Source organism: Limanda limanda, chromosome 5, assembly GCF_963576545.1.
Source record: "Limanda limanda chromosome 5, fLimLim1.1, whole genome shotgun sequence".
Classification (NCBI taxonomy): domain Eukaryota; kingdom Metazoa; phylum Chordata; class Actinopteri; order Pleuronectiformes; family Pleuronectidae; genus Limanda; species Limanda limanda.
The window spans coordinates 22,750,564-22,819,786 of record NC_083640.1 but is presented as its reverse complement, the minus strand read 5'-3'; the positions used below and the strand labels follow the sequence as shown (position 1 = coordinate 22,819,786).

Below are 69,223 nucleotides of genomic sequence, written 5' to 3'. Positions count from 1 at the left end.
TGAGAAATTCACTGGAAAGAATCAAAACTAATATTTACTAACATGTGTGACTGAACAAGGAAATCAACTCTCAATTTGTTTTCACTTCAGACTCAACCCTGACCATCATGACATGAAAAGCTGTTTAATTTGTTATTCAGCTGTTTTATTATAGTTATGAAGCAAAATTGTTCAACTCATGACCATGTATTATATTACATAAAGAACTTTTACAAGACATTCTTTGCTTTGTGAAAACAGTTGTAAAATTAGCAGTAAAACATTGTATTTGACGACATGATAGTTAATGTAAAACAATCTTTATGGTGAGTTATGTTGCTGTACGTTCAATTGACTTTTATTTAAAAAAAACATAGTAAGTTTGAGAGTTTAATTTGAAAGCCTGGATGATTTGTGATGATATATGAATACAAACAAACTGTATTTGTGAAGGAATCTTTACATTTATACTTTACAGATTTTTTTTTAATCAGTAGCAGGCTCTGACTTTACTTTGTTTACATGTTTATTTAATAGTTAATTTAATAAAGTCTCTTTTGGAAGAAAAAATAAAAAATTTGATTCCCAGAGAAGTTAACAGGAATAGAAATGGCACCCTCTGGTGGTGAGAGATATCACTGCAGGTTCAGTGTTTCCTGAGGTGGGAGAAGACCCGCCCCCTAGCCTGATTGGTTTAGGTTCAGGCAGGACGACTGGTGATTTGTTAGCATTAAGGGTGCGTATGAGAGTAAGCCAATCAGAGGCAAGGTAGAGGCGGGTCTTAGCAACAACACGGAAGTTCCTGTAAACACGACTTTTCTCTTCTGCTTCTTTCTGTCGTTTCTCTTTATTCTGGCTCAGTTTTATAAACTTAACGGACTCATTCATTAACTCCACATCTACATTTAAAGGTCGATGATTTTATTTTATTTTTAAAAAGCGCATGTGAACGTACACGACCTGAGTTTCCTGTCAAATCTGCAGAAATGTAAACAGAGATATTCCTATTATTTATAATTCACATTTTTAAGATCACAATAATCTGAGATTTAAACTGAATTAAACACAGTGGAGGAAGGATCATGTGTTTTTTCCCACAATGCAATTGCCTCAATCTCTTTCACTTTCACTCTTGGATTATTTGATCGTGAATTTCGAGCAGGAAACGAAGGTGAGTGGAACAATTTATGAAATAAGATCATTGCTTTGATTGTTTATGATCTAAACGTCAACCCAGTTCATCCAGCCAGATTCTGTTATGTTATTTACTACGAGGTTTTATTCGGATCATGAATAAATAGAAACAAGTGTGAGAACGAAAGTGTTGTGTTTCCCGGATCAGGTGCCATGTGTTTGTGCTTTGTCATTGTCTAGTTGTGTTGAAGTAAGACGGTGCAATGAAACTATATCAATAATACAACTTTCATCTATAGCAATATTTCAAATTCTATATATTTCTTACAAATTAATCAAGGAGCTATAACACATATACGATGCACGTCAGATCTGTTAAATGCTAATAATGTGATGTTTAACTTGATCATTATCAATATCGACTGATTATTTTGACAGTTTGATAAAAAAAAAATAGATATTGATTAATTTCTTTTGAAAAATTAGGCAGAAATCAAGATCAGTATCAACTAGAGTTAAGATATGTGATGCTCTCTCAAAGTTATGATGTTGTAATGTTACAATTAAATTAAAACAAACTACGATGACATGTAATTATATTCCTGAACATGATTATGCATTTGTCTGAAATTGGATTTTACAGGTGAGAGGATTCTCTACCTTCAGTGTCACCATGTCACTGGCTCCTCTCCTGCTGCTGCTGCTCCTTCCTGTCCCTTCCTCATCCGGAGCGCAGCTGCCCAATCAGGGCCAAGCCAAAGACCCCCCCATCGCCACCAACGGCCAGCCGTTCCCGTGGGACCGCATGAGACTTCCCAAAACCATCTTCCCGCTCCACTATGACCTCACCATCCACCCCAACCTCACCACCCTGGACTTCACCGGCCTGGTTCGCATCGAGCTGGACGTGCTAGAGGACACCAGCATGATCGTCCTCCACGCCAAGCAGATGCAGATATCTCACGTGAGGCTCCTGGCGCCTGAAGGCGTGAGGCCTCTGCGGGTGCTGGAGTATCCACACTTCCATCAGCTCGCCCTGCAGTCGGAATCCGTGCTGACTAAAGGACGGAGGTACCAGGTGCAGCTGGAGTTTGCTGCCAACTTGTCTGACAGCTTCCACGGCTTCTACAAGAGCAGCTACCGCACCAGCAGCGGGGAAGTCCGGTAAGAGCCTGAGATCTGTTCCTGAGGTGCAGTGTGTACGGAGCCTTTAACCATCATGTAATCATCACCACATTGATTTGGCTCCATTGGCTTAAATGCAGTCGATTGATATATTGTGTTAAAAGATTTATCAGGGTACAAAATAATAAAAACATGCAAAAACTACAGAGCAGAGGAAGGAAGGACAGAAAGGAAATGTGCAGCAAATATGTGAAATATAAACTGATGTTCAAAATGCTACGTAAAGAAACTGAAACTGTCTTTCAGCATCATTACAGAATCTAATATTGCACATAATGTCACTTCATTTATTGATGTTATTAGGGTTATGGCGTCCACACAGTTTGAAGCAACGTTTGCTCGTGGAGCTTTCCCCTGTTTTGATGAACCTGCCTTCAAAGCCAACTTCACCATACGGATCATCCGAGAGCCGCGGCACATAACCATCTCCAACATGCCTCAGGTACACATGAGCACATCAACATGTTGTGTTCCTCTGTCGTCTAATAATGAAACTCACAACGCTGTAATGAACACACCGACCTCTCCTTCCTTTTCTCCCTTTCTCACACCACACATTTTTATGTCTCAGGTTAAAACAGTGGAGTTGCCAGGCGGTTTGCTAGAGGATCACTTCGACACCTCAGTCAGGATGAGCACGTACCTGCTGGCCTACATCGTGTCTGACTTCCTGTCTGTGAGCCGGACCACCCAGCACGGCGTCAAGGTGAGGACGACACAAACACCGGCCATACAATCGTCTCGTCAAATTAGATTAACTGTACTTTGGAGAGAAATCTTGAACATTATATGCAACATACATTTGAATTGGTCAGTCAACTTGTCCACTTCCTGTTATGTTATATCAGATTTCAGTCTACGCTGTGGCTGAGAAGATTGATCAGACGGCCTTCGCTCTGGAAGCTGCTGTCAAGCTGCTGGACTTCTACGATGACTACTTTGATATTCCTTACCCGCTTCCCAAACAGGGTCTGTAGGAAAACTTCTCTTATACCTGAATATCAGTAGATACGCTTTTTATCTTGTTGATTTCAAACTTGTGATGGGATGTAACTGTCAGAAAGCCTTTTACATATTCTTATAAAGTCTTTCTGCTCAGTCACAGATCACTTTGACTTAACCGTATACATTTTTCAACGTTATCTGTTGTAACTTTTCTGTGGTTGGGTCTAACTTGGATCAAACAAATAAACTGTAGGAAAGTAATCTTACCTTAGAAAACTTTGATTTAATTTGTAAAATGTAATCAGCATGTGTTGAAATATTGAGTTTGAATGTCTGGTTCACAGGAGATTTGTGTGTAATAGTCGGAGCAGCAGGTGAATATACAACATTTCCCTGTGTTTATGTGCTTGTTGTTGTTCTCTGCAGACCTGGCTGCTATCCCTGACTTCCAGTCAGGTGCGATGGAGAACTGGGGGCTGACCACCTACAGAGAGGCGGGCCTCCTCTTCGATGCCCACAGGTCTTCAGCTTCAGACAAACTGGCCATCGCCAAGGTCATCGCCCATGAGCTTGCACACCAGGTACGTGGTGTGGGTCTGTTCTGTGCTTTGTCCGTCAGCTTCAGTTAGATCTACAGTATCTACAGAGCAACTCAGCTCTGAACTTTATTTAGTTTCTGTTCATTTTCGTTAACCTATTCTTCCATGTTCTCTCTCATCCATGTACTCCAGTGGTTCGGGAACCTGGTGACGATGGAGTGGTGGAACGACCTGTGGCTCAACGAAGGTTTCGCCAAATTCATGGAGTTTATCTCTCTCGACGTCACGTATCCAGAGCTGCAAGTGGTGAGAGCGGAGCGCAGGGAACTGACTCAGAACACATGAATGAGCAGCTATCAAATCATCTAATTTTACTTTTGGAGTTCTCTCTTAAGTTAAATTCAGAAATATTGGGACATTTTATTGGCATTGGGGAAAGACTATAACTCGTATGTCAATAAACAGCTTTTTGTTAGATATAACCCCAAAGATTCCATTAAAAATGACCTCAGACTTCAGTATATGTAGAGTTATTTCTCCCTTGCGGTGGCTGTGTTTTAGTAAAATGTCTGATCTGAACATTCTTTTCTCCTCCCGGCATTCTCACATCCCTCCTCCCTTCTTTTTTTCCCAGGATGACTTTTTCTTGGGGAAATGTTTTGAGGCCATGGAGGTGGACTCCCTCAGCTCCTCCCACCCAGTCTCCACCCCCGTGGAGAACCCCATGCAGATCCAGGAGATGTTTGACGACGTGTCATATGACAAGGTCAGCTTCATTCTGGGATGAGGCACTTGTGTATTTAACTTGTGCTGTTACCGAGACAAGGGGTAGAAAATAGACTTGAGAATTGAGCGAGCAATTTCCCCTCAATTTGCATAAATCATCAAAACTGCTGTTGAAAATAACATTAAAAGCCAGATATATAAATTATTTAGTTATTAATAACACAACTCGATATGTTTTGTTGTTCAGCATTCATGTGTGTATTTCTTTTTCTTTTAGGGAGCGTGTATTCTGAATATGCTGCGGGACTTCCTGACTCCAGAGGCCTTTGAGATCGGCATCATCAAATACCTGAAGCGCTTCAGCTACCAAAACACTGTCAACAGCCACCTGTGGGAGAGCCTCACTGATGTGAGTGATGGGTGTGTGGGTGAAGTGGAAGAGAGATAAACAGCATTTACATTTGAGTTTGAATTAATGAATTCACTGACACACAGTACTTACCTGCTTTTAAATACTTCAATTATAATACCATGTGATTTAACAGAATATGTTTGCTTGTGCTGAATGTGTCTGTTACTATCATGTTTCCCTGCTGAAGTTCTGTGCCTCTCCTCAACAGATCTGCAGCTCGGATGATTTGGACGAAGGCCGAATGAAACACAAAGAATTCTGCTCCAAACGCAAAGTCCAGTCTGGAGCCTCCGTACGTTTTCATGCTTCACAGCGACCAGGCTGAACAAAGCAAACTTCCTCAGTTCTCTCATGAACTGTCACTGTTCATGATGTTAAATGACTTATTGTGTATCGATTTGTGTGTGTTCGTGAAGAAGTGGTACTCCGGTGATGAGCTGGACGTCAAGGCCATCATGGACACCTGGACATTGCAGGAGGGCTTCCCGCTGGTCACTGTGGAGGTCAGAGGTCGCGAGGTCAGGCTCAGTCAGGAGCGTTACCTGAAGACAGACGACCCCTCCCTCACTGAAGGGTAAATAGTAAAGCCCCTGAAACCTTTCTGAAATAATTTTCTACCATAAAACACATCCTAAGATGTCATATTCTGTCATATTGACCAAAGTTTGTTACTGAATTTGCATTTGCAGGGGAAGTGTAAAAATGAAAAAACATTTTAAAAAGCTAATCTAGATATTTCTAAACAGCTCCTTCTCATCTCATTTTATTTTGTTCTGTTGTGTGTTGGTAGATTCCTGTGGCAGATTCCACTCACCTATGTGACCAGCGCCTCCAACACCGTCCACCGCTTCCTGCTGAAAACCAAGACTGGTGAGTAATACACCCAAACTCAAAGTTATTCCCACAAGTCCTCTTTGCTCCAGAGCTGTTCTTCACGCCATGCTCCTCCATGCAGACGTCCTGTACCTGCCGCAGGAGGTGGACTGGGTGAAGTTCAACGTGGACATGTGTGGCTACTACATGGTGCACTATGCAGGCGAGGGGTGGAACTCCATCATCAGAGTGCTGCAGCACAACCACACGGCGCTGACCAGCAACGACCGAGCCAGCCTCATCCAAAACGTCTTCCAGCTGGTCAGGTGGGTTGTTACACATCCACCAATCAGATCCCACATCAGTTAGTCTGAGTGAAGCCATTTGAATTCCTATACATACTGTTTTTGCCGATTATAAACTGGTGATTATAGTTTGTAAATGTTTTAAATCAGTGGTTGTCCGTTTGTTTTCCTTTTAATATCCAAATTTAAAGTAATTGAATATTAAATCCGAGCTGCAGCCTGGTGTTTGATGAAGCCTGACTTGTGTTGCAGTGTGGGGAAGGTGAGGCTGGACACGGCTCTGGAACTCTCTCTCTACCTGTCCAGAGAGACTGAGATCATGGCTGTGACTCAGGGCTTCGGAGAACTGGTACCTCTCTACAAACTGATGGAGAAGAGAGACATGCCGGCTCTGGAGAACCAGATGAAGGTCAGTGAAGGCAGCACATCCAAGTCCTCCATATTCTCTTCAAGGTGAATATGAATCTCAGAAGAGGAGCTGATTGTTGTTTCCTCAGAGCTACATTGTGGATCTGTTCCGGGGCCTGATTGATCGTCAGGTGTGGACCGACTCTGGATCGGTGTCGGAGCGAGTGCTCAAGAGTTACCTGCTGCTGTTCGCCTGTTTCAGGAACTACCCCCCCTGCTTGACCAAAGCCACGCAGCTCTTCAACGAGTGGAAGGAATCCGACGGCAATATGAGGTCAGGGGTCATACACAGCAAAAACTGACTATAGGGACAATATGTACGAGAGTTTGTCTGTACAGATTTTCACCAGCTGGTTCCTGAAAGAGAAGTGGTCTCTGTTTTCAGTCTCCCGGTCGACGTCACCATGGCAGTGTTTGTGATTGGAGCTCGCACACCAGAGGGGTGGGACTTCTTGTTCGAGAAATACCGCCATACCATGCAAATGTCTGTCAAGAGCCGCATGAAAATGGCGATGGCTGTCACTCCGCTGCAGGACAAGCTCCAGTGGTGCGTACTTCATGTGAAATTGGAAAAGATCAGTAATATATCAGTCACCTCTCCGGGCCGCTCCCCTTTACCTTTCTCCTTGTGTCTGCAGGATGATGGAGCAGAGCCTCCTCGGGGAAGTGATGAAGACTCAGGACCTCCCGGACGTGGTGGTCTCCGTCAGCAGGAACCTCCGCGGCTACAAACTGGCCTGGGACTTCTTCCGAGCCAACTGGCACACCTTCATCAAGAAGTCAGTTGGCCATTCGCACATTTCTGTCCCTCTCAAAGCTTAATGATGTATAATTTATACTTAAAAAAGCACCCGTTGCTTTGACCTACATGACTGAATGGGGTTGCATTTAATTCATGGGCTGTGTCATTGATCCGGTCAGACTCCAGCCAGCAGCTCACACTCACAAGGAGGAAACATAGACTCTTTATATAAAAGGACACAGACTCTGGGTAAAGAGATTGAAGCCAAGGCAGAAGTGCCAGAGACATGTATTATCACAAATGTCCAGCAGATGGCGACCCCACAGGTTAAAGTTTGTTAGTCGAAGTCTATAAGAAAATCCCTTCTGGCTTCTCACTTGATTTATAACGTCAGTAAACATTTTGCTGAGGAGTTTATGGTCTCAGTCTCTAGCTTCAAGTCTTCTTCAACACAGCATGATGTCTATTTTGGAAATGATGCTTCCATTTAGAGTCAAAGAGACGATAAAGCAGTGAATCCATTTAGTTATGCTCCACCCCCGTCATTCCAAACATGGTTACTACAGGTTTTAATAAACCAAGATGGCGCTGGACAAAATAAGAAACTCAAAAGAAACTCCGAAACTTTGCTTGAAAGTATTAACTCATAACCAGGTCAAATCTTCACAAAACAGATTTGAATCTTCTGAACTTTGAACTGTGACTCACTGTGTTTGCTTCGGTGACACAGGTTTGACCTCGGCTCCAACTCAGTCTCATACATGGTGAAGGGTGTGACCAGCCAGTATTCTACCAGGGAGATGCTACATGAGGTAAGAGGAACAAGTACAGGTTTAACAGTTATTTGCACTTAACCACATCGTTTCTTTGTGTCTGGCACTCTATATAAAGGTTATTTACCATATTTAGTTTTTGGTCTCTTGTTGTCACAGCTTGTTGTTCAACTTTAAAGCTTGTTCCGGGGGTTAAATGTGTATTTTCTGGTCTTGTGTGTATGTTAATTCTTTCCTCCTCTGCATGTGCTCAGGTCCGAAGCTTCTTTGGCTCCCTGACCGAGGAGTCGGGCTCCGAGATGAGATGCATCCAGCAGAGCTACGAGAGCATCGAGGACAACATCCGCTGGATGGACACCAACCTTCCTCTGCTGAAGGCCTGGCTCGACCGGCGCAGCCCCAGAATGTCTCACGAGGATTTATAGCTCCAGGAGAACCAAAAAGTCTGATGTCACTGACTTTAATGATGGTAGATTGAAAAACGTAACAAAAGAAATTTCATGCTTTGGAATATGTGATCTATTTTATTTGACACTCCAAACCAAATTGACCCAGACTTTTTGTACACCTCTGTAAAACTATAGCCTAAATAAATACTGTGAAAAAGTAATATATTTCCTCAGTAGCCTTAAACAGATTTTAAACATCAATATAGCAGCAAAAAAGTATGTTCCGTAAAAGATATCATCCTCATCATATTTATAGAGCAGGAAGAGAAAGTCCAATTCGAAGCACTCAGGTAGAACGACTCCTGGTGACGTTTCCCCTCTGGTTTCTGTGACTCAAAAAAGTCCTCAAACAAATCAAGACATGAAACCAGAGTAGAGAATTGACTTTTCAGAGATGAGATAGTGAGATGAGCTGTGTCAAGGCTGGTTCAAGTAACAGAGGGAGGGGGTGTCAGCATTTGTGTTTCGTTAAAGAAGTTAAAGAAGCCCCATACATGACAGGTCTGAGGAAGAAACATCCTTTTTTGAGAAACTATCTTGGTTTCATTGTTGTTTTCTTTGCTGTGTGTTCGCATTGATTTTATTAAAACTTGTTAGAAAGGTGAGGAGTGGGCCAACGAAGAACTCTGTAACTTTTGTTGCAGATCCAGGATTTCTTATCCACTTTCTTTAACATTGTGATTTAGGGTTATGACCTTGGTAGAGGGACTTTGCGCCTCAAGTGCCCTTTGAGTTGGAGAAATAAATTGGAGTTCTCAATTTATTTCTCTGCAACGGATGTAACACCTGAAGTTTTCTTTTCAGAGCTGGCTGCGTGTATCTGTGTCTGTCTGTGTTTGTGCAGGTGTGTGTGTGTGTTTGTGTGTGTGTGTTTTGTGGATTAAATGTGAGGTGTGTGAGCTTATAACTTTTAATTCAAAGATAATTGCACCGCAGATGGTTGGAAGTCTCAGTTTTTGTGTTGTTGATGTTCATTAACATGGCAGACGACAACAGAGACATTGTACAGCTTTGTGCAGTTGGTGAATGATGCACAAACGAAATGCACTGCGCTGCATCTGATATTTGATTTTTCTCAAATATCTTGGTACAAATCTTTCCTTCATGTAAAAACCCAAACAAAACCAAAAATAATACTGGACATTTGCTCTAGAGAAAGAAGCCAAAAAAGAGGCCTGCTGACCTCCAGCTGACCTCCAGCATTCAAAATGTGGGAATATCAACAACATCAAAGCCAGAATGAAGCTCGAGAGAAAAAATAATTTATCCTATTGCACTTTTTAGGTGGTTCTAGTGCCTTTGAATAACCTTTTTTTTCTAAATGTCTAACACTTAAACTTACTGCTGTAAGAAGACAAATTTCAAAACATGTTCAACTTTATTTAAATCCGCCTGTTGTGACAAACGAAAATGCACTATTGGGAAAGTGTTGTTACATAAAAAACCTTCATTTTGTTTGATTTAGCACGAATATGATTTTTTTCGCACCTCTGTGAAATGGCTGAGGATTCAGAGCAATTCTGTTGGTTGAATTTGGACCAATAAAGATTTAAATTCGCCTTGGTTTTCCGTTTGTCTTTCTATTGTGTCACAAGTTTATCCCTGGAATTTTTATGGATGTAACCTTCGGACCCTCTGTCTTGTATCTGATCCGCAGATCATATGCTTCGGACTAGTAAAACTTACCTTTCCAGATTCATGGGGTAATTTCCTACTTATGGGTTCGCCTGCGTTTCCATTGAGTCACACAAACCAGTACTTGGTGTTTAAACAGAAATTCCACATGAGGATCAATTCACTCGTCAAACGCAGAGAACGAACTGGCATGTGACACCGGTTGCATAACGTCCCTGATGCTCTGGATGGGGAAATAACCTCTGATGATGTCACACTGATGGTTGAACTACACTTTGTTTCCTAGTTAGACATTACTGAGGTTCTGCTATCGAGTTGAACTATGGGAAACATATCACGCAGTGCTTTTCCACCTGGACCAGTATAACACTTGTCATATCTCACCCTTGCTACTCGTTCTAGCCTCTTCCATAATATCAGAGCCCCTGTGACAAACATTTCATTAAATTAAGACACAACTTCTAGTGAGTGAAGATCCTGTGAATTCAGGCTTTAAACCCATTAAACTAATAAATTAAATTTAGTTTTTAATCTTTCTCATCAATCTGAATGTAAAAATTGATTTTAATTTCTATGGTGACCTGCCTGTCAGCGGAGAGGCAGCTGTGACTTTAAATAATCTGATGCCGCCATAAATTTCTCTGATGGACCTTTGGCTCAAACTAATATCACACAATGTCCAACTGATAAAACACACACCTATATATGTGCGTGAGCCTTTATTCAAACACATCACATTTGTGTAGAAGATGAGAACAAAGGTAAACACGCTGCCGACATGAGAACATGAGAACACAACAATACCTTCATTTCTAAAGGAGTTTCAGGGGATGAGATATATTGTGAGCTTTGCCCTCGCTTCAGTGCACGGACACACACTCATTCACACACGCACGCACACACACACACTCCGCCCCCTTCCACAGCACACCCACAGTAGAAACCACATTCTGGACCAGTGGGTTTGTCCTCCCAGTGCTACACCTGACCAGAAGGTAAGAGCCTCACGTTGTTCTTCCTGCTTCCTCCTAATGACTCTTACTGCTCTGTTACATAGAACCTGTTACAATGAACATCAGTGAAAAGTACGAAAATATGAAAAGCGGTGGAAGCTCTTTGTTTGTTCAGTCAGTGCTCACAGACGTGGCCTCTGTGACAAAGTGCTCGCTGACCGCGTGATGGGAATTCTGACCTCTTGTGGTTTTTAGTGGTTTGTTGTTTGCTTTGCTAATCCATTCAACTTCCCAACAGAGGTAAATATTTATATCTATAAAGTTTATTGGAGTACAGATTCAACATCCAGTCGAGGACTTGATCCACATTTAGAGTCCAGGTGGCAAAAAGTGAACGTTTTAATCTGAATTTGTTTCCCTCCACATATTAGTCGAAGTTAAATATTTATTGAACCTGTCATAAATGTATGGCCCCACAGTTCCTTGTAATTTCCTGACAGCCTGATAACAAGGAGTGTGGCTGAGTGTTGGTTTAACCCACTTCGATCTAGTCTCTGTGTCAGACTTGTGTAAGGACACATAACAAGTGAGTCTGCCACAGTAGTGTGTTCATTTTGAAAGCGTTCATCCCTTACTAGATTTAAATTAAACCTGATCAGCAAAGTATTGTGCTTGTGTGTTTAGACTTTTCCAGGGTTTGGTTTAGAAACAACCCCCTGCTCAGCTTTGTGAAGAAATGCATTTCACAAGTATTTCAATAAAGCAACAAGGGAAAAAAGGGGGTTATTTACAAATATATTTCCAGATAATGTGTTTTGAAATTGCAATAACTTTAACCTAAGACACAAAAGTATTTCAATCATTCAAATTTTATTTGTGTAGCCCATATTCACAAATCACAATTTGTCTCATCGGGCTTTGAAAGATGCAAAATCTCTGCTTTGAAAATCTCTTTGATCTTAAAATAACGTTAAATAAATTACACTATTATCTCAATATAATAATAATAATTACAACAATAACAATAATTTTAGTAACTCATAGACATCATATGATAAAAGATTTTTTTAAGATGTGTCTGAAGAAGAAAATGTCCGTCTATCACCTGTCGCGTTTACAATCATAGTGGAACAAGAATCTTTGCGTGATAACTCTAATCAGCGTTTGACCTGTACACCCAGGGTAAATGCTTTTCTTGTAAGCAAGTCGCTTAATTCTCCAAATAGAGACGGGCAATAAAACGCTGTTGGATCATTTTATCTGGGACATCTATGGGTCTTAAGTTCAAAGTTTTGCTGCCGATCAGTTTGTTTCCTTCTGCTAAGACTATTGTAGAGGGAGTGGAAATGGGCCTTTAGCTTATAAAACATGCAACGAAAGAGTGTTTCCAGTCTATTAAGTTTAGTAGCTGTAGAAAGATGAATGAATACTGTGTAAAGTTTTTCTTGTTTCCCCTTCAGGTTCATTCAGTGGATTCTGCTCCTCTTCCATTCTGGTCCAGTGGGAGTTTGTACACTGTCGGCTATGGAAATTCCTTTTCTAGAGTAGGACACGTTTCATTTTCATCAATACATTTCCTTTGGTTATTGATTGAACTCCTTTTTATTGTTGACTATGGGTTTGATGGTTCGCTGACTAGGAATTAGGAGAATGTTTCCTCTTTCACTCCCACTCCTCCCCCTGAACGTTCTTTCTCCGTCTAACTTTTTTGTAACTTCTCCCATGAGAAGTGTGGGACTGACTGATAGCCAAACTTCAATAGTCAGCATCAGGTGCAGCATTAAGTTTCAGAGTGATGCTGAACTGTGGATCTGTTTAAAGGCATAAAAAAACTTTGTTTATCGCCAATATTCAGCAGGAAACTATAATTCCAAATAGAGTTTGGTGGATCAGCAGCTCTTCTAGTCCGGGAAGCCGGGGATCATGGGTAATATCCACTGTTCAGTTGTGTTTCAGTTCAGGGAGTGGAACGTAATAATCGCTCGGACACAGAGCCCAACAGAATGATTCACCATGTTTGGCTACAGGGGGCGCTGTTGATCAGTAAAAGTGACACAGTGTTGCTTTAATTGAGGTTTCAAAATATCCAAATGACCATAAAACATTGTATTCACACAATATGAGGGATGTTTTCAGGTTTATATGTTATGTTGGCAATGCATTACAGATAATATAAGCATATTTTTCAGAAATTCAATGAAACCTATTCTGAATTTCACTATAGGTTTTTCCGTTGAGGTCTGAGAAATCCTGAAAAGAAAATAACTTTTCATCTTCTGTAGCAGATCTGTGAAACATGTCATCGCTTCAGAAAAGTTCTCATAACTTCTCTTTAAGAAGAGGTATTAACAGCTCAATAAAACAAGTGTGTTTTAGCATCTCCAGGATCCAGCAACTTTTAAAAACCTTATTGAACCTTAACAGAAACAAAATTATCCATGAGCAGGTCTTTAAAAATCACAACTGGTTACAGCATAAAGCCAAATCTTTATCTTCCTCCTCTCCAAGGATTTTCCTGGGCATGCTGGGCTTCGGCCTCTCCGTCCTGTTCTGCACCACCTTCTGCAGGGCGTGCACTCGCCTCAGAGAAGAGCAGATCGAGAGGGAGGTGTGGAGACGCAGCGAGCAGGACGGCCGCCCGCCGTCCATATACTTCATCCCCTTCCATGGAAGCATTCCACAGCAGGACAGTGAGGACGGGCGGGTTCCTCGATACAGCGAGGAGATCCTCACATCTCCACAGTACACCACTGAGTACGCTGGGCCCCCACCCACCTACAATGAGGTGACAACTCTCCTGAATTACTTTCATTGTTGCCTTAGATGGGAAAACACCTACGATAAAGGGATAGTTCACCCAAAAATGAAAATGAACTCATCACCAATGTGCCGATGGAGACGGTGGGTGAAGTGTTTGAGTCCACAAAACACTTTTTGAGTTTCAGGGTTAAACAGCGTTGTAGCCAAGTCCCATACGGTAGAAGTAACTCGTGACCAGTTCTTCAGACCTTAAAAAAAACACATAAGACGCCTCCACACTGCCCCTGTGGTGTCGTCCAAATAAGAAACCCAACAGAGGCCTGCTGACCTCCAGCATTCAGGAGGACTGCTGCAAAATGTGCAAAACATCAACGCATGAATAAATTCTTAAAAATGTTGAGAGCTAAAGTCATTTTGTTGGGAACTGTTGGGTTTCTCTGTGAATTGAGCTGAATTGTGTTTTGACCTTATTATGTTATGATATGGTGCTCAAAATTTAGCTAAACTCAATACCACTTTGTAATCGTGTTTAAATAAGTGCTATACAAATACAAATTTTATTATCATTATTATTTACATCGTGTTTTTAGGCTAAATGTTTAGCCAGAGGATAACAACAGAAGACATTAAGGCTTAAAACTTGGTGCAAATGACGTTTCGAGTCAAAGTTGAATGTCGGGGGGCTTCTGGACACTTGGACGACACCACAGCAGCAGCGGAGCCATTTTATGTTTATATACTTTTGAAGAATTGGTCACCATTTACTTCAATTGTATTGGACTTGGCTGCAACGCTGTTAACCTATGAAAAGAGTGGAGAGTACATAATGAGTGAACTTTCCCTTTTGGGTGATTTATCCCTTCAATGTGTGTTTCCTGGTATTAAGATTGAATTCTTTATGTTTGTCTCTGTGTGTTTCAGCTGGGATTCAAACCTGAGGATCTCCCCCCCCCCTACACAGAACACAGTGTTCCTATGTATCCGATAACACCCCGACCTCACACAGACGTGGTACAATCACAAACTGTGACACAACCATAAGCCGGGACCATCCCACTGTGCCCGTGTGGAGGTTATACACAGTTTTGTTTATTGCACTAAACCTTGGACTTGAGCGAGCTTGTAACTGGAGTTTACAATATTCTAAAGGACCTTTTTTTTATTGTGGGTTGTTTTTGTTTTTTCTGGTAATGAATGTGAGGATGACACAGGGATGATGAAAGCTACAGAGACAACACCAGGAGTTTACGCTGCATTTTCCAAAACCACTAAAACACTTTAATAGATTTTATCGCTGTGTATGTTTATCGTTAAACTGTTTTGTTTCCCTCAGTGGTGGCTGTGCGTACAGTCCAGACTGATATTTTGCAGCGTATCTAAGAAACATCTTTGGTGAAGTTTTGTATAAATTTAGGAGCAGATCCAAACCCAATGTTGCCACCATGTGGACATTTACCAAGCACTTCCTTATCATGCAAGTCTCCTGAATCATGAGGACTGGGCGTCAATACCTCCACCAAGAAGGTTCTGCTTCTGTCTGCTTTTGTTTGTCTGTGGGTTATTTAGTAGGATTACGCAGAAACTCCCGGACTGGTATGTATAATGTATAACTATATGCCTAAGTATATGCATACACATATTTATATGTATATATGTATTGGAACGACGTAAAAACAACCTTTTTCATGACTCAGTGTTCAAAAGCAACAACTTGTTCTCAGTTGATCAAACTGTTCAATGTTTTCTTCGTAGATTAATTTTATTTCCTTTATTCTTTTTTTTTTGGGGGGTCCCAACCCACTGCTGGACGCTGGGGACTCAGAGTATTTACCTGAAATATTAAAAAGTGTGTTAAAACCAGAGGTGTGCTGTAAATCTACAGTGAGTAGTAAGAGACTTCTGAATAAATCGCCGCTCGTTGTGTTTTTCTGGAGATTTGATTCGGGATGTTGATTGAACTTTGTCAGCGATCAAAAGTGTTGATTAAATCTCAGTATAAAATGTGAACACAAAACATAAAATGTGATGTATTTGTCTGTAACATGACACAAAGAAATAATTGTTTAAATATAATGTTTTCGATGTAAATATATTTAATTGATGTGATATTTGTGTGTAAATGTAAGCTGTTCATACTGGTGATGCTGTCATTGTATTTCCTAGCACACACACACACTTCACATACAAGAAGCACCATTGCAGTGAATACAAAGCTGTAAGTTAACTCTGATTTGTATTTACACAAAAATCTTCTCTCTGAAAACATCAGTGGAATCAAAGTTGTCTTACTGAGGAACGCTGAGATGAATTTCACTTTTCTTAACATCACCTATCTTATGTTTTGGCTCTATTGCGGTAAAGTTAGTGGAAAACTTTAGTGAGAATATAGAGGGACACAGACTTCTTTGTTTTACTTAATTGAAAAACATGAGTTGGGGCTTCTGGAGACTTGGATTTACATTTGAAGAAACATCGCTTTTCACCTCTGAAACTCCAAAAGTGTTTTGTGGACTCAAACACTTCACCACCCCCCCCCCCCAATTAACACAATCAACGCTCTATTGTATCATCGATTGCTGCAGTGTTTTACTCTGCTCTGCAAGTATAATGAGATTTCACACCATGTTGAATCTTGAATGTTGAGAGATGTGTGATTCTTTTTTCTTGAATTTGCAGGATAGAGGGGGTTTTCTGTTTTTACTTGGTTTTATTTTTGTTTGCCATCATGTCTAACTTTGTTCAATCTTTTCATTAGTTCTCTTTGGGCCAGCAGAGTCCACTCTTTCACCACATGAGCTCCACTTGTATTTGTGACTAGAGACGCACAACAGTACCAACACATTTCAGCACTTACAGACACACAAAGGTTTTTTAGATATTCTGGAATAAGTGCTAATATATTTGTTATATTCTGGATCTGCTTTCATTAGAAACATCTTGACATTAACATTATGTTGACCGATGCTAAAGCACAGCAGCTGCTCAGTGAATTCCAGAGCATAGACATACAACCACAGGTGGTGCAACATGTAACCAAGACTCGCACATACATGTTCTGTAATCCTATATATGTCAAGAGGGCTTGGACTTCATGCCATTTATCTCAGTATTATGGCGTCTGGGTGTGGTGGCAGTCTCTCAAAGTTAAAGTAAATGGGAAAACAATTCCTGGATCTGCAACAAAATTGAATGAGTCTTTCCTGGATCCATTCTGCATCCTTAAACCAAGTTTCATAGTAATCCGTTTGGCAGTTTTTGTGTTATCCTGCTTACAAACAAACCAACCAACCAACAAACAAACAAACAGGGTTGAAAACATAACCTCCTCCAGAGGAAATCATTTAAAGATAGATATTGTTATAGAACTCTACAAAAACAAACTGTAACCAGTGCTATGAAAATGTAAACAGTATAATAAATAAAGAAGATGATCCAAGCATTAACATCTATGTCTGGGAGTATGAAGGAGCAGTGTGAGGTGGTGATGCTTGATTCAGAAGGTTCACGCCTCTTTCACTTACACGGCCACACACTGGGGGTCAAAGGGCATTTGACCTTCAGACACTGAAACCCAAATCAGTTAGTAGGTCAAAGGTCACTTCACACAGACAGGAGGAGCCGGGGATCAAATCCCTGGGTGGTAAACTCCCTGGGTTGTAGCTCGATGCCTCTGTAAGGGATCATCCTCTCAACCTCTCCATGTTTCACTGCTTCATCCACTATCACTTACACAGTGCAGGCGGTTGGCATGTGTGTCCATGTACACATGTGCACGAGCTGTAATCCCAGAATATCTTTCCTCGCGGACTCTTACTATAGCACACGAGTGTAATTTCATGACAACTGCATCTGGTCCATGACACTGGGCCTCAACGCCACAGATCATTTTATATGACTGTTATTAAGAGCTACAAATATTGGCCCAGGGGAGATCATTTGACAGCGTAAACCAATAAATAATAATTACCAGTTCCCTCATCATGCAGGATTTATCTCATCAAGTTCCATTAATTATTCTTTGAGAAATCGACGAAAATGTTGGAAAATCTCGCACAAAGAAAGTGAAAAGAAATTCTGGATAATGGTTAAAAGTTGATTACTACTCCTTCTAAAAAACAGACAAACAAACTGAAACAAAAACATATCCTCCCTGGCAGAGGTAATAAAACAATGGAGGGAAGATGCATGCATATAACTGGAAAACACCCAGATGTTTGTTTCAAATTTCTCTCTGTTGTTTCTGGGAATAGTTCTGGTTAGAATCTCATTGACAAAGACGACGATTTAAAACAATGTTCTGTGTTTGAATCATATTTCACTTTCCTACGTGCCTTTGTATCAATGATCCACACGTGGGAAGTTTAAAATGTCCGTTTGACCAGTGAACCACAAAGAAATCCGTTTATTGCCTTTTAAGAAATCGGGCTGGACAGGAAACAGAAAGGTCCTCACTCGAACATTGGAGAGAAATCCTGCTGCACACTAGGAAGGAAACTACGATCATCACCCTGTGTTTGCTTACCTCCACGGACGAGTGCAGCTTCGGTTCACAAAGACAATATGAGATCTGCGTGACCTTTGACCTTTGACCACTTAAACCTCAGCAGTTCATCTTTGAGTCCAAGTGAAAACTACTCAACATCTCAAGGAATTTCCCCTGAAGGCAGATTTGCGCTCTCGTGTACGAGGGGCCCAAAAGAGAGTTTTGAGGGGCCACCGTGACCTTTGACCTCCCAAATATAATCTGTTAATCTGTAAATCTAAGTGTAAAAGTCGGAGCATGAACCCTGAAGGCTGCGCGGAGAGAAGAACAGATGAGATGACGAAGGAACGTGAGGACGGGACGTGTTTATGTCTGTAGGAGAGCGACCGAGCAGCAGAAGCTGGGCAGAGAGAGAGAGAGAGTTTGTTTGTCTGCTCCCTGATGAATGATGTCCGAGCGCAGTTGCTTTCATTACCAGGACGTCCCACCTCCCTCTTTCCTCCCCCTCTCTCTCTCCGTCCTACTCCCACCCGCTGCCGCTCTGTGATATGACTGCACACATGGACGGCCTCTGGCATTACGCTGGCTGCTGGTGCCCTCACTGAGTCTCTCTCCAGGCTGCTATCTTTGTCCGGGCCTCCATCACCACCACTGAGGCCGAGCCTTTTGATGAACGCTCGCTCATTGTCTGTGCATGTGTGGCCTGTCTGTCCGCTGCTGTCTTCAGCTCAGCAGCACCGATGAGACATGCTAACACACGACATGCTCAGTGGCAGGAGGGGACGGGTGCTATCCAGCTTTGATTAGTGTTGGAGTTCTTTTTAGTTTTCTTGATTCATGTTGTTGGATCTATGCCTTGTGAGGATCAGCCATAGTCTTTTAAAAGAAGGAGAAAGAAGAAGGAGGACTAAACTGGACCAAACTGAACTGGACTGAACTGAACTGCCAAGTAGATTATGTTTCCACCTCCTGGTTTGTTTGTTTGACAGCAGGATGTCGCAAAAAACTAGCAAAGTCGTTTTCACAAAACTTGCTGGAAGGAAAATGTCTGTGGAGGTTCTCAGTCATCCAGGTCATGATATACCCAAGTGCTAAAAACAGGTCAACTGGACCTGGTTGAGTTTCTCGAAGATCATTCACCTCTTGTTGGGAATCCCAGGTATTTAACTTGTAGGGTCGCTGCACCTGTCTACAGGACACCTACATCTCAAGGATAAGGGACATTCATTTGAAGACAACAATGTCCACATTTTGGCCCGGGAAGACAGATGTTTTGAAAGAGGAGTGAAGGAAGCCGTCTACGTCATACTAGAGAAACCATCTCTGAACAGAGGAGGAGGTTTAAGACACCGCCTACGTATCAGCAACATTCAAAACAGTCTTGACTTCCATCCCCGGGAAGATTCAATACATTTCACACGTTAGGACACATGACTCACAGGGGGCGGGAGGGTCAACACGTACCAGTGACCCGCAATCCACTCCCAACGTAAAAACCAACAGCTGGGTGGGCAGATGTTTAGGAAATCCTTCATGTCTAAAATCTATGGCTGGATCAGATGAGTTTTATTCACTGTGCAGAGGAGACACATCACAGCAAAGCAACATAATTGTGTCTTCTGGTCGACAGTCCGGAGGGAGATTACACCTTCACACCAAAGGTCATTCGAACACAGTTAGAAACAGCTGGGCCAAACATGGTGGGGGCGGGGGGGGGGGGGGGGGTGCGTGAAGACAAAAGGGGAACGCAAGTCCACGACAGGTTGATTTGTGATATGAAGTGTTCCCATCTACCAGTTATCCATTTGGTCAGTGTCTTCACCCCTCCGCTGACCTGGTTGCTCTGCTAGGGGGGGGGGTCACAATCCTGGGAAAGTTCATTCTGGCCTGTTCGCAGGTACCTGATAATTAACTTGAAAAGAAGAGAGTTTGTCTCGGAGCAGAACGTAGTGTCATGTTGGGGAATTAAAGGAACTGGATCTGAGTGCGTTATGAAAACACAGATGGGACATGGGCCAAGAACGAGCCTGTTACCTTTCGGCACGGATCTGGAAAATCAAGATCTATCACATTTAATTTGGTTTCATAAGGGGATTGTTGGGTCTTGGAGGACATATAAGCTCCACCAGGTGTCTTTATTTTACACTCAAAATGCTGTTTATTGTGGGAATGGTGAAATCTGAATAACCCTTACCTGTAAGTCATTTTAAAATAAACCTATACCTAAACTTAATTTAGTTCAAAATTAAAAAACAATAGAAAAAAGTGTTGATTCAAATTGTTTGTGGTCCAGATGCCGTTATATTGTCCCTCATGTACAGTTTTTTCCATACACACGCTATGTTGTGTACATCATGCATGAGTATGTGGGTGGGTGGGCAGGCTGCTGTTGGTGGGATTCAGGAAGGTCGGAGGTGTTGACAAACCAGGAGAGTTTGTGACTGGAGGGAATCAGAAGGATGTGACGTCAATAAGTTTCATCTTCACAAGCCGAGGAGCAGGAATCTTTCTCATGAAACATGATTTTTAGATGGAACATGGTTTTATTGTGCTTAAAAGTTTGCTCCAAAAAAATCCTCCTCTGACTCAGAGATTGTTTTCTTACAAACTATTTTTTGTGTAGCTGTGCTATGTGGTCACATGCTTGTAGGAAATTCTCGTCTGTTCCTCTTCTTTAAGTGAAATAAAGTTTGTACACATTGTACACGTTTGTGTTATGTTCTCACCTCAACAACTTGTTTCCCTCTTTCTTCAGTGTTCAATCCATGAATAAATACCACTTCAACTAAAACACATTTTGTTCAAGCTGCATGTTCAACGATGTAAAATAAATATGTATTGTAAGTACTGTTTGTCACGTTCTGGTTAAAAGTGTGAAAACCTAAAAACTAAAATAGCTGTGTTTGTGTGAGTGTGTGTGTGTGTGTGTGTGTTTGTGTGTGTGTGTGTGTGTGTCTTTGTGTGTGTGTGTGTGTGCGTTGTTTGCATTGATGGAATAGGGGTGGTAACCATAGAGCTGACCTTGGGAGGGGTGTTTGTTGACGAACAACATTCCAGCGTGTGTGTGGTGTGTGTGTGTTTGTGTGTGTGTGCTTGTGTGTGTGTGTGTGTGTGTGTGTGTGTGTGTGAGTGTGTGTGTGTGTGTGTGTGTCTCTGTGTGGTAACCCAGTTCAGCACAGGTAAAGATCATGTGCCTATTTAAAGATGGTGATTCTCTCCGACCAGCTGATAGCCGGCTGTTTCCTGCAATCTTCCAAATAAACTCTGGGATGCTTCGAGTATTATTCTGGAACTATGTAGTAAATTAAAACAACATACACACTCTGTATATATAAATGTACAAATTTGCATGGTTGTTTTCAAAGTAAACACTCACAGTTTTGTCCAACGTTTTGACTGTACACATTTCTATTCACAATTATCTCAGTTTGACTTTGTCCATGAACTTTATATTTAGAGTTTGTGTCACAGCAGAATGTGTCAAGTGCTAAGACTCTGAAACCCTCAGTGTGACCCTGCATGTGTTTGAATCAATCGTTCAGCTATCTGACCTGATTTCAGAGTGTGACTCAGGATCTGCAAATTGTCATGTGACACAAGTATCCACAAGCTGGAGCTACAAAAAGACGGAATATACAACTCAGGTCTGGAAGTTGAAGCTGAATGTAGAGATGAAAACATACAATACAATCGATATTTGGTATTTTAATAGTTGATCCATACATCATTGCTAAATATTAAGGCTTTTATTTAAAACACAGGTGTGAAAAAGAAAATATTTTTTTGCAAATGTGTTAAAAAATATCACCCATGATAATAAAGAACTTCACTTCACTGCACTATCTCCCCTAAACATCAAACCCGTTGACAGGTGTCATCGGACGCAGAGGAGCCGTTCATGGGGGGGATGCAGCGGGGGGAGCTGCGGTGGAACATGGTGAACCGGGGGAACCGGGTGGACAGGGTGGACAGGGTGGACAGGGTGGACGGGGGGGCAGTTTGGGACAACCTACGATGATGTATTAGGCGTGACTGTTGGACAAAGATTTCCTTCCCTTTCAAAGTTACTGTATTTTAATGCTGAATAAATATATGACTTTTAAAATGAATCTCTATTAAAGGTCACAAGACTCGAACGCTGAAGCTACGTCTTCATTCCGTGAGAGTTCATCACCCCCCCGACCCACGGAAACATGTTCACATCTCTCTGTGGAGGATTGATCCACTCACGACGCCATGTGATTAATTATTGATCGCTGAAAACGCAATCAACATTTGCCAGGAAGAGGCTCCAAAGCAAAGTGATAAGAATGATCTTGTATCAAAAGAGTCCCACTAACCACTTTAAATATAAAGGAAGTTGACAGGATCAGTGTCTTTCTGACTGTTACAGACTGTATCTCAAACAATAAGATTTATTCAATTGATTCAATGACGGTGTCCCTCAGGATTAATCACATCTACATGAAACACAGTGAGCGGCACAAACACACTGATTATTTCCAGTTGTCCGATACTTTCCAAACTTCATGGTCACTTATCTTCTTGTTCTTAATGTTAGAAAACAGATTTTACTTTTTTAAAGATAAAAAACATTTTCCTGTATGTGCTGCATTGCTGCATGTTCCCATCAAAACAAGGTCATGGTTTCAAACTTGTCCAATCTTCGTCAAAAAAGAAATGTTTGAATTTTTATTGCCATGCTAACTCAACATGCTAACATGCTAAATTCTAATTATAAATGTATGGAAATAGCATGTAATCATTAAACACAGAGAATATATACATTTGGAGATGATTTGAAATCAATGTATAAGTCTTATTTATCATAGCTGCACAAACCACAACCGCCAAATTGTTTTTATCTTCTTCTTCCAACTTGTTAACAAGCATGCTTTCATTTCTCTAACTGGGATTTTAATACGACTGCTGATGTCCTTTGTTTTTCTTGTGTTTTCGTTTACATGTTTTTGTTTAAACGTGTCCGAAACAAATGAAATATGCAATCAAATAAAAGAAATAAAGGACAAATGCATGTAGTCGTTGAGTTGCAAAGTATTTTGGGTTTTCCTCACTGAATCCTCTCAGCTTACGGACGTGTCGGGAGTTATTTTGATATTTGCTGTGCGGGTACAGTTAAAGTCCCAGTGACCAAAGCGTCAGTGGTTCAGTTCCTGCAGCAGCTGTATGTTATCTTGGGCCACAGTGACTACCATGGAAAGATCAACAGTTCAACAAAGACATGCTGCTGACATGTAAACATCATGTGATCCACCTCTCACACACACACACACACACATATAGGAGGAGTGAATGGAAGTGGAGCCTTCAGGCGAGACTGCCACGTCGTACAACCTCAGTGTAGTTTGTATATATAATACATACAGTAATGTAATTATATCCAAACACTGAGATCCCTCCTTTAAATATAAACTCAGCCCACACAGGCCCCCCGCTGCACAACATGTGACGTATAGAAACATGCCAGTGGCAGTCCACTTCATACACGACAGAATAACACGTATATTTCTTCCTTGCTTTAATTATGTATGAGCGTGGCTGCACCGGAGGAGCAGGGAGACAATGGGTGCTCACAGCAGGAGCAGTGCCCAGAGGCGTTGGGGGGGCGTGGACACATGTACAAGCTTTCTCCTTGTCATTGTCCGCATCATATGTTCACCACAAGTAAAACTATTCTCCGAGATTTTAATGGATTGAAAGAACACATTGTTTTCTACACAAGAGAATCTGCACCCGTGTGAAGGTTTTATCTCAATAAAAAGCTTTTCATAGTAAAATAACAGCATGATTTCAATTCTGTACATCGAAGAACTGACTCTGTATTTTAACGATCTAAGTGCAGGATTATTTATGGTGCACGCAAATCCACGCCTGCTGCTTCAACAGGCACTACGTCATGTTTGAAACGGCGTGTGTGTGTGATTTGTTCGCGAGATGCAATAAACCAATCATGGTGCCATTTCCCGTTCCCTTTAAAAGCCGGATGTGGCTGCTCCTTGCTGTTATGATAGTGACTATGATTATGAGTGTAACATGCTTCACATATTTACCTCCAGCAAGGAGGTCATGTTGTCATCTGCTACCGGAAGGATGACTGTGAGACCTGGTGGAAGGGAAGAAGGAATTATTTCTCACTTTGCAAAAAATTGTGAGCTGGGACATTTTTCACCCTTTTTATTGATAAGAATAGACAAATTCATGAATCTCGATGGAACAGATTTTCTGGGAAAATTGGTGCCGTATAAATAATAAAATGGATCGTAAAAATATGGATCATGTGAATTTAAATGTTGCACATGAGAAGAACATGTGTGTGTGTGTGTGTGTGTATACACTTATATCCTTGTGTCTGCCATTTTGAGAGCAGAAGTTACAGAGTGAGGACATTTTGGGAAAATGGAGACATGTTGGTTGAAAATTTTCTGGTTACAGGACGTGTGTAATTTTGTCAAATGCCACTTAAACTTAAAAACATATTCTGCACATTCCTGTCAAACCTCTGTAACTCAAGTATTGTCCGTCGCATGCAGGTCATGATTTCTCCCTGGGGACAGAAATCCTTGAGTGGGACGACTTTCTTTAAAGGGTTAGAATTTAGCTCAGGTTATCTTTAGGGCCATGCACACCATTGTGGTTTTTATTCCTACAAGATCTTATCTTTGCATCCCTCTTGATAAATCCTCCTGCCGAGTTAAGTGTTCCAAACACTATAGGTCTGCAAGTAAACACATCCCTAGGAGTGGGGGTCGAACCCACGGGCATTTGCTCACTGCACAAAGGGGCTGTGGAATGCGTGTGCACACTACGGCACACAAGAACCAGATCTCACTTGGTTTGTACACAGTTGACAGACAGAGACCTGTGCTTGAAAAACTGTTTAATAATCAGAGAGAGAGAGAGAGAGAGAGAGAGAGAGAGAGAGAGAGAGAGAGAGAGAGAGAGAGAGAGAGAGAGAGGGAGAGAAAGAGAGAGAGCCAGATCTCACTTTGTTTGTACACAGTGGACAGACAGAGAGGTGCTGGTTGATTTTGGATTTGTCGCCATGTGCTCGAAAAACTGTTTTTAAATAATCAGAGAGAGAGAGAGAGGGAGGGAGAGAGACAGGGAGAGAGAGAGAGAGAGAGAGAGAGAGAGAGAGAGAGAGAGAGAGAGAGAGAGGGACAGACAGAGACCTGCTGGATTTTGGATTTGTCGCCATGTGCTCGAAACTGTTTTTTAATAATCAGAGAGAGAGAGGGAGGGAGAGAGAGAGGGAGAGAGAGAGAGAGAGAGAGAAGAAGAGGGAGAGAGAGAGGGAGAGAAAGAGATAGAGCCAGATCTCACTTTGTTTGTACACAGTGGACAGACAGAGACTGGATTTGTCGCCATGTGCTCGAAACTGTTTTTTAATAATCAGAGAGAGAGAGAGAGAGAGAGAGAGAGAGAGAGAGAGAGAGAGAGAGAGAGAGAGAGAGAGAGAGAGAGAGAGAGAGAGAGAGAGAGAGAGAGAGAGGGAGACTGGGGGGGTGTGGCGCTCCATGGTTGCATGACACCAGCCTCCTGACCTGCAGCCGCTTCACATACAAACCTAATGCAGCCCTCCCGCTGAGTGGTCGCGCACGTGCACGTGTCCTGGTGGGCGTGTCCTCTCTCTCTCCGTCTCTGGGTCTCTGCCTGCGCGTCCACGCCCCCCTCCGCCCCCCCCCCCTCTCTCCAATCTTCCATCCCTGCTCTCTCATAGGTTATTGGCTAAAGGTGTCGGGAGGACCAGGGGCTTTATAAGGATCCCCCGTGTTCCCTCGGTCCCTCTGCCTGTGTGTGTTTCTCTCTCTCTCCGGTTCTTCTTCTTCTCCTTTGTTGTTCCCACCAGCTCTCATCCAACATGCCCAGCAAGAGGAAGAAGAACAAGCGCCGCATGAGGAGGGTGGTAAGTGGGAGGCTCGTTATCCTCACCGAGATCATTCAATTCCAGCCGGACCTCCTCGTAATATCAGAGACAATAGAACCAAGTTGGGATCGTGCACTTTGGGAAAATGGCCTCTGACCGTGTGTGTGTCCGTCCGTGTGTGTGTGTTGTGAGTCCACGCGTCTTCAAGCAGGTTTTTTTTTTCCTCCCGAGATCAAAAAGAAACTTTCCCTCGAACCTGAATCCATCCAGGATTGGTTGTGCGTAAAAAAAAAAAAAAATGCAATTAGTGATTCCGCTTTTGCACCTGGTTTGGTTTTTGCAACACAAACAAACGTTTTGATCCACAAACACGTTTCGACATCTTGTGTCTTTGGAGGCTAATTTTTCTGTTTTGCAAACAAACACCTGCTTTGCATCGATGCGTAAAAACCAAATGTGAACAGAAAGGTGACGAATAACCAACACGACGGTTTTTGTTTTTGATGCAAAGTCTCTGAATTATTCAATTGGAGTGATTCTTCACTCGACTGCACACGTTTACTGACGCTCTCTGCTGCGAGGGCCTCCACCCCCCCCCCTCCACGCTGCGTGCGGAAAAACCTCGCCAGATTAGACGATGTGTGCATCCAAAAACACAACATCTGAACTATTGATTATGTTCCCGTTGCACGACTTTTCCTTCTGCTTTTAATATTTGATCTCCAAGAGACAAAAGCAGACTCCTCAGTCCAGTTTTTCTGACGTGCGCCATGTGCTCTCCCGGTGCGCTTTGTTAGAATAAAAAAAAAGAAAAAAACGGGGAATCGAGATTTAAGGTTTTAAATTCGGTTTATCGTCATTAATCGGTTAAAGGGACACTTTAGAACTTTTTTTTCTCTCTCAACAAACTTTATTTTGCAGACATTAGGCCCAAGTCTCATCCACACACTTGCAGAATATGGTTTACTGCTATTAATTAATTTCTCAATTTGCCGAGAACCAGCAGCGTCGGTGAGATATGTTTATGAAATCTGACTCCACGTCACTTCTCTCTTAGGTAACCCAGAAATATTTTACTTCTGAACATTCAGTGCCCAGGAGGAGGAGTGGGAGTGGGAGTGGGGGAGGGGGAAAGTGAAAAGTTAACACAGAAGCCCTTTTTGCCAGAGGGCAAAGGCTCCCCCTCCATCCCCACCCCCCCCCAAAAAAACACTTTCCAACCAGAATAAGTCATTGTTTCAAACCCTTTTGACTAATTTCAGCTTTGAAATAAATAGCCCCCCGCCCCCCCTCTTACAGTCTACCTCCAGGCCCAGCGCTCCTGAGACTTCCCAGCATGGAGTTGTTGAATGCATTCGGCCCTTCCCCCCTCCCCCCCACGCCTCTGGCTGGACTGACTCTCAGAAACACACACAGCTGTATTTGGTCGTGTGAGTGGACTGGAGGAATGTCTTCTTCCCTCAGGTTGAGTCCGGTCGGAGCTGTCGTCCTGCTCCGGCTCCTCGAGTGTCCCTGTCTGCAGGAGACACTCAGAGATAACAGTGGCCCCTGTGAAGCCACTCTCACTGTGGTGCTATCTGCACTGCACCCCCCCCCCCCCCCCTGAGCTGAGGGACACTTTAAGACACACACTCTCACTCTGATAGTGTTTATGTCTCCATGGTTCAGCCTCACTCCCTTTTGGATTTACTGAGGTTTAAACGTGTGATGTAATATTTGGATTTGGGCACAGCGAGCTGTTTGTGGGCGAAGAGAGAGTGAAAGCAAAGGTGGGTGGGGGGGGGGGGGGTTGTTTTGACTGTGGCCTGCTGCTCCATTGGCTTTACAGTACTGCTCCAGCGCTGTGGCGGCCAAACAAAAGCATTTTCAGGCAGTGATTGTAACCTGATTAGATCCCGATTATGATGTGATTAGGCCCAGTGTCTGTGGCACACATCAGTGGTGCTGACTCGGGCGGTTTCCCCTCCCGCTTCACCACACCTGTCAGGATGGCTCCGATTCAACTAATTAGCCCCATTATCAAACGAGCTTTGCTGTGCCCACTCCCAGAAACACGCAGCCCCACCCACCAAAGGCCCGCGCTCCCGAAACCTCCATTGAAGCCAGAGGGGTTTGTTTTGTTTTGTGGACAGTGACCGGGCTGGGTGGCATGCCGGGGATTCCTGCTGATGGGAGTGAGCCTGAACACAACATGAGCAGTAGAACACGCTCAGGCCCTCAGGAGCGTTTAAACCCCACGCTCTCTATGCATTTCACGTTATGAGCCAGGTTTACACACAGAAACTCAGCTATGTTTGTTCATGACATACTAAGTTCCCTCAAAAGGACTCTCATAGAAAGATCGCACTCTCCGCGTTCAAACTTTAAAAGGTTCAGTTGTAAAAAAACATCAATTTGTCTCCTAAAAATAGATTCCACTTTCATTTACTTATCCTCTTTGTGTGTCTTCTTCTCTTTGCAGCAAGCCCTGAGGAGATCCCTCGAGGAGCAGCATGCAGGCCAGCCACCGGTCAAGGCCGGCCCAGGGATCGCAGTCGGAGCGCCCCCTGCTGCAAAGCCAAAGCCAGCGGCCAAAGCGCCGACACCAGTTCCAGTGGCCGTTCCCATCCCTGCACCTGTCGTGGAGATCCCCAAAGAAGTACCAGTCGTGCAAGAACCCGTCGCAGAGCCCGTCCGAGTAGCGACACCAGAGCCCGAGGTCGTGGTGTTGGAACAGACTCCAGAGGTCGCGGTTGAAGTGGCGGCGCCGGTCGTCGAGGAAGCGCCGGTCGTCGAGGAAGCGCCAGTGGCCGAGGCTCTCGCAGCTGAGTCCGAAGTCGTAGCCGAGGTTGTTTGTGAAGCTGAACCCATCATTCCTGAAACAGAACCAGTAACTGAGGTAAGAACCTGTCTTTTTACACTTGGAGATTAGAAATGAAGAAATGTTTGTTTATCCATCGTCGGAAAACAAATTTCAGATTCATCGATTTGGTCGAACTTTCCCAAATCACTGGAGCCATATTGAAGAACCAGTTTTATGAATAACAACTCGCCCAAACTGGTTTCTTCTTGGTACAGTGAGCTGTGTTGGGTTCAGCGTGTACCATGCTGACATGCATGCAGTCACCATTTTACATGCATGTCGATCACATGTGGGAGAAGTGAAAATCACTTGGTTCCAATTTGCTTATAGTTTGCTATAGAGAGACACTTTCTTTGTGCAGTTTGTATATAATCCTATATATATTTGTTGAGTTTTGGTTTGTGTGAGTGGTTTGGAGTTTTTTTTCGATGCCATTTGGTGAAATGGTTGTGCTGTGGGGGAGGGGGAGGGGCCGAGGGAACAACATGTTCCATTTAGCGGAGAGGTGGAGAGTAGGAGAGCGAGCGCTCGGAGCTTTCTCCAGCAGCCGTGTTACATTATCACCTTTCTGCTGAAAGGAGCTGCTTGTTCTTAATGAGATCTTGAGAATTTTTATGACAGTTGGAAGAAAAATGTGCCGTTTGTCCTCTGCTGCTATTTCAAGAGGCTGTTTGTTGATTTGAGTTTCTCACACGGTCCTGATCGGCTGTAGATCTGTATCCCGTTATTAGCTTTGCTCAAGATTGTTCGTCACCCCCCAAAGCTAAACACTGTCATTAGCTGTGAAACGATGGTCTCTGTTTCATCATGCTCGTGTGTGAGGGAACAGAATGTTCTGTTTCAGCCTGGAGACTGACGCTCACACACGGTGCACATGCATGTACGTCTGTGTGCAGAGACACACACGCGCTGCATGGCGGCCCCTATGTCTATAGTGTTAAAGAAGTGGGGGTGTTATCAGTGGCCTTTTCCAAGGCTTGTCCCCCCGGTCCTGCTCAGGTCGTCCTGTCCTGATCACACACGTCCTTTAGGGGGTTTGGTCTGCAGCCTCTAGCCTTGGTCTGTCATTCTTTAACCACTGTTCCACAAAGGAACACTAAAGACGCTTCTATAGGAGGTGGCTGCACAGCATTGTGTACTTGTCGAGCCAGTATCCACCCCCTCCGCGCCTTGGTCTCAACCTCCCTCCTCTCCCTCCTTCCTCCGTCCACCATACCTCCAATCTCCCCTCTCTCTCCCTTCTCGCCTTGCTTTCGATCTGCTCCTGCACAGCCTGCAGTCGGGGGGCCACATTCAGACACTGACAATTAGTCCGTGCAGATTAAACAAAATTAGTTGCAGATTTTTCTTTTTAGTACTAGTTCTGCTTTTCTGAAGTTTCTCAGAATTTGACTTGACTTTGATATTTAGCCAGTTTGCACTTGTGGCCACTGAGTAGTTGTAGGCCAGGATGGGTCTTGTGTTCAGCTGGCTCATGGGCCAGAAGCCGGTGGCCCATCCACTGCTGGATGTCACCACGGAGAGTCAGGTGAGTGTGAACCCACCGCTCAATCCCGAGTCATGTTCTGTTTCTCTGGCCTTAAAGGGTGGTGGGCGCGGCTCCGGCTCCGGCTGAACATTTTGTACCAGCTTGCCACCCCCCCTCCTGGTTCCTCGTGGCTTTCTCCTGTAAATTTGCTCTTCCTCTCGCCATTTGTTCCTTCCCTCCCACCACTTGTCTCCCCATTCCCCCCTCCTACCCCCCTTCTTCCATCACCCTCCTCCTCTCAGTCTATCCTATGGCACCCCATTGGCTCATTGTCTATCATTGACTATCAGCACGTGTACAATTTCATATACGTGTCCTCCTCGTTGCTCCGAGTAGAGGGAGGAGACGGGACTATTGATTTCTATGTTGGGGGGGGGGGTTCAGTAGAAATGTCTAGTTCAGACCCAGGCATATGTGAGGAGTTCACAGACAGCTGTTAGAACCTTTTTAAAGTCTGACAGATTTCTAGTGGAGGGTGCATCCAGTTCACCAACAGTGAAGGTGCACGTTAGCACATGATTGGTTTGCTTATTTTATCACAAATTATTAAGTGGGAAAAACTGAATTAAAGATGAAGACATTAATTTAAAACAAAGCTGTTGTGTGTCCTGCTGTGTTCACCAGATGGGTTTAAATCACAGGACAAATTTCCCTCATCTGCACGAGTGTGTGGGATTAATAAATGTATCTTATCGTGTATATATATTCATTTGTTATGTTACTGTGTCAACTTCAGTCACCCCCCCCCCCCCGAAAGTCCTCTCTGGTCGTCAGATATTCTAAGAAAAGGCCAGAGTGAGAATCTGTATGTGTTGCCGTCTGTGCCAGACTCAGTTGGAACATAAAGTTCCATGTGTTAACTGTAGGTTCACTGTGTCGGGTTGCGTAAAGCTGAGCTGTTCCCAGATCAGCCTCGGCTTGAGCTCAATGTGTATCTGAGTGGTTTGTGCAGAGCAGGATGTGTGTTCAGATCAGTTTGGTACAGAGTGTTCTGGGGCAGGCTGTGGGGGGGGGGTGTGTCTACTGTATGTGGCCACACGTGTGTCAAGAGTCTATAGGCCTCCCTCTGCTCACTCCCCTATACGTCCCAAGGCTATATATACTTTCAGCCTGCTCAACCACACGTGCACACTTGTTTGCTTACTTGGCTTTTGTTCAAAAAGTTTGTTTTAAGTTCCACAGAAACTGGCTCCTCACCCACAGTAGAACAAGAGATGTTTAAAGTCTTGTGAGACTTTACACTCTTCTACTACTTTACACTCCTACTACTGTTTTATATATTTGATCCAGTGAGTGTTCACGTGCTGAAGCCTCCTGCGTGTTCTGGACTTGTCCTACATTGAAGAAGCGCTGGTAGAAACGCAGGCTGAATAATTTACTGTCAGACGGTGGAGATTTACAGTATTTATGCGCTGCTCCCTGTGATTGCTGCTGTGGCTCAGTCAACACGCCTGGCTGCACAGTAAAGGCCCCTAGTGGCCATGTGGGTTACTGCCTGGTTCCAGCAAATCAATGGCAAAGGCTTCAACATGTGAAAAGAGTGACTTCTTTTATTAAGAGCAGTTTTTCAGTGTTGAAAATACTTCTATATTATATTTACATATTAATAAATATGAAGTCACACTCCTGAATTTATTTTAAAGTGTTTTTGGAAAAGGAGATTTAATTAGGTAAATATTTAGGTTTTGGTCATTGCATAAGGGAGTGAGACGAGGGTGTAACCGCTTCCCATTGTGCATTTGGCTGTCACATTCCTGTAGGGTATATAATGTGCCTGCCCCCCCCCTCTCTCACGCATGCAAATCACACTTAAGGGAGCTGGTGCATTCGCTGCCTGATGAAATTTATAGTCTGAAAACACTCGTTCTGGAAAGCGTTTCCTGTGCAGGACACGGTGATCCTGCCGAGTCTCAGTCGATTCTCTCTGCAGTTTCTGACAAAATTTTCTTTAAAAGGTCGTTTTGCTCCGGGCACATTTTTAGGACAGCTGTTTGCGCCCCTCCCCCTCCTTTGAAGAAAAAAAAGTCAAAACAGGATCACGGCAGCACCATATATATTTAATTACCTGTAAATGCCTAATGTATCCCAGTTGGTGTTTTGTTGCCAGCTAATCTGTTTTATTAGATTATATACACAAGTTTATGATTGTTTTGCTGACTCATGAACAAACTTTCTCTCTCATCACAGGTTACACCCACAGCTGAGGCTCCAGAGGCAGCTCCAGCAGAAGCTGAGGTAAGACGCACACTCACAGCAGCAATGTTTCTTGTAGACACCCCATAGTTCATCGAGTCCGTTAACAAGTGAAAAGCTGCATGTCCAATATTCATGCACGGAAACAAACTCCTGCAGTATTACAACACAAACTTGTTCAGGCAGTATCTCCACGCCAGAGGCACATAACAGGTGTGAGTGATGATAACTCCTCATGACACCGCTCCAGTGACTCCTGTGTTAAGTGAACAGGGTTTTACAGCAGCAACCTGATGGGCCTATTTAAATCAGCTCTATGTAGAACACCACCCATCGTCAGTCTAAAGGCAACTGCTGTAGGTTTGAAGATACATTTCCAGTTCTGGAAAATCTAAAAAATTAACAACTCTTAAACTTTCCCTAGATAAATAAAGCAGAAAATTACTAGTCTAGTTTCTTTTAATGAAGGAGCACAGTAGACTGCATTCAGTCATTGCAAAAAAGCTCTACTTTACTGGGAACGCACGTCAGTGTCTGTGGGGGTTTTGCTCGTGTGTCAGACCAACTCGCTGAGGAAGTGACGACAGAGGTTAAAACAAAACTCAGTCACAGTTTCCTTGTGTTTTATGAGATTACGGCAGCGGGAACTGGAGGAGAGAGAAAGAAATCTTTCATTGGAAAAGTGTAAAAGTTTCTATGACTTTAGCTTCAAAACAAACAACCACACTTTGCCTCTGGGCCTGTTCTCTAAAATATCATGTTCATTACTGATCAAACATCGTTAATAATGGATTTGATGTGATAGAAGTGCTGCAATTGATGTAAAAGCTAAAATTTAACATTACTTTAAGGTGACTTATTTATTTTATCGTTTTAACAATTTTTTTTCATTTCTGGTTCCGCAGCTGCAGTCAGTTGAAGCCACAGTCGTAACCACAGAAACCGTTGAGGTAAGACTGAGCTTTTTAACGTATGCATGGCTCCACATCACAGTAGTTTGGTCATCTTGTCTGTCCAGGGTGTTGCACGTTGCATGGTTATTTAATGTGTGCTGTGTTGGATTCGCTCGTGCAGACGCATGATGTCTGCGAGACTGAAACAGAGGCTGCGCCCGTGGCAGAGGAAGTCTCAGTTGAAGTTGCTGTCACAGAAGAAACCCCCTCGTTAGAGGCCGTAGTGGAAGCTCCGGTGGAGCTGGTGGTAGAAGCACAAACTGAAGCCGTGGAGGAAATCACAGAGACGCCAGAACAGATGACTGAGGCTGTCGTCAGTCCTGCAGCTGAGGAGGACGAAGCTGAAGTAGAAGTGTTGGCTGAAGAAGAGGCACCTGTAGAACTCGCTGAGCCCGTTTCAATCGTAGAGGTGCAACGCTGATAAAACAATCCTCCTCTTCCCTCTTATCTCTTGAGTTTCTGTCTTTCGGAGAATGCAGAGTGATAAAAGTTTAATGTGTTTTTTTACATTTAATTTGTTAGTGTGCAGCATGTGTTTTATACATTTCATTAGTTATTGAGCATGCAATGTCATAAATTCATTTTCACCATTTAATCGCAAACACAAAAGGCACATTATGACCTTCTATTTGTCTTGTTTACATCAGGATGTTCCTGTATCGATGGAAATCCCAGTGGTGAGTATTTTTAAATCTTCCCCCAGTAAGAAAATCTTTATGCAGTTCATTTGTACACATTTTACTTAAGTTTCTAAAGTAACTTTGAAATGAGTAGCAACACTAACTCAACATGTGTTATGCAAAGTGACGTCCTGACCGAGCCTGTTGTCTCTCCAGGTTCCAGCTGCCATGCCCGAGGCTCTGGTGGAAGAAACTGTAGCTGAAGTCGTCGAGGTAAAGATTTCAGATCCGATGCATAACTTCTCATAATCAGACATTTACGCTTTGACTTTGTACTGTGTGCTTATTGCGTTGAACATTTTCCTCTCTGGTTCCCTCAGGCACCTGCTGACGCCTTTGTTGATGACTTTGTTGTCACAAACTCTGCCGTCGAAGTGGAGGTCGCCATCGCCGAGGAGGTGAGACGCCACACTGACGTTTAGCACTCGGCTTATTGATGAGCAACACGTGTTGAATCACATTTCAATTGCATCTGTAATCCAGATTGTCCACTGAAACGGTACATGAGTCATGTGTCCACCAGGTGGCAGGCCGCAACAAATGTTTTTATGGAATTGAACTTTTAAGATTAAAAAGTTACACCACAAATTCTTGGCATGAACAAACATGTCAAGAATTTGTAAATGTATAAAATGAGTTAAAAAGTGAAATTTCAAAATAAATAAAATGTTATTAAAGACATAAGATGAGAAACAAAACGGTTACAATGGAGAATAATACAAAATATAGGCAACAGCCATTGTTGTTGCTATTTATCTATTTCAAATTGTATCTGTCGTAAATGAACAGTTTTGCTAAACTGCGTCTTCGTTCTCCAGCTTGAGTCAGTTGCTGCTCCACCCGCACCAACAGAGGCCGAACAGGTAAGACTCAGCTTTTTATGGTTCAACATAAATCGGTGTCCTCTGCCACAAAATGATCAATTGTATGATAAATTTCTCTGTACTTTCTAACCTGCTATCTCTGCTGTGTTCAGGAAATTGTGGCCACGGTTGAGGCTCCCTGTGCCCTGGCAGAGCCTATGGATGTGACTCCCGTTGAGCCTGAGCTTACACCCGAGGTTGAGGTTGAACTCAAGCCTGAGCCTGTTGCTGAGCCCGAGCCTGTTGCTGCTCTTGAAGTTGAGCCTGAACTCGCTGCTGCCCCTGAGCTTGCTGCTGCCCCTGCATTGGAAATGATCATCGTAAGTTACTCTCTTGGTGACTGGCTTATCCATTTATATACATACTATAACTTTGATAATATACATACTATAGCTATTAAAACCCACACCACCGTTCTCTTCCACGTGTCTTCCACAGGATGCCCTGGTTGAGCAGAAATGTCTGGAGGAGCTGAAGTCAGAGACGTGTGACATGCCGTGTCAGATGCAGCTCGCTGTGGAGTCAACAATGGTAAAGAAATTCAATTAAAGACAAATGACAGAGCTTTAAACATTCTCGTGGAGTAGAATGAGACCTAATTAATTCACTTGTGTTCACAATGCTTGTGATCTCACCCGATCTGATGTCCTCTGTTGTTCAGGAGATGTCAGTGGAGCCAGCGATGAATGGACACAGTGGTGCAGAGGTCTCCATCGAGGGCTAGAAGCCACACAGTCTTTGTAAGTTGCTCCCGAAACTGAATCAGCCCATTATCACATAAATGACCTGTGTTGTTTCTGCTGATCTGACAGTTTATCTTTTAAATTCCAGATTCCCCTTTCGTCATTTTGAGGACTCAGATCTCTAAATGGAGTCCGCCAGCCGTTGAGCTTTTTCATCTTGTTTTTTTTAGGGCTTGCAACGGAGCCATCAGGAAATCGAAGGAATATCCACACTTTGAAGTGCCTTTCCTGCACTGGTTTCCCGTCAAAACACCAAACCAGATGCAACAAACCCCAAAAATGCTGCATTTAAGGCAGTAGAACAGACTGTTATTAGTTTGCAAAAACGGAAACAACCATATCGTGGCTCCTTGTTTAAATCTGTTTCTCCCCCCAAAGGAATGTACGGTGAATTTTGCGCAGCGGAAGCAGACGTTGTTGAGAGATGGAGATTCTTATAGCAAGATAAATGGCAGTGCCTGGTATTTCTTATATACTCCTTCCTCTCGAGAACGTCTGCCTCCATTCTGCATATACACTCAATCCATGTGAACACTGTAGCAGGGATGGAAGTGGCTGGTTGGCACTTAGGCCTGTGTTCATACTTTCCCTGTTGTCACATCTCAAAATCACATTTCTTGCTCTTGACCCGTTTACCTGGAGTCGGAGCTTCGAGCTCCCCCCCCCCCCCTCTGTTCTCCTGTCTGCCTCCTGAGAGCCACTGCTTACATTAGTCCGATGCTTAAAAACCAGGGTTTTATGGCTCCAGTGGCCTCTGGGAAATGGCGGCTGTGGAGGGAAGAACTCGAGGTGTTAATCCCCCCCCCTCACTTTCTTCTTTTTTAATTTTTGTATAGACCATATGATGTGATACAGTTGTGTTCGAAGTCTGTAATCTGGCTGTTTGATGGTCTGACTTAATCCAACTTTGAAATAAAGCTGTAGTTCATCGTGATGCTGGCTTATGAGTTTTCTCTTTTCATACACTGACACAAACTGTTGGGGAAACAAATGCATTTTAAAAATATGAAGTCAATTTGTATACATCTCCATCCAGTATCTATACCTATTAACATGTTGAGGGTCGGAGCTGGAGCCATTGGGAAAGAAGTGTTGTATTATATCTAAATAAAATATATTCAGCCTATATTTTCAAAGAAAGCAAAATGACAACTCTTGTCTGTCAGGGGTAATAACCAGTGGTGAATAAAGTACTTGAAAGCCATACTTGAGTAAAAGTACAGATATCTTACTTGAAAGTGACTCCGGTAAAAGTCACCCGTCAGAAAATGACTTGAGTAAAAGTCTTAGAGTTGCTCATATTAAATGTACTTAAGTTTCTAAAGTAACTGGTGTTGAAATGTACTTAAATATCAAAAGTAAAAGTACCAAAATTAAAAATGCTAAGTGCTTTTTATAGTAGGCCTTTACAGACACAAAACAACCCAAAATTGGTCTTTTCAGGACTTATTTCAACTGACTGAAAAATTCTAACAATTTTTTTATATATATATAATGTATAATTTTACAAATTTTGAAAAAGTATTGGACAAATGCATCTAAACTACTGGAGACAACAAAGAATCAACACAACAGAATAAACAAGTGCCTCTTGAGTCTACCTAAGAACACTAGACCAAAGTATATCCACTAAAAGAGTTTGTAAATATAACTAAACATGGACCTTTCATCAGTAGCAGGAATGATACACAATGCCACCTATGATAACTCAGCAAAGGGAAACTAGGCACACAAAATAAGAGTTTCTCTTTTGTGAACAGCCTGGACAGTGCAGTGCAGTACAGAGAAGAAAAAAACACTGGACACAGTCTGGTTTTGCTGCCAAATTTCAGACTGAACAAGGAAATAAATAATTGAAGACCAATGTTTTTTTGAATGCTAAATTACATCTCCAAAATACATCCAATTGAATATCTTAAAGTGCAAATTTGGTTAGGGATTTTGGTGACTTTATTTTGAAGTTTATAAATTATAAGTGTCTTGCTTGACCGCAATTCAACACTAACCAGGATAGCTCAACCCTGGAAAGTACCAACTATAAAATGCAATTTCAAAAATTTCTAGGACTGCAGAGCACATGCAATTTTGAAGCGTTGCATGCGTTTTGCCTTTTGCCTGAAAAAAATAAATAATAACCAGCCCCACTTCTCCCTGGCCATGTGTTCTGTCATCTCCCCAGACCTGCCCTTCTCCATGTCTCCACCTGATGTCCCCGCACTTTTCTTTAAATTGTCATTTTTCTTTCCAAAATTCCACTTGTTCCGCAGCTTCGGTCCTCGCTCACGCACCTTATCCCACCTCCCTCATCACCCAAATCAGTCTTTACAGCTGCCTTTGTCAGCAGCTCCTTGTCGGTTTGTCAGTTTATGAACCTTTTGTGTCTATTGGCTGTATTTTGTAACTGCCTGTTTACCTGCCCGCCAGCTTGTCCACACATCTACATGTAAGCCTGTTTATTTATCATTAGACTATCTTCACTGAATGGGCCGGCGTTTGTGTTTGCATTGGTTTCCAGCAGGGTGACAATACACCTGTAGGGTCTCTTGCCTGTAGGGACGACAAAGTGAAGACACAACCCTGCTTGAAGCTTTACACATTAGCCAGTTTGTACAATACATATATAAAGACTAAACAGCTTCTAAGTTGTGTTGAGTCAGCACAAAGGGCAACTAAGGATTGGAATTGGCAATATATAGATATATAATATCTTTGCAAAAATTATATTGACATTATAGTGAGTGGAAAACTGGGCCTGATTACCCAGGGTCACATTTGGCGAGGTCCATTAAAAAACCTAAATTGTGTGCGTGAATATGCAGTCGTCCACGACACAGTGTTAGTTTTTGGTTGGGTTGGCTGAAAGTTGTTTTTGCGTTTGTTTATATAATTGGTTGTGTTGTTTGTTTTTCCATCTTGACTTGTTTTAAATCTGTTTGTTTTGTTTACGTGGACGTGTAAGACTAAGTAGACACGGCCAACCAATGATAGTCTATTTGCCAACAGTATTTGTTTAAACCAACTACTTCCAATATTTTCTTTAAAACAAGTTAACCACTTGCTGCTTCGAGTTATGTATTTATGTGCAGATGTTGACACGAAGCAGGAAAGGGAAAACGAATGTGAATCGAAAAAGGAATACCTTCAAAAAATCATGTAAAGTCACCTAATAAAAGCCCTCAAAAAGACAATTCATTTGCCTGAATAATAATCCTTACAATTTCAATAGGGCCTCACGTCTGTCAGTGCCTGTCAGTGCTCGGGCCCTAATAATAAAGACTGAACCGAGCTCCTGCAAGAGCGAGAGAGCGAGAGAGAGGTGCGCCGTGCGTAAAGGTGCACGTTCCGCCAACCTCCGCTGCTCAAGTAACGAGACAGTTTTGAGAAGTAGAAAGTACAGATATTTGTGCTCAAATGTAGCGAGTAAAAGTAAAAAGTCGTCAGGACAATAAATACTCAAGTAAAGTACAGATACGTGAAAAATCTACTTAAGTACAGCAACGAAGTATTTCTACTTTGTTACTTCCCACCACTGGTAATAACCAATAAGGTGTGCTTTGGTTTTGATTCAATTGTTAATCAAGAATCGTCACTCAAGTAAAACAGCTTGGTTATTAGTTTAAAATAAATAAAAATCGAATTGCTGAGACTTATTGAATACATACTGATCAAAGTAAATGTGACATGAAGATGATTAAAGCCAGAACTGGAATGAGAGTAACAAACATTATTCTAATGAGGCTAAAGAACAGAAATTACTTCATAAATATATAATCAATAAATGTATATAACTCTGAGCACGTACCTCCACCAAACTAAATCAGGCTGCACCAAACCACACATCAGTCCCTTACATCTGCCTGATCAAAAAAATTAAAGAAATTAATTATTTCCTGAAAGTTAGTAAAAATGTCCAAACATGTCAATGTTCAAACTAATTCCTGGATGCGTGATCCAGACAAATTTGAATTCTCTCAACCCACGTCCAATCCTTCCAGGTTTCAGTAGTCTGTTAATCTTGCTGACAAACCAGTGACAAGGGAAGGTAATGATCAATAAGGACAATGAAAATCAACTCAGATCAAAAGAGTTTTATTTGTTTTTGCATTGAAATCTACATTCATATTAGTATGATGTAATTTGGTTCAGTAAACACTGCCAGTACATGGTTTTACAAGCCTCCCTCTTCATACTGATGATCACGCTGTCAAGAGTTTCAACTGAATTTCAAGCATCAGTTGATTTTTTTTAATTTTATTTTCCCAGCGTCTTACGTAGGATTTACTGGCCCCTCGTGTTGGAATTGTAGCAAAAAAGTAAAAACAGAAGGAACGACTTCAGAAAATAACGAAACAAAAAAGAAAAAATGATAAAACACATACCACATAACAACAGAGAGGATATATATATATTTGTAAAAGCACATTCGTATTCATAATAGATGCTTTGGAATGAAACAAGCGACAAGAGGCTGTGATCAACCAACAACTGTCCTATTTGCACTCAGCACATTCCACTTATATATTATCTGATTTTCTCTTCTTTTACTTGTGCCATTAATATGCATGAATACATGTCTTCATAACACCCCCACACTCCCCAAAAAAACAAAACAATAATAAATAGGAAAACAGGTGATTCGATTGGTCCATGAGGTAAAATGTGAAAACAATTAAAAAAAAAAAAAAAAAGGTTGGAAAGAAACACAAAACAAACGTGACTGAAAAAATGAAGCTAGTGAAGAAGAGATTGTGACAGAAAAGCATTGTGTGTAACATCGGTTTCATTGTCTGCTCCAGAAACACACACTCACACATACAGACTCACACACGCACACAGGCTGCAATCTCAACAAAGCCACTTGATGGATGATGTTTTTATATTTACAATCAATGTGATGATTAACGAGCAAGAAAACCTCAAAACAGGAACCCCCACGGCAAAAAATAAAATAAAACCAGATTAAATCACCATGTTCTCTCTTCTCTTTTCGATCTCCTACTATAAACTGACCATCCACTGAACGAGGTTCGGGTTTACTGAGACGAACAGAGGAGGGAGGGGGGGGTATAAAGATGGAGATGCTTCAGAAGCGACAAGCTGTGAGAGATACGCCGAGGAGGCAGAGACGTCGGCCCCTCAGCAAGTATTACGCAGGTAGACTCAGTTTCTGCTACAAGAAAAAGAGCACTTCAATTAAAAAAAAAAAAAAAGAGCCACCGCCCATTTGGACTACCCTGGTTTGGAAATCAAACACGCCCACCCCCTGTCGTTGGGAGAGCATGCAGTCGCGGCGCTACACGGTGTAGCCCGAGTGGGTGGAATTCAAAGAGCACTTCAAAAAACAACACACGGCCCACTTGGGTTTATATGGGGCTCCGAAACAAGAGCAGCTCCGTCGTCGGGAGTTCAGGATGCAGGTTCTCACATCAGTCTGAGCTGTGTGTGTCTGTGTGTGTTTGTGTGTGTAGCAATAACTTCAATGGTACAAGCAGCACAAGTAGTGTTCAGCAGGCAATCGACTCGTCCTTCTGGAGAGGATATGTTTCAAAAGGTTCAGCAGAAGAACTTTCAAAGTTTTGACGTGTTTCATCCACAGATCTTCTGCAGTAAGAGTTCAGGACTGTTCTCTGTCCGTCGCTAGCTGAGGCCGCTACGCTCCCAGATTCAACACCAATGTTTCTTACTTTTTGAGCTTCAAAAATGTTTAAATCATGTTTTGGAAAACGTCCTTTTTTTTTTTTGACCAGTAAAATAAACTACTGGTTGTCTGCACAGATGACAAACCTACAAGCCACAGCCAAAATTACCAGCATTTTATTAGTGAGGGATAAATAAATCTTATTTTTGATTTAATCGGAATACCACTGTGTTTATAATCATCTGCGAAGTTTCAAAAGTCCTATTTTCCTATTTCTTTCCCACTGTGTCTTCTCGGTGTGATTGTCACCCGGTCCTCCTTCCGTCGCAGCACCACTCAGGCAGTCGTACAGGTAGGCAGTGAGTTTAAGAACAATCACAACATTTAACTGGCACTTTAATAACCAGTGAGGAATTTCCTTTTTTTTTTTAACTACAGCCAGGCATGAAACAAAAGGTCTTTTTTCCTTGACTGTAGGAACAGAAGAACATAAAGAAGGAATAAGGGAGTGAAGGGAATGGTAGAGAGGACACCTCTCAGAGGCTCTTTGCCCCCTAAGGCCCAATGTGGGCTCAGTCCTGTCTTATCTGGCCCGGTCCAACCCCTTGTCTGGTTAGGCCGAATCCAGTCCAGTCGAGCTGGGATCCAGACCAGGCTTTTAGAAGAGTGCTTTGGATCCCTGGTTCTCAAACTCTGACCAGGCGTCGTTCAGTTCCATGAAGATCATCTTAGCGTAGTGTTCATAGGGCTGGTCGGTCGCCTGCGGAGAGAGGAGGGGGGGGGGTACGTGTGAATCCTCAAATCAGAGTCTGTTGTTCCTGACCTGGCTGAATGCATGTTAACACTGTACCTTATCTGGATGGACAATCAGCACAGCCTTTCTGTAGTACTTCTTCACGTGGTCCGGGGTCAGCAGGTCGGCCATGCTCACAGGCCTCCAGCGGGTTTCTCCCTCCCACAGCACCGTGTGCAGCGTGGACAGCAGCGCGCGGATGTTCCGCTCCTTCCCTTCGATCCAGTCCAAGATCTGCAGCGTGACAATTAAACAAACGTTAATTTTATTTAGCAAGTGCAAACATTGTCCAGCACTAGGAAGACGAGCAAAGCTGCCATGTCGGCCTCTCTAATCAGCCTTCTGGCAAGTAACCGTCTACTCTGCAGTTGGAGAGCAGCAGAAGTCAGATGAGGTATTTCCTTCAAGATCAAGATGTATTGTTATCTAAAAAATCAAACTGATCCACTTCCTGTCACAAGTGACTGCATCATATCTGCGTTTCCTCAGGAGTGTGTTTCGAGCAGCGTGTGTATACCACCTCCCCCACACATGCTTTCAGTTTGTTACCTGCAGTTTGAGTGGATCCATGTCTTTTGTAATCTCCTGTCTTCTCATTTCCGCGATGGTCCTCGGTCCATTCTTATCAAGCTTAGAGGCAAAACCCTGAGTCGACAGCAGGTCCTCGAAATCGTCCCGCTTTACCTTCGGCTTGGGGCCTGCGTTCACAACACGGCACAGAGAAATGAGGAGTCGGACAGGAAATTGTGTTTGAATAAAAAGATGCACGCAGACTTTGTTACACAAGTTGAGGCATTTGTTGAGAAAATTGAAAAACAATATCCTAAGTTTCTGTGATAACTTTGAAAAATGAATGAGATGATGTCAGAGCTGCAGCATCGAATCTCTTTATTTTTTCAAGTGGTTATATCTACGCTTCCTGCACGATCCACAACTCCAGCATCAAATCACTTCCCCTCTACGCAGCGTTTCGTACCGAATCCTGGCCCACGCACGCCTCGCTCATCTCTCCCGCCGATGACACTAGAGAAGCTGAGGTTGTAGTTAGGCTTGGTGGGATGCGCGGCTGCAGGCTGAGAAGCCGAGGATGCTTTGGGTACGGATCCCGAAGTCCACGGTTTGCCCTGGGCTGCAGCGGCGGCTCTACCGGACTGCCAGGGCTGCCCTTGAGCCTTGGTGGAGGAGGAGGAAGCAGAGGAGGAGGGAGGAGCCTTCGTGCCAAAAGAAGGTCCTGAAACATGGAGGAAGGATAGTTAGTTAACAACGGTACACTTTCACTTGCTGGAAGTCTGCTCACTGAATACCTGAGCAGGAGAACTTACCTGGTAAATTGGAACCCAGGTTTCCGAGGTCGGCAAAGGGGTCAAAGGTCTGAGACTTGGCCTTTGACATGGACGGGCCACTAGCAGCTACAGGAGGAGGGACAACAAGTGAGTTAGAACTGGTGAGGTTTTCTAGGTAACACTGAAGACTTATAGGGATCAGTAAACCATCAGCTACACAATGTTCCTCCACCTACCTGTACTGGTGTAGCTGGGTTTGCTGCTGGTGCTACTCATGCCAGTGCTGGTGCCGGCTGCCCAGCTGTCCCACCCGCCCAGCAGGTCCGGCTGGCTGGCGGATGATGTCATCTTTGGGGCATCATTTACAAGCTTATCTGTGAAGACACAAAGGACCAAAGTGTCACAGATTCTGATTCTGATTCTTTAAGATGTTACGATTAGACATTGATTAGGCCATGATCCACGGCTTCTTCCTGAAAGAGAAGAACTGCTGCTGTAACAAATCCACCAAACTCTGTTTGGAATTGTTGATATTTCAAAAGTTTCCTGCTTAATATTCAAGATAAACCCTGTTTTTTATTGACCTTTAAGTCTTTTTAACTGATCTACTGCTCAGCGTTACTTGCTGGATATGATTCTTGATGCTTGAAGGTGTGGCTTTCAGTCAGTTCTGCTCTTCTCACAGGAGATCGTACCCATTCACCAAAGTTAAATGAAGCAAGAAAAGACATTGAGGCTGAGGAGAGGGAGTGAAAGAGGAAACATTCTCCCTGTTCCACACGTCGAACCATCAACCTTATTAAGAAGCTGTTGTTTTAAGATGTAGACGATCATCATATCTCTTGGTCACAGACACTGAGATATGATGAGGCGTCAGAAGAACATTGGACAGTTGAGACAGATCTAATGCTGAGTGATGTGGAACTTACTGAGGTTGAAGAGGCTGGTGTTGGAAGCTGGAGTGGGGTTACTGTGACCTGAGCTGAACCCGCTGGTGGCTGAACTATCAGAACCCAACAAGTCTCCAAACAGGTCGGGTCCGGAGGCCTGCCGAGACGAGCCCACGCTGGAGCCGACACCGGAGCCGGACCCCATCCCAAACGGGTCGAACAGGTCGCCCGTGGCTGCAACACAGACATGGAGTGGGGGGGTGAAAACACATTCAAGACAACTGGAAGCTTTTTACAACAGTGCAATAATCACCTATTAAGCCTGGAGCCTTACGTTTTGAGTCTGGTGTGGACTCACTGAAGAACAAGTCTTCCTGCCCTGCTCCAGTCTGACCAGCAGGGGGTGCAAACAGATCGGTGAGGAGGTCGCTGTTGCTGGATGCAGCTTTCATTCCTCCCTGGACTCCTTGTTGAGGAGCAGAGGAGGAGGGAGGCTCGGGGTCAGAGTTGAGACCCAAGAGATCCGCTGTGCCACCGACAGGAGCTTCCTGGGCGGAAGGGGGAGGAGTCTAGGGACACAAGGAAGAGTTAGAAATCAGTAAAGTGATGGAGGAAGAAAAGAACGCCTCACTGTATTACTGGCATGTTATAATCAGCCATGCAAGACTTCCTCACCTCAAAGTCAGCATCAAATAGTGGCTCGCTGGGGTCACGTGACAGCGGCTCCCCCCCGGGGGCAGAGTAGGAGTAGGACTCTCCCTCTGACTGATCACTCATGTCCTCCAGATCGTTCATGGATCCCCCTGCTTGACTGTCTGAGGCGTCCTGGGGGCCGCTCACATCTACACATACAAGAAATGATGGACAACTTAAAGGAATGTTTTTTTCTTTGGAATCATTCAGAGAGGGGGGGGACCAGCTCTCTCTCTCTCTCTTTCTCTCTCCTGGTTAGACAGCAGGATATTAACCAGAATACTAAAGAATGTTAAAGGGAAGTGGAGCTTTACGAGAACACAAGAAGGTACCTTCCCAATCCAGTGTCTGGAAGAAGTTGTTAGCGTTGGTATCTGTGCTCCCAGGAGATTCTGGTTCTGGTTCTGGGTCTGTTGCACTGGGGTCCTCTGGAATCTGCACCGGCTGAGACGCCTCTGAATCATAAAATGCTGAGGAGCCTGGCAGACGAGGCAGCTCTGGTTTACCTACAGTGAATAAGGTTTAATATAAAGTTCATGTTTAGAAGTGAGTTGGAAGAACTGTTAAATAACTTTCCCCCTAAAATGGCTTGAGCAATGGATCAAATATGTCACCTACCGAATTTGCTGAGGATCTCTTGCTGTTCGTCGCGAGAGGAGAAGAGGATTTTGGGGTTGAGGCCCTTGGTTTGGAAGCTCTCCCACGGTGGGCTCTTAGCGCTGGGTCTGTCCCTGGGTTCCATGTCAATGTCTAAGTTCACCTGGAACAAGTCCGGGTACTTCTCCTGGATGTCACAGGCGTCCAAGTCGTACCTGACAGGAGGAACAAGAAGATGAGACATAAGTGAACAGAGAGACCACATTACAAGCTTGATAAGAGCAGTACTTCTTACTACTGATGTTGATGTAAACGTTAAGAATCGTGGTTAGACCTCTACAACAGAAGAGTCGGCCACCAGTCTTATTAGAAAAGATTATGGTGCCAAGAAGGAAGTATGAAGTGTGGAGCAGTGACGTTGTTTCCCTGGATCAGGGCTGTGTACTCACTTGTTAAACTTGACATTGGTCGCATTTCTGGGCACAAAGCCTGTGTGGAACTGGATCTGAAACATTTTCATGGATGCCATCTGAAACACAACAGACTGGAATTCAAAATGTGATATACAATGCATGCAACAATGCTGAGCTGCTATGTCTCTGGTTGTGGATTCATTTCCATTCAAGCTTGTGTGTATGGGTGTGGGTGTGTGTGTGTGTGTGTGTGTGTGTGTGTGTGTGTGTGTGTGTGTGTGTGTGTGTGCCTTGGCCTGCAGACGCCCTCCGAGCGTAGATCTTGCATGATAGATCACCACCAGTACATCTCCTTGGACTGACACATTGAGTGGAATCTCCGCTCTCCCATCCTCCATCTTAAAATCCCTGAAAAGAGATAAGAGCAAAAGTTTTAGGCACATTCCTTCTCCATGTATGTGAGTTTGTCAGGCGTCCTGTTGTCGGCGTTATCTGACCTCATCTTGTCGTATTCCTGTGACGTGGTGAGGACCCTCTCGTCTCCAACGTAGACTTCGCAGAACGGCCTGCACCCGTTGCGCTGCTTGTTGAACAGCGGCATCGGCGTCATGACGATGGAGCGGATCGTGATGGGCTTGCTGTGGGGGATGATGGGCTCCTCTGCCATCATGTCACACATATACTCGATATACCTGCAACAACCAAAAGCAAGACGAGGCTCATGTATTGGATGTTTTTTCGTAAAACACGGATATATTTTATGTTCTGTTCCTACCTCTTGTGAGAAGGTGCTATGCCAGGAGGGCATCTCTTCATTGAGAACATGTAGACGGCTGCCTCAGCTGTGGTGAAGAGACGACAGAAACACAGGAAGGAGCAAACTGCCACTGCGGACGCTGCCCTGCCGTCCTACAGACAGAGGAGAAGGTCACAATCAGAGACGTTGCAGAGTTTGTCCTTCTCCTTACGAGAGGGAGGACGCAGCCATCGATCAGTCGCTTTGGAAGGTTACGTACCAGACAGTGTACTATGCAGATGTTCCTCTGGTCCTGTTTGAGCCAGAGATGCATGTTTTTACACACACTGTAGAGACTGCGGAGGTTGGGGGCACGACGCACCTGCCAGTTACACTCTGAGACCTACGTGAACAAAGAAAGATAAACCACTGAATAAGTTACCCTCCTCAGAAGACCCTCCTCTACTGTTTGATTCAGTGTAAGCAAACCACTCATTCACAGTGAGGATTTGGGACAAGTGAGTTTGGTTCTAGACACACTAAAGAGGTGCACACACGCGCACACACACACACACACACGTCATACCCTGTTGTGGAATCGTGACGGCCTGTAGGATCGCTTGGAGAGGTTGTAGACAGCGTAGTGACCAGCGTGACGTGAATCTAGGAACAGACGGACGTCCTCAATGTTGTTCTTTATTGCCGACTCCACCCCCTCAGCTGGGAAGGACATGACTGCACAAAGACACACACACAAGCACGAGAAGAATGTGTAACTGTTACATCCCATCATTATTTCTTAATCCCAAAAAGATTGTAAATCACATTGATTGAATATTTTATTTAAGCCTCGGAAGACACATTGAGGGATGAGACCCTCATTTACAATGGTGCCGAGGGTACAATAAAAAAGTTGATACATTAAAAGTTAATACATTGAATAAATAGGAATGAAATAAATAGGCATATATATATACACAGTAAGGTATAAAACAATTTGTCAATAAAATACTATGCCCAAGTCAACTAGCAGTTACAGTCACTGCAGGAGAAGTCAGCTGTACATGAGACCAGACTCGAGAACTCCGTCAATTAAACAAATGAGCGCAACTTTAAAGATTTTTGGACCTCATTCGACAGCGAATCCCATTGGGCGTCATTGTACCATAGAAACAGCGAATCACTGAACTCCCTGCCGACTTTAAACGGGGAGTCTGATGTCTTTATTGTACCATAATATGATTATTGTTATTATTACTATGATCATGATTATTATTATTCTGAGCAGGTGCTTCTCAGCTGCAGCGGGATCGGGATCCAACACGTTCACATCCCTTTCATTCAAGCTCTTGGCACCGGATTGTTCTGTAGTATGTTTCATGGAAGGTAAGAATCCTACCTGCTATTCTAGATGTGATGTAAGAAATATCCAGGTCTCCTTTGGCATAGCTGTAAGAGAACATATAAGCGCACTTATTATGAAGCGAGTCGGTTCACAACACAGGAGGGAGAACAAAACACAAACCTATACTAGAACTAAGAAGGGAAATCAAACAGTTTGACTAAGGCCGGCACAGACACAGCCATTAAACACACTAAAGCTTTGAATTACTGTATCCTAACATGACCCTGGGTAATGAGTGATTGGACATGTCTGCAAAGAGGCTGCCTGACACACAACACCACATTTCAACTGATTCAGATGAAGGCGGCAAATACACAAAATTAGATCAAGACAGTCCTCATTTTATATTTCCTCATGCATCCGGCAGCTGCTTAACGCCTCATGGGATTAGACTCAGGAGAAGCTCCATCATGTTAAGTCTTATTAGAAGTTAATTACAGTAGAAATTAGGTTACGCTGGATTTGACAACAAAACCAAATCATACGAGATCAAACAATGACAGCAGCAAAAACAATGCAGCATGATTTCTACTGTTAATTCAAATTTGGTAGAGACAAACAAACTGGAGGCCAAGCACAAAAACTCCTCTATCTACGTTGGTTACGCTAATATTGTATCTCTATGGTGTTATTACACACAGACAAAGACATTCATGTTGCTGGAATGGTGATTTAGTAAGCAGTGGAGCAACATTACAACCTTTACTCTACCATTCATTCACTCACTCACTCATTCAGACCAGACAGCTAAAGGTAAAACATTTCTCTGTCCTTTTTCTTTGCCCTGCATTCATTCAACTCAGTTATTGAATGTGTGATGTTAGGATCAGCAAGCTGTGATGAAGGACACAGCAAAATAAAAAATGGGTGATAGGTTGTTTGTTTGTTGTTGTGGTTTTTTGTCTAAATGAAACACAAACGGTGGAACACACAGAGCAACGCCTGAGTCGCTGCACTTCACTGACCCATATTTACCTGGGGTTGCTAGATGATGGACACATATTGGGACCATGAGGGATTGGGACAGAGAAAAGAAACAACAAAAATAAACAAAACGACCAAACAAATGGAACAAACCCATGAGAGAATATAACCAAATGAAACATAGAGGGGCTATAAAAGGAACACTTTGCTTCATCTTCTCAACCCTTTAATACACAGGCAGCCATTGGTCAATAAATCTAAGAGACTAAAACTCCCACCATCCACCGACATATCCTCGCAGTGGTTCGTCATAAGGTTTTTAGGCAGAATCACTACTACGAACAAGTTGTTACGACTAAAACCTCTGTTCCCTGAAGAAGAGGAAGTATGGGATGTCACATCCTGTGTGTCCAACTGAAGACACCATGAAGGAAGATCATGGTGCTACCAGTAGCCTGATTATCTCTGCGTACCGTTGTGTATTCAGTCTGGAACATAGACTGTGAATAAACATGGTTGATGCATCTCCACCTCGTCCTGTTGTACAGAAGTGAAGCTAAAGTTTTCCGGATACTGATGGCACCGCTGGGCAACTTGAAGCCAGAGTCTTCACAGCAGTGATTTGTGATGTATTGAGGTCCCACTGATACGTGCTCTCAACCAATCACGAGTCAGTCTCGGCTGTCAATCAAGACATTTCACCCTATTTTTTTTATAGCATTAAATAACTAATTAAAATGATTTTACCAAAAAAATAACAGAACACATTTGTTATTTGGCTTTTTAGTTTGTATAGGCATATTCCATCTGCAATAATGTCGCCTGTGGGGTTCATGACCGATAGTGCAACCAGCCACCAGGGGTTGATCAAGAGGATTTAGCTTCACTTCTGTAGAGCTGTCATATCATCCATCTTTATGGGCAATCTATGGTCTGGATACACAGGGCATGATATCCTATACTTTGACTGAAAGGGAACGTGTCCAACAGCCTAGTAGCAAAATGTTCCTTTTAAAAGGTAAATCTGAGGCAGGGGAGGTATGATTATGAATGATTCAGATTAATCAACAGCATTTCTATACTTCAGGTTGATGATAATGATAAACCAATCACCATATATAGTTATGCCATTTGATGGATGGCCGGATTAAAATTTTCTTACAGGACTACGAACGTGATGGTGGAATTAAAAGGGTTAATTAACTAATACATAGACTTGTGTGTGAAATTAGCCAGTGAAAAAAATTAAGAAGCTGTAGTGAATGTTCAGTAAACTCCACACTTTCCATTCCATACGGCATGTTTGGAAAAAATCATCTGATCTGTGGACTTAAATGAAATGTGTAATACAACCATGATACTCATGGTAAGCAGGTTAGAGCATCTTACCTGGCTACTGATTGGATGACCTTAGAGGAGGTGTCCTTTATGTTGGTCAGGAAGCGCTCGGTTCCTCCCCTTAAGATATCAAAAAGGCCACTGGCTGACTGATCAGGATCATAAATGCCTTCAGACATCGTGGGAGGAAGAAGAGCAAAGTCTAAATATCATACATTTGTATACTTTGTCACAGCTGAATCACTGAAACGGTTAAACCCACAATGAAAACAAAGATACTGATGCAATCTTTGCATTGGGGGGGAAAAAAACTTAAATATTTTAATTTTGTCAACCAATGAGTTCTCAGAAGTCTGGATTGAAGAGCAGGGACATGACTCATGATCATTTATTGCCCAGGTCTGGACGTAGGAGCAGGAGGACGGGAGCAGCTCTGAGAGGAAAGAGCAAACGCTTTCTGCCCTTCGACAGATGGTTGACTGACAGAGCAGAAATCCTCTTAATGTATATTACACGGCCTACACGACTGTCGGTTTACAGATAGGAAATAATGAGCCTATTACTCATTAACAGAAAATGTTTTTTCACCTGGAACATTCAGCTCCTGCTTTTAATATACAGAGTTGAACCATCAAAAAACTGAAAATGGATGTTTTGTGGGGTTTGTGTACTTTGCGTCAGTCTGCTTCAGACATACCAAAGGTCATCGTAACAAAAACAAACTGATGTACAGACTGATGAACATGACGACCCCTTTGCCCCCAGGGGGGAAACTTTAGGTTTCCTCACAGGGCGTTGAATAGACAGGAAGTGTTGTGTGTGTGTGTGTCAGCAGTCAGGTGGTCATAGGGGAACTAAACAGATTACTTATTGCCATGCTGGATTTTCAATGATATGGGTCGTTAACATGGGTTTTAAAAAGAGAGGTTTCATGACAGTAAGTCTCTTGTTGAAATCCTTGTAAAATAGCTGCAAAGTTGTAGTTATTTTGTTAGTGTCAGTGCAGAATGATCGATTTATTCCAGGTCACTTCAGATAACGACTTGTTCTGTTCCACTTGTGCAAAGGATGAAAAAATTCTACAACTCCAATGCTCTGCTGTGGGAGACATTTCAGTTCAACCCTCTACATACAAAAATTTGAACACATTCAAAGAAAATAGGCAGAAAAAAACACACACAAACAAACAACCTCTCTTAAAAAAAACACCAAACCCACAGAGAGTGCTACACTGTCGTCCAAACATAAATGAAAACCAGCCTTACCTGCATTGTTGTGGACGTTGTGGATCTGCATTGGCGGCTGAGCTCCGTTGTTGCCAAAACCTCCGTTCTGCTCCAGCAGCTGCAGACATTCATAGCCGTCAGACACTGGACGCCAACAGTAGTACGTACTCAACATAGTAACAGATGGGTCGACAATTTGACCACTAAATTGGCAAAAAACTGAGGATTTAAGATTTTTGTCTAAGATGGAGGAGCAGCAACCGATTTTTAAAATATCATATTACAGCGTAGACATCCCAGCAAAGAATAAAAACTCTGCTTGATAAAAAAAATAAATAATGGTCCACATATAGAGGAACAAAAAATCCAGAGTGTCAAGCGACAGGTGTGGTTTCTGTCCCAGAACGTGACATCCCAGAACGTGACATCACCAATTCAAAAGAATTACAAAAAGTAGATGCATCATAAAAGTAATTTGTGACACTCTGAATAAAATAATTCTCCAGAGCTTCTGTTCCTCTCCAGGATGTCTACAGTATTTCCCTTTTAGAATTTCACTTCCATCGTAGCTCCCTTCCTTCACTAGTTTCCTCCTCCCTGCTCCATCCCGTCTGTCTCTCCATATGTCCGAGCCGAGAAGCAGCAGAGAGAAGAGGAGGAGAAGTAGGATTCTAATCTTCTTATGTCCAGCAGGGAAACCCCGTCTTAATCCTAATCAGATCAGCGATCCGCTCCGCGCTGCACACGTTTACAAGCCTTATCAGGATGCTAATTAGTAAGATATCAGGATATAGAAGAATTCTGTGCATCAGTTTCCTAATTTGTTCCCACGAAGTGAAAGAGCTCAAATATTCTCACTTTTAATTCTAATAGAAATTAGCTCGGTAAACCTACACTGACGGATCCATATATCACTTATATTGCAGACCAGAAAGTTGCCAGAGGAAATTAGAGTCGGTGTAAACGTGGAGATTTTGACATTGAAATCAGCTTTATATAAACAACAAATGTGGTGGAGGATTTGCTGATAAGTACCAGGATTTGTGGATTTGCAGTAGGAATCATTAGAAGCCGTGGCTGTTAAGTCAGTTTTGGCTTCTCCCTTCTATGCTCGGCTCCAAAACCGAGGTTAAAATCTTAAATCTGATTGTGCTGAATTAACTAGTGTGGGTGGTAAATGAGAAAAGGTATTTCTGTCTTTACAGCCACAGTTCTGCTGCACTGAGGAAATGTTGGTATCGATTGGGGTTTATTTAAGTTCACACCTCTGTGTCCGCTCTGGTTCTCTGGACTCATTAGGACCAGGTCAGTCGGGAAGAGAGAAGACAGCCTCCTTTGTGCCTGCTGCGATGTGTGTGTGTGTGTGTGAGATATGTGAAGCTTAGCAAGTGTAAACACATCAGCAATTTGAGCGCGTACGAGTGTGTGTGCACGCTTACACACACACACACTTACACACACACACACACGGCGGAAGAAGCTGTGCAGTCACCCTGTTGATATTCTCTTAAACAGGCTGGCAGACACTGAGGATGTGACTGTGGCTCAGCAAATCAACCTGTTTACTCATAAAAGTGAAATACACTTATAAACAATAAACTCCCCTAATTCCATAGGAGGTGCTGTTCTGATCTAGATCCTTTTCAATTGTCTCTTGGTTTGAAGAGCGGATGAATTTAACACTCAGAACCAAAATCCAGCTCACTTAATGCATTTCTATTTTCTCAAAATCTAATATCTGTCCAGCGAATATGACAGAAACACTGTCGTATTGTTTACAACAGGCAGCCCTGCTCACACCTACCTCTGTGATGGGCGACTTTGGGTTGACGTTGCGTGCTGCTGCGATCTCCTGGAGCTGGTTGACCAACTCTGTAATGGACAGACGCTCCTCTGGGTTCACCTTCAACATGGAACCTGGAGAGGAAGAGGAGGAAGAGGAGGAGGAGATGGGTGAGCGTTGAAGGAAGGGAGGAAGAAATGTTCAAATCAAGGAAGATAATACTTATGAGGAGATATGAGGATGATGGCTGCACCGTCAGGTAGGTCATTTTTAAAAGTTTGTGGATATTACAATAATATGATAATTCATGAAAATCATACAAAGTATTGGGTATACATTTTTTTGTTAATCACATGTGTGCCATCACAGTGAACAAACAAAATATTACTTTTTATTTAGATTTTCATGTGTCATTCTTTGCATGAAATAGACAGATTTCTACCAAACAATAGATGGAGCTTTTTTAAGTTAATTAACCTAGTTTAATTAACCCAGCGTTTCTATCCAATATTTCTACACCAACTTTAGATGTGCCATCCAAAACAGACGAGTAAAGGTGACAAGTAAATTGAAGCCGTTGCAGATAGAGGGATGGATGGATAAATAGAGTGGCAGGAATAAACTAGTACATGCAGGCAGGCAGAGAGAGAGAGAGAGAGACAGTACACGTACGTATGAGGTTGTGATACACAGTGTACTTCACGTCATTCTGAGGAATGGCGTATTTCCCGTTGACGATTTGCAGCTTGGCCCCCTCCTCGAACGGGTGCTGCTTAAAACACAACAGGTAGAGGATGCATCCGAGGGCCTGTGGTGGAAAGGCAGAAAGGATACAGACAATATATAAATGACCCGGCCATTTCATTATGAGCTGAAGCAAAATAAAAGAAATAATAAAAAAACAGCAAATAACACAAAACAGATGGAAAAAAACAACTCTCTGATAAAAACACACAATTTGTTTACTGAACATCGTTTAAAAAGTTGTTGTCTTTCTTAACTCTAAAGGAAACAGACTCGAGAAGAAAACACATTTTGGTCTGTTGATGATCACAAATGTTGTTTTTCGTTTTAATAACATGGCTAAATCATCACCTGAATCACAAACTCTGATGGTTTTATCTTGGATTACCACTATTGATCTCTATGGAAGCAGATTTCAACACATTAGAAAGAAGGGGAAAAAAAAAGAGTTCTGACCCAGATGTCCTGTTTCTCATTGATGGGGAAGTTGGAGTAGAGATCAATCATCTCAGGTGTTCGATACGCTGGAGTTGTGTTCCTTGTGATCTACATGCAAATGGGAAAAACAAAATGAAGTCCTCTGTGGGGTACCGCAATAAACCTCTGCTACAAATAAAGGAAATGCTTTGGAACCTTATCCAGAACTTTTGGAAAACACAGTGTCACTAAAAAGATTCTACCATCAAAATCCATTTCTTGCTACATCTTGTTTGTAGCCTGCAAATAGGCGCCTGATGGACCTCCATGTTATCAAATTCACATCTCTGGGGTTGTGCACACTGAGGTCATCTGTGGCTAGGCTTTGATGTGTGTGTGTCTCTGTGTGAGTGTGTGTGGCTTTTGTATTAATATAATTAACCTGATTGATCAGTGCTTCCTGAACCTCCAGCTGTTCATTCGATTAAAGGTTTCTGGTTCCTGTCCAATAACATGAGGTCAGTGTCGGCCACTGATCCACTGACTTCGGAACTGACTGACCACTATCTTGTTTTTCATTCAAATGAGGAATATATTTTATTAGTGAAATTATAGAATTATAAAATGAAAAGAAAACTGACTGTTCTTCTAACATTTACCGCTTCATCCAAAACATTCGTGTGGTGTGAAATATTTACGCATTTACTCTGTTTTGTCTCAGAGATGGAAGCAACTACTATATTATTCCAATGTTAATGGAAATAGGGAAATAACAGAAGTGTGTGTGCACCTCATCCTCCACCATGGACCTCTTCTGTGCCGACCAGCTGTAGTCGGGGTAGTGTGACACTGTGGTGGCGCTGCCAAAGTCACAAAGCTTGATGGTGCCCTGGTTACTAATCAAGAGGTTCTCAATCTGCAACACACCAAACAAATGAATAATCAACAACCAGGCTTTTAATTGCAGTATCTATCAATGCAATACGACTTGAGGCTGAGTTGTTTAATTGAATCAAATAGTTTTGAAGGAATGCATATTATGGATGCTTCCTCGTTCACCAAGGACAGACAAACCTTGAGGTCTCTGTGGATGATTGGAGGTTTCTGTTTGTGCATGTGCTGCACGCCGCGGCACGTCTGGTAGAAGACTTTCAGCACCGTGTCACATGACAGGAGCGCCCTCTCCTCTACTCGCTTTATAAAGTCCACCAGCTGACCTGAGGCAGAACGGAGAGAAGCACATGAATGAAAAAACGTCAGTGAAAGTAACACTTGCTCGAACCCAAATGCATTTTGTTTTGTACGTTGATTGCAAGATGTCTAATGAATTTAAAGAGAACATTTCATCGCCAATCAGAGGGGAAGCATTGGATCACGCAATAAAATAGGTAAATGAAATCAAAAGGTGCTTTTCACATCAGATAAATGTTTGAATAGGATTATTAGAAAATGTTCTGGTGTAGGCAAAGAGGTGTTGTTTGCTTCTAAAGCTGGAAAACTGCTGAACGAAAAGGAAAAGAGAGGAAGGAAGCAAACCAGGAAGTGGAAAGGTTACAGACAGGAAGCGGTTTCTTCACAAATGAATTTCAGTCAGTTACTAGGAAGCTGAAGTGACACGTCAGATTTACGGCTCTTTAGTCTGATGGATGAGTAAGCACTGATTCAGAAGTGAAGTAATAAAACAGAAAGAGGTAGCAAAGAAACAAATATTGAGAAATGTGTCTCTAAAAGTGAGTGTGTGTGTGAGTGTGTGTACCTTTGCACAGCTCAGTGAGGATGAGGAACTCGGCCTGTCCAGTGTCTGACTCCTCTTTGCTGATGGAGGCAGCAGAGCAGAACTGAACCGTGTTGGGATGACCTGACAACTTTTTCTATGGGGCAAACAGGTCAAGGAACATACAGGATAAACACACCTACTACTATTGTTAGTACTAATATACAAAGTACTAGTGTATATATAGGTCATTAATTTCAGATACTCGAACAGAAATCGCAAGCAAATTGACTGATAAATTGTGGCAACTGATTTAGGGAGAAATCTCTGTTCTGTTCACTAGGCACTTTGTTGTATAGCCTCTGAATAAGCAGTTCTAGGCTAAAACCTTTCTGTAGCTTGCTGGTGAAGCCGTGCAGTCAGACAGTTGTTGTAGTTTGTTGACAGGAAGTATTCACTGCTTATTTTTCTGTCTTATCAGCATTCAAGACATCAAACGCTGTGCAAATAGTGAAGCTCTGCAAACACTAATGTTGCAATGCATCCAGGAACATTGTGTTTCATTTACCCAGAAAGCATGCGTCTCCACAATGAGCACGGCCGAAGCAATCATTGCACAAGAGAGCAAGAGACACCCCAGCAGTTTGATGAAATACAATGGGATGAGTCATTCGTGTTTCCTCATGCTCGCCAATTCTTTTCAAAACAAGATTCAGAAATGACAAGCTTAGTGTTTATTATGAAGTTTAACACTAAGTATATATTACTTCCTCAATTACGCATGTTGGCATTGTGAATTGTTGCCAATAAACAGTATTGTTGACAGCACACTGCGCCACACAGCCATGGGTTAGAGTTGAACTTTGTCACATTTTACCTGCCTGTGTATTGAACCTGGAATGCTGGTTTGCAATCTTAAAAAAAAACTAAGTTTCCTTCACAGCTGCTTGAAAATGATAATGGATACCATGAAGCAGACTTCCTGTATGATTTCCTTGCTCTTCTCCTCCTCGTTTGACAACAGCCTCTGAAAGAAAAGAAAACACACGGGCCAATCGTGTCAATGTCCCGATACTTATGGACTCAACTGTGTGTAGTAACCACAGACGTATACATACAAAGATGAATACTTTTTACTGAGGAAGTGGAGAAATGTCGTTCCATCATCACATACAATCTAGGGTAGTAAAGGCATTACCTACTCCATCAACACACTGATCACATCACACTGACAAAGTTGATGTAATATTAACTTTATATTTTAGGTGTTTATTGTAGAGTCATTGTTGACGGAGCTAATGTTTATGATTCAGTGCATCATTCATAGACATTTAATTGCTGTGTGGGTAAAATGTTATCTTACCTTGAGAGCGTAGTCTTTACCACTGCTCATGTCCTGGGCTTCATACACGAAGGCGAATCCACCTGAGAAAAGGTGAGAGAGCAGAGTGTAATTAACATTGTTTACATTTACACAGATACTACGTGCGACCCTTAAGCTCTTAAAATGGAACATAGTCATCAGCCAATATACAGTGTATTGAAGAAACGATGTGATAGCAGGATGTGTTGTAATACAGTCTATAATAGCTATTGTCGTGAATTAATGTCCAGTGTTTTATCTTGCACATTTGATTGACTGACAGAGTTCATCCCATTCCACAGGAAACTGAATTAATTTACTTTTACTGTAGAACAGAGATCTGCATCAGCCTGATTCCAGCCTCGAAGCTGCCAAGTGCAACATTCCCTGTCTAAATTAATACTTTCCCCGACTACACACTGATACAACACCATCTATAACCTTCCTTACTGTTGGCCACTGTGCAGCCACATGATAGGAATTGGAGATTAGGTGCCTTGCTCAAAAACACCACATGACAATCAGAGTATCTCTGCCACAGGCTCACACCTCTAAACTTCAGGCCAGTACTAAGCCTTGCTGAATATTCACTTTTCACTGGGGGTGTGGTTGAAACCTGAACTGGTGTTCACGTGCCAAGTGCTGGTAAGATCAGTCATTCACAGGAACTGGACCACACTGCCCTCAATGCCCAATTACAAGGGAATTTATGGAGGAAATCATTTAGAGATAAACTTTAGTGATGGAATATGTCAGACATAAAAGAATAGAGAGTAACACAAATTCTAGACCTAAGTCACTTAGACTGGTGGACAAGAAGTTTGTGTGCTGGTGTTCAATAATAGGCTTTCACTCCAAACAAGGACATGGCAGGGTTACCATAGTGATGAGTAAATCAACTACCAGCCTAACTTGAGTGAAACTCTCTGAAAACCATAATGAAGAAACTCAAGACCCCAGCGCATTATTTACAAAGGTAAGGGAGCAGTAACTTGTATTTAGCCAGTCTGGACTTTTGAGCTTGGCCAAGATTCCAACCAGTAACCTCATGCCCACATACATGTCTTTAACTTGAAAGAACCAAACTGGTTTAATTGCATTTTTAACTTTTGCCCTAGATTTAATTCAATGAAATGTTATCTTTCTGTACAAAACAACATTATTTTAAGACACTTAGATGTACATTGTGTAACTTTGTCTACTAGGGCTTTCTAAATCAAAACAATAACAACGTTTGATGATTTGTGAAGCAGAGCGGGATCATGGGAGTTGTTGTCTTTACTGCAGTTGCCGATTAAAATCTACGTGACACGAGTCAGACTCATGCTCACGGAGGAGGACAAATATTTATTCATGTTATGCAGCAAAAAGCAATTGCAAGGAAAATATAGCAGCTGACAAACTGCTAGTGGTGTGTTTTTCCTTTGACTCCTTTGCCCCAGAAGCTATAGAAGAGACGGCAAAGCCGAGTGTATAGTGGATATATAGCAATTCAAAGCCGACCAAAATGAATCCATGAATAAAATTGGGGATTTTTCTGGGTTTGAACTTTGTTGGAAACTGTTTGGATAATGTAAGAGCACAAGTTAACAAAATACATAAAATAGGTTCATCTTTATATCGTGAGGTTGAGACCAATATCACAATATTTTAGAGACAACCACTGGGTGTTAATTGTTTAATAATTAACAATTAATATTCTACCCGACAATCTGTCATAACAAAGCATTCAAGTCAGCATTCAACCCACTGAGACACACCACTGATGCACCCGTCCTTGTGGTGATCATATGTCTCACTCTGCTCTGTGCAAAGGAATGAAACCTGAAAAGCTCAATTTCCTCTGCTCCATTTACCAGGCCATTCCAATAGAAATGATAAAAAGCCTCTTTATCATACACCACGTTGTTCAAGGTTGCTAGGGCGGAATCAATGTGTAATATAACATTAAGAACAGCATATCCAGGCCAGCTCGGAATAAAGAGACCCTTGTTGTCTGCTGTTTCACCTGCTCAAAAGGGGACACGACAACGCTTAAATAAAAGGAATAACTAGTCAGATATATCATTGTACCTTAAAACCATGTGCTATCTAAAGGTTCCATCCTCTAACCTGAAGACTACTGAGTCTGTGAAACTTTGCTCAGTACCATGATAACAACCATCACTTGTGTAAAGGGAGTCTTTGTATTTTCCCCCTCACCAAAGATCTTGGTGACAGAACACAACAAAGAAACGTTTCAAACACCAGGACAGGAGTTTGAACAAGGCAAAGGTTTTGTGTAAAATGATCTTGAGTTTTGCCATCTGCTTTGGTTAAAAAGTCTTATGGGTTTTCTTGAACCTCTGCCATAGCGGATGATTGCAACCACAGCACTGTGATTATACCGTTGATTAGATTGGAATCGGTGCAGAAACATCAGTTAATCGTTTATCCTCAGAAATGTATGCAAACAAATCAGTAATCATTTAATTTGGGGATGTAGAACCGACCAGGCCCTATACAGCCTGCGAGACTGGAGCTTTTGTCAGGAATGAAATGTGACAGATGACTGTTGCGTGTCATTGTTTCACAAATCCAGGTACTTGTCAAGAAAACAAAGTAGATAGATTTTTGTTGAAGAGTAAGACAATTCAGTGTGCCTACTTTACAGGGATGCACTCGCACCGGCAAAAAAAAGGTGAAACTCAAGTTTTGTTAAAGCTGAAAACATACAGGTAAACTGGGTAAGATGTGAGGACATATGTACTCGGATGACACTTGGGCCAAAAAGCAGCTCACACAAGTCGGCCTTCTGACAGAGACAATGTTATCCTGGGTAGGTTTCGTGGTGAGCGAGCTGATAACTTAGAAGCTGAAAAGCCGTTCAGTGGGAGGGTTTGTGAAGGAGAGTCTCGTTACCGCTGCAGCGCTGCTAGGAACAAAGTCAAACTGTGTGTGAAATCCATGCATTCTTCTTCCCGGTTAAACAAAAGGTTTGCTATGAAGGGGGGGGGGCAAAAACTCCTCCAGACATTTGAAAAGAGGTTTTAGGACATGAAACATCAACAAAAGGAAGTGAACGTGTTTGTTCAGCTATGTAATGTGGAGCCTGACAACTTACAACATGAACGGCTCAGAACAACAACCTCCTTCTGATCCATTTCCAAGTAATGTGAACTGAGATGCTTTCTTTTCCAAGGGACAATACTTCTCTTATATAAAAAAATTATCCTGCCAACTTCTGCAATACAAATCTGTTCCATGTCCACAAAGTAAATTACCTGAAAACACCATGAGTGAGTTGTGAAGACTAATCCGAAGTGATGTAACAACGGTCCACTTTGTCTTAAAGCTGTTAAATATCCCAAATAGATGAGTTAGCTGCAGTAAGTTAAGTTGCCTTTTAATATGTATATGTTTCTGTTATTTTGTAGGTTTGTGTTGAAGAAATGTTACGATCTTACGTTTGTTCGCTGAACCACTGAAGCCACACAATGGATGAGTTCAACTCTGACATACTGGCCTGACTATGCTGTCGAAGCTGTAAGAGTGAGTTCTTCTCCTGAACCAAAGTGGGCTCACCAGTAATGTTGTTACACAATCATGTGTTGTTACCCTGGATTTAATTAGTATTTCTCAATAGACACCAACCTAAATTAACATTTGCATTAAACATTTACCGTTTGCTCCACCAGCCACTACGGCTAAGTTACTAACCACGTCGTGTAGTATGGCAGCAGGACTGTCCTGCCAACTTGCCACTTTGCATTGAGGTCAAGAATCGAAACCTGACCTTTGGGTTTACACAAATACAGGCTTCTATTTCAGATTCAGGCTCAGGCACATCATTTTAAACCAATGCTGCTGAAAATAGTGGCTACACTACAGATTAATCTATAAACATACACTAGAGCTCAAACGATTTATCAATTGGCCGATAAAACCAACTGCCATTGGTCAGTAATCTGTATTTATGTTTTTAATATGAAATTTGATTTTACAGAACAGAATAAACAATGCATTGTTTACTCTCTCTCCTCCTTTCACACTTATCTCTATCCTATTGTTAAAAGCCTTATGCACGCTTTAAAAAAGTAATTCTCTCAAAGAAAATAACTATTTTTTGGGGCAATTCTGACGCCGATCAGGCCTCATTCACTGAAAATCACAATGAGACTGTCGTTGAAGAGATGAAGCAGAATGTACCAGGCCAAGACTGTTTCAGATGGAGCAGACAATACCTTAAACACTCATGTCGATGTTGAAGAGAGGACATATCTGATGATGATGATGTCATAATGGATCCAGACTATACCCATCCTGTGATGAGTCCTTTGAAGGTGTGATCAGAGACCATCCAGAACTCAAGGAGATCATTGTGTGGAGCAGTGTAAGGAGAAGCCCATGCCTCCGCAGCATAATGTGTACTTAGTTTGTTAGTTATGCTTTATTATTGACAGAGTTGAAGGTTTAAAATTGCTTAAGTCATGTTCAAAAATTTGCCCAAGTAATTTATTCCTCTCAGGTTACATAAGTGACACACATTGTTATAAGTATGTCAATAGTCCTCTATTGTCTTAACCTGTTTGAGTGAATTATTAATAAATATCATATATTTGTTAATTTTTGTGTGCTTTCTTAAAAACCTGAAAAATGACTTTGACCATTAGTTTAAGAGGGTGACGATACGTGACTGTATTTGTGTTTTCCTTCTAAAATAAAGATTGTGGCTCAACTCTAAAATACCAAGGCTCAATTACATTTCTTTGCCCTGAGGTTTTGGTAACGTCATCTATGGAATGATTACCAATTCATCAGCAGATTTATAAGTATTAGACTTTTGTTATTCCCCAATGACACTATCAGCATCAGTACCATAAACAATCTATATTCTTCGGGATGTACTTACGCATGAATATTATGCATAATATGTGATGAATAAACCCTGTTGCAAGCGAGATGCGTTTAAGCGTTTAACTTTCCAGCAATTCAAACTTTAAAAGTGCCATGTAGGGCTAAACACAACTGTCCCCATGCTGACCGTCCCAAGACCAACACTTTCAATTAAAAACCTGTTGTTGATCATGAGTCTATTTTCAGGAAATTCCCGGTTGGGTATCATTTAAATGAATTATCTGCCTGTCTTTAAAACAGGAGGAGGAGGAGGAGGAGGAGGAGGAGGAGGAGGAGGAGGAGGAGGAGGAGGAGAACTGTCCCTGAGCCTATGTCACACGAGAAAATAATCCAACGAAGTTCTGCAGATGCTCAGACTGCTCGTGTTGTTTACTGTCTGTGTTTTGCTAACAACAGCAGTGAACTGTCATGGCTGATGGGAGTTGTTTTTTTAAAACCCAGCACACCTTCCTGTCTGTCCTTGTCATGATGATCTTTACACCAGAAACCAGCGGGTCTCGCTCCCAGGGAAGAGGATGTGGTTTGAAGCGAGCAGACACACAACAGGTTGTCAGTGGGAAGATGAGAGGAACATGCGAACCTTGCGTACGTGACTTAACTCAAAGCTCCACAACGTAGCATTGCAAAGTGAAAGTTAAAGTTGTGTGTCCGTCCCCTTCACAATCTGAACACACGAAACCAAACTAGCAATCAACTAGTGGATCGAGTCGTGTTCACTTCGCAGCTCTGTGCATTTGTTCACGTTCTGTCTCTCCCTGTCAAGTGATAAGAGGCTAGCCCCCGTTAGCTAGCGGCTAGCCTTGTTAGCTAGCCGCGCAGGACGTTATCCACATTCCCGATCGGAGGGTTTTCCGCCGCCTCACCTTCTGCGATCACCCGCCGGATCCTCAGCTTCAGGTCGCCGAGCTCCACCACTTGTCCCACGAAGTCGTTCTGGTCCCGGCCGGCGCCTCCGGACGAGCCGGGCCCGGCGAGGAAATCCAGAGCCGACTGGAACAGGGACATGTTCTCTTCTTCAGCCGCACACGAGCCGGGCTTCAGGGCAGGGAACCGGGGGGACGAGCCCAGGAAGCTCCGCAGAGAAACTGTACTGTGGGTTAAACCTGTTAAAAAGACCTGGAATCAGCTGGTAGTATTATTCCTCCGCTGGAAGCAAACATCCTCTTCCTGCACCGAGGCTGACGAGGCCGCCACCATCTGCCTGAAGCTGCTGACTTCCGGGAAGGACTGTGACGCAGAGACACGATTCAGTCATGTGACCAAGAAACAAAATGTTCTGAAACATAACTAAAAGTACAAATACACACAATAGAAAAAAAACTATTCATTAGAGACATTTTTTAAAGGGTTTGCATCCGTACTCACTCATTTATACAGTTTGTTTTAAATGACCCAATATAAAGTGGATCCAACAAGTGTTTAATAAGTATCTTATTATTTTATGCTCTATTGAAGTCAAATGAACAAACAATATCTTCTAAACACTGTATAAACAATGTGAAGATAGATAGATAGATATATAAACTAATAATAATAATAATGTTAAAGCATCATATTATAACAATAGTAATAGCAGTAATAATACAGTAGCAATGATGTATTAATAAAGCAGATATGTATTTATGACTAGCATCATGATATATACAAACTATATAAGAGCATGTAGATATATATACATACATGTAAACATACATAGATAATATACATATAGTGTGTGCTATCAGATGACATGTTATTAGGCTGCTACTCACGTGATGACCCAGTGAGCCTCTGTTGGGAGAGAGTGACGCTCAGATCTTTGTTTTGCTTCCTGTAGTTAAAACCAAAATGAACCCAGATATTATGTTAAAGTAAAGAGACATATGTTATTATTATTACGATTATTATTCTTGTAACACTGTAAATTATTATTAGTACGTAGTATGAACATTTGTATTATCATGAACATAGTTATCACCACTTCCTTTGCACCTTATCTATTTAATATTTCATTCTGTGGTATTCAAGGTGTTCTACTGCAACTTGTGTATTTTCATGTCTGTATTGTGTATTTTGAATATACCTGGCTGCTATGACTGTTTGTTATTTCATCAATAAAACTGTCAGTCGACAGGTTCAATTCACGCCCCGCCCCCTACCAACTGGTTCCGTTCAGCCAATCAGATTGTGTCCTGCTCTGGATTGATCTCGCCTTCCCAACTTTAAACACGGAAGAGTAGAAGTCATGATGGCGCCTCCCAGTGGAGAGAAGTGTGCACCACAGCATTTTGACCAGTATTCTTTGTATTTTAAACTCAATGAGAATTGAACAAGCATTGTTTGAGCCACTTGTATTTCACATAAAGCACAATTACACATTGATGCATTCACTTTCCCTGGATTTAGACATTGATTAAATTTTTATGAAATGAGGAACTAAATAAGGAAGTTACTTTTGGAGGGAAATTGCAAAGGCCTCACGCCAACGCCTCACCTGAAAAAAAGAAACTAAAAGACTCAAGCTCCGCTCAAACTGTGCAAAGCTCCCATCAGCTCTCAGCATCCTTTGGTGAAAAGAGTTTTAATCTTTTAACTGAGGAAAGTAGAGCAAAATTTCCTTCTTCTTTCACTGACTTCACTTAAATGTGCAACTCTAAGTTGAGTTTTAAGTCCTTTACTTATTTATTTATTTGTAAATGGAATTAATTTGATTTGCCAGACCGATGCTTGGTGCAGGGCGGTACTGGGGCCGGTCGCCGTTACGCGTTGTCCCTCACAGGATCCAAAGGGCAGCTTTCCCCAGGGAGAGACTTTCATGGGGAAACTGTCAGATGCAGCCACTTCTTGTTTCATAATGTGAGTTTTGGCTGGACTGCAGGACATATGAGCTCATGTGGAGGCAAAGCCATGATAAACAGATAAAACAGCCAATTGCTGTGGAGGGTAGCCAGAGTTCATTCCAGTTCGGCGTCAGTGTCCAATCAGCCACAAAAGGGTTTATCTCAGTGAGGCAGGAGCATTTAACGGTGGCCTCAGGCCCCATTCTGAAGTGGCTTTACATTGTACACCCTTTATTGTGTTGTAGAATTGTAGTCAACAAACCCATAATGATCAAATTACAAAACAAATGTTTCAATAATTTCAAATCTCGAGTTTAATTCTTTTAATCAAGACCCGAACTGCATCCCGTTTGCTTCGATTATGCCTGGGTCCTGGCAGGCCAGGTTAAATCAAATCAACTATGTAGACCACCATGACAATATTATAGCTATCGTACAAGGGTGTCAAACAGTATTTAATGCTCTGAGCTCTTCACAGTATTATGATCTGTGCTGGTAGTAACAGACACTGGTCAGAATTGAGGGGAAGATGCAGCCAAGTACTTGGAGGGCCTGAACACAAAACCTGAGTGTGCACGGCCGGAGACTGGGGGCGATGCTTCATCTTTCAGCACTGCCACACTGACAGTGAACAGCCAAGACAAGCTGCTGTGATCCGTCCTGGAGTTTCAGCCTTAAACCACTTTGTTCCCAGACGCTTCCAATCCAATCTGACACAGCTAGAAGGAGAAATGGGTTAACGTGTCTAAATCCAGGTGTACAAAGCTGACAGAGACTTGTAAAGCTGGGAAGATAAATGACTGAATACTGAAAAGGGGGGGAATACTCTGAATACTTTTAAAAGCCACTGTACATGATATACAGTCATATTAACAGAGATTTACAGAATTAGAAAGTGTTATCTGAAGGAGAAGATCATATAATTTTGTGACCTTTGGACGAACATTCATTAATCGTGGATCTTTTCTTTTAAACAGTAGATCAAAGGACGTGCCAACATTAGACACAATCAGTTTTAATATTCAGAGAGTCTTATCCAAAATTAATTGGAAATAAACCCAAAGTTTAAAGATGACTTCTTTTAGTTGTTTCAATCAGATAAAGGTTTTTGTGATTTGAGCAATATATACAGTACATGTATTTACTTTTTAAGTTTTTTTTAAGGTTTCTATGGGTTGTATACTACACTAAAAACACTGAAAAGCTAACATCTAAAAAACTGTCACCTCAAAACCAAGAGAAGAGACAAATTAAAAGCAGCTTCCAATTCAGTTGACCTCAAAATATGTGTCAAAATGCCACTTTCTCGGTCCGGCCTTGTATAAGATACAGACAAAATATTTACATCTGCCTCCTGAGTAACCATTTCAACCTTTACCATTTGGCTAATGCATTTATCAAGGTCTCACGACAACAATTCCGAGTGATGTTGATTCTGCAAACACACTGTGTGCATCTCGTGACAAATCTGCATAAAAGAAAATGACTTTGACTTTCAGAGTAAAAGGCTTCAGGTTTGAGTCACTGGGCAAATGTGGACTGTGGCTGTCAGAGGCTTTTAAGTAAGCAGACACCTACATTACAAAACACTATCAGACAAGTTACAACACTTGTGTCTCCAGCTGCTGTGCCAGAACACACAGCAGCTTCACATCTGCAGCAAAGAGATTCCTTCTCACTGGGTTCGACAGATAATAATGTGGCCTCAGGTGACTCATTCACAAGTGGTTTATTTCCCCAGTTGGTTTCTGTGTATCTATGATTTAAAAACCTTACATGTGACTTTTTATGTTTAACGTAGATGGATTACATTTCCCCTAATGTAATAATGAGCAGAGAAGTTAAAACAATGAAAGACGTTTCATAAAGTTACTGAAAAACAGTCGTGGGTCACTATAGTGAAATTATTGTGTAGTAATATAGTAATTGTGTTAAACCGGACTTAACTTGACATAGCAAGAGGAAAAAAGTTTGCATCTCTGAACCACAGTTGAAATGAGACCACTTTCAAGTGAGGAGGGTCTTCCATTCCTCTCTCTGATTGGGCACACCTCTAAAACGCTCCTTCCTTCTCGCTCTCCGATTGGCCGATGCAACAGCTATGAAGCACGAAACGAGGGCTTGCCATTGGTCCGTCGAGACGCCAGTCCAATGGGGAAGCTCCGCCCCAGGCATAGACCGATCAGTCGTCTGATGTGGAACCAGTGCGCTGAGGACCAATCAGAAGCCTCCGGTTTGACAGGCAAGATTCCCAAGTACATGTGTGCGTGAGAGGACAGGCTGTTGCGCGTTCACGTGTGGGGGACGTTCAAGACTTCTACGGAGAGAAAAAATAAAAGTCTAAAATCCCAGGACCCAAATATTACTTTTTAACGAAATAGCACAATATTAACAAGACCTGTGCAATTACAAACTGTCAGTCTGATCTGTATGATCAGTATATTATCAATTTAAAAACACACTGCCTATATCTATCTCTCTTGCAACGTTTTACCTTAAAAAATAAACCACTTACATCTGCTGTAATAATATAAATCTAATAAATAACATAATCTTGGATAGATTCAGATTTTTTATCCATAAATCTGTATTTATATTTGGTTTCAGTACTCAGCCTCGGTTACTTGTATCTTTCAATCACCTTATCGTTAAAATATCTGTATTGCCAATATCTTTATTGGCAAAATACTTATATACAGTGGCAGTTATGTAGCAGTTCTATTTTTTTCAACAACTTTCATATTTATCGATACGATTATTTCTACATTGTGGCACAATCATTATAATGGGTCTCAGCACTTCGGGTTTAAATGTGTGTTTGCACGTGTGCACATACCAAAACTGGGAGGGAAACTGGTTTGATCAGCATATGTGATTAAAAACAGGAGACACTGGTTTAACAGTTCAGAGAAAGTATGAGACGCACACTGCCACACCAGTGTAACACAAAAGTAAGGTAAATTAACATGCAAACTAACACCTTAAGCAAGAGAACACTGTACATCTGGAGCCATGTGTTAAGTACAAATAGTTAAAATCTGTAAAAGTAACACATACACAATAGAAATATATACCTCAAAAGTAACTACATTTACATATATATATAAATGTAGTTACATGTATACATTTGACTCTGAGTGTAGGGAACACCAGTTAGAAAAGAGCATAAGATGTAAAAACCTATTTTATTATTATTGTTGTCTTTTTTATTATTCCATTGTTATTGCTTCAATGCTGTTTTATTTCTACATTGTTTTATTTCACTGACCTTATCGACCCCAATCATGGAATGTTTTAATCATGTTAACCTATGTAAAGCACTTTGTATCTGTGTTCATACAATTTCTTTATTATTGTTAACTAAATATTATTATACTTATTATTATTATAATGAGGGGCCCTTGTAAATGTTGTAAAGAGTTGGATTGGACCACGACAGTCGGGAATATTGTTTGCCTCAAAAAGTCACAAATAAAAAATACCATTAGAGGGACTTGAAAGATGTTCAAGAGTTTTAATTTCTGAAGTAATAATTTGTTTTTTATCAGAAGTGCTTCACAAAAATCCCTGGCAAAAAAAGAGGAATGAACTAAAATAAAAAGTATTCAATTCAGTTCAAG

General features: G+C 42.3%; 3 protein-coding genes across 5 annotated transcripts; 2 read left to right on the top strand and 1 right to left on the bottom strand.

The window, feature by feature from the left end:
• Positions 1-872: 872 nt before the first annotated feature.
• erap1b (endoplasmic reticulum aminopeptidase 1b) lies at positions 873-9,969 on the top strand. Its single transcript, XM_061070920.1, has 19 exons — positions 873-1,150; positions 1,757-2,277; positions 2,602-2,740; positions 2,870-3,004; positions 3,147-3,267; positions 3,670-3,824; positions 3,975-4,088; positions 4,417-4,548; positions 4,786-4,917; positions 5,129-5,212; positions 5,337-5,494; positions 5,711-5,790; positions 5,876-6,059; positions 6,291-6,447; positions 6,536-6,720; positions 6,832-6,993; positions 7,085-7,225; positions 7,919-8,000; positions 8,216-9,969. The coding sequence occupies exons 1-19, from the start codon at positions 1,079-1,081 to the stop codon at positions 8,384-8,386; spliced, it is 2,925 nt and encodes a 974-aa protein (XP_060926903.1). The 5' UTR covers positions 873-1,078; the 3' UTR covers positions 8,387-9,969.
• A 16,045-nt stretch (positions 9,970-26,014) lies between these two features.
• On the top strand, positions 26,015-36,865 carry si:dkey-164f24.2 (uncharacterized protein LOC566607 homolog). The gene is made up of 13 exons (XM_061071422.1): positions 26,015-26,168; positions 28,591-29,007; positions 32,687-32,734; positions 33,598-33,642; positions 33,767-34,054; positions 34,293-34,322; positions 34,482-34,538; positions 34,646-34,723; positions 35,144-35,188; positions 35,302-35,508; positions 35,627-35,719; positions 35,850-35,928; positions 36,020-36,865. The coding sequence occupies exons 1-12, from the start codon at positions 26,124-26,126 to the stop codon at positions 35,910-35,912; spliced, it is 1,416 nt and encodes a 471-aa protein (XP_060927405.1). The 5' UTR covers positions 26,015-26,123; the 3' UTR covers positions 35,913-35,928; positions 36,020-36,865.
• A 3,139-nt stretch (positions 36,866-40,004) lies between these two features.
• On the bottom strand, positions 40,005-63,991 carry gak (cyclin G associated kinase). 3 transcript variants are annotated; one of them, XM_061070990.1, is made up of 30 exons: positions 63,648-63,991; positions 57,889-57,950; positions 57,493-57,552; positions 56,568-56,682; positions 55,886-56,028; positions 55,602-55,727; positions 54,851-54,940; positions 54,323-54,458; positions 53,672-53,784; positions 51,907-51,985; positions 50,693-50,810; positions 49,355-49,363; positions 48,374-48,423; positions 47,561-47,709; positions 47,255-47,377; positions 47,014-47,147; positions 46,736-46,930; positions 46,529-46,646; positions 46,275-46,354; positions 45,847-46,040; positions 45,561-45,734; positions 45,211-45,377; positions 44,870-45,104; positions 44,575-44,769; positions 43,882-44,019; positions 43,685-43,771; positions 43,339-43,593; positions 42,912-43,060; positions 42,420-42,596; positions 40,005-42,329 (listed from the first exon to the last, which is right to left on the bottom strand). In XM_061070990.1, the coding sequence occupies exons 1-30, from the start codon at positions 63,787-63,789 to the stop codon at positions 42,228-42,230; spliced, it is 3,915 nt and encodes a 1,304-aa protein (XP_060926973.1). In that variant the 5' UTR covers positions 63,790-63,991; the 3' UTR covers positions 40,005-42,227. The 3 variants fall into 3 exon arrangements, with proteins under 3 accessions (XP_060926973.1, XP_060926972.1, XP_060926974.1); XM_061070989.1 differs by lacking the exon at positions 49,355-49,363 and having other exon boundaries at positions 44,849-45,104; XM_061070991.1 differs by lacking the exon at positions 49,355-49,363.
• Positions 63,992-69,223: the final 5,232 nt, after the last annotated feature.

Coding starts and splice junctions, on each gene's coding strand:
- gak (XM_061070989.1), bottom strand. CDS start 63,789: ATGTCCCTGTTCCAGTCGGCTCTGGATTTCCTCGCCGGGCCCGGCTCG. Junction 56,683..57,492: donor TACAGGAAGTCTGCTTCATG/GTATCCATTATC, acceptor TTTGCCCCATAG/AAAAAGTTGTCAGGTCATCC. Junction 50,811..51,906: donor CAACGTCCACAACAATGCAG/GTAAGGCTGGTT, acceptor CGATGTCTGAAG/GCATTTATGATCCTGATCAG.
- erap1b (XM_061070920.1), top strand. CDS start 1,079: ATGCAATTGCCTCAATCTCTTTCACTTTCACTCTTGGATTATTTGATC. Junction 1,151..1,756: donor ATTTCGAGCAGGAAACGAAG/GTGAGTGGAACA, acceptor TGGATTTTACAG/GTGAGAGGATTCTCTACCTT. Junction 4,549..4,785: donor ACGACGTGTCATATGACAAG/GTCAGCTTCATT, acceptor TTTTTCTTTTAG/GGAGCGTGTATTCTGAATAT.
- si:dkey-164f24.2 (XM_061071422.1), top strand. CDS start 26,124: ATGCCCAGCAAGAGGAAGAAGAACAAGCGCCGCATGAGGAGGGTG. Junction 34,539..34,645: donor CTGTAGCTGAAGTCGTCGAG/GTAAAGATTTCA, acceptor TGGTTCCCTCAG/GCACCTGCTGACGCCTTTGT. Junction 35,509..35,626: donor CTGCATTGGAAATGATCATC/GTAAGTTACTCT, acceptor TGTCTTCCACAG/GATGCCCTGGTTGAGCAGAA.